Source organism: Ciconia boyciana, chromosome 16 (genome assembly GCF_034638445.1).
Source record: "Ciconia boyciana chromosome 16, ASM3463844v1, whole genome shotgun sequence".
Taxonomy (NCBI): Eukaryota; Metazoa; Chordata; class Aves; order Ciconiiformes; family Ciconiidae; genus Ciconia; species Ciconia boyciana.
The window spans coordinates 1,603,640-1,666,436 of NC_132949.1; the positions used below are offsets into that span (position 1 = coordinate 1,603,640).

Consider the following 62,797-nt stretch of genomic DNA (forward strand, 5'->3'; position numbering starts at 1 on the left):
GGGGAGTCTGTCCTGGAGGAAGGTGATGGGAAGACCTTCCCCAGCATCCCCAGAGCCGCTGGCACTTGTCGGAGCAACTCAGCCAGCAGCTGCCCGCCAGCGCTCTCCTTTCCATGGCTGAGCACGCTGACCTTTCCCAGTGCTTCGCGGCTCAGCCCCCAGCCGCCGCTCCTGCCGGCTGCCGGCTTCGGCACAGACGGGAGGCGGGGGGGAGCCGCTGCAGACAAGCAGCCCTGGCCCCTTCCCCCAGCTCCGCTCTCCTCCAGCCCTCTCCTCCCTGGCACTCATCCAGCACCTATTAATATTTATACCTCCTGGTGTGCGGTGAGAACTTGGACACAATCGGGACACTGAAATTATCAGATGGGGACAGACAGCGGGTTGCTGGCAGTGTGTCCAACATGGCGGTACCCGTGACACCAGGGAGTGGTGGTGGCAGATGAGGGTGACAGGCAGAGTCTGGTCCTTCCACTCCCTGGAGAGGATGGAGGGCACTCCCAGGACTTCCAAGATTTGGGCTGAAGCCTTCTTACCATGCTATTGGCTTCCGAGAGCAAGGGAGGGAGGCTACCCACCGCCCTGCACGGGAAGGCAGCTGTTGTATTGCCATTGCGTTGCCATTGCCATTGCTGTTGTGTTGCTGTTGTGTTGCCATTGCGTTGCCATTGCCATTGCTGTTGTGTTGCTGTTGTGTTGCCATTGCGTTGCCATTGTGTTGCTGTTCCATTGCCGTTGCACTGCTGTTCCATTGCAGTTGTGTTGCCGTTGCATTGCCATCGCGTTGCCGTTGCATTGCCGTTGTGTTGCTGTTCCATTGCTGTTCCATTGCTGTTGGGTTGCTGTTCCATTGCCATTGCGTTGCCGTTGCATTGCCGTTGTGTTGCTGTTCCATTACCGTTGCATTGCCGTTGCGTTGCCGTTCCATTGCCGTTGCGTTGCCATTCTGTTGCCGTTGCATTGCAGTAACATCTCTGGAGCGTTTCCATCGCATTACCGTATCGTTGCCATCACGTGGGCATTGCAGGGTCCTCCACCCAGCACAGCCCTGGGAGCACGCTGGTTTGCTAGGGACTCCCCCCAGCCTTTCTCCAAGGGCTGAAGGCCACAGACGTCTCTTTTCCTGGTGGCTTTTCGTTGTTGTAGCAAAGCCCAGTCGAGGAGGGAGGCCCATGGGACTGAGTGCGGGACCGGGGCTGGGCTGCTCCACATGACTCCATGCATTGAGCTCGGAAAGCCGAGGGCTGCCCGATATATTGCTGTGCTCCCAGTACAACATGTCCCCGGTGTCACGGGAAGGGCAGGCACACACCGGCTCCATCACAGCAGTGCACCTCGCAGGGCGACGTATTCCCACCCCCTTTTATAAAAAGCAATGCTCCTGTAATAAAGAATTTAATAACCCGCTGTGCCTGTGTGGATAGAAAACTCATTTGTTTAATAGGCAGCAGTTTGGCTTTGTCATGTTCATTTAGTTTTTAATGACGCACAGTTGTGCCAATATTGATTTTAGCTTATAGGGACTCAAAAAATTTACTATCTGGAATTATCTGAAATGTAGCCGTTTTATCTGGCAGGCAGGAAGACGGATCTCTCCCCGCCTCGCTCCCGGCCGGCGTGATGGCACAAGCTGTTTGCAAAGGGGCTCCACGTGATCCCATGCCGGTCCCCGTCTCACCGGCGGCACGTGGCGGCAGCCAGCATCGCCATGCTGGACCTCACCCGGCTGAGCTCTCCCAGCTGCCGGGCATGGGGAAACTGAGGCACAGGGAGGGCTTCCCTGAAGTCAACCTTTGCCTGCAAGGTTGGGCTGGGAATTGGACCCAGCGGTCGGGTCTCTCCGGCTGTATTTCATGAGGCCTTTTGGTGCAGGAAGAAATGTGTCGGTGGAGCAGCCCTGCAGCACAGACCTGCCCCCATCGCCCCGCTGCCGAACGGCCTCCGCTTCCTTCGCTAATTTTTAATGAGTCAGCAGCTCTCGTGCAGCCGTTCCCCCCGCCGCACGGGGTGACAATTGACAGCAAATCCCATCGGCGGCCCCTTATTGAGCGTAATTACTCGGCAGGAACCAGCCAGAATCCATTTCCCAAGCGTCTGCGCGCTCCCCGGCCCCCGCTCTCCCTGGGTTAACGCGGGGCGATGCTCGGGGGGCCGTGATCCCCGGCGCTGCCCCCCATCCCACTGGCCCCGGGAGCAGCCGGAGCCCCGGAGGGGAGCAGAGCAGAGCAGAGCCGGCTGGAGCGGCAAACCCAGCAGGTCTGGTGGGCTCGGTGTGGGGAGGGGGCTGCGCAGGGACCCCCCTGCCCCGGTTCCCCCACAGTCCCGATCCCAACCAGACTTCTTGCCCAGGAGCACAGAGTAATTCACTTTGAGGTTTTGCTGCTGCTAACAGGATTGATTGAGGAGCTGATAATTACATCTCCCTAACATGGCCCTGGGGCTTTGTGGGAACACAAGCAGGGGAGCGAACGGCTGATGTTTGGGGGGGGACAGGCTCTGGGAGCCCTGCAGAGCCCCGCATCCCCCTGCCTGGGTCCCCCCTTGCGCCCACTCCCCTTTGCCAGTTCAGCAGCGCTGCGGCAGCCAGCTCTGCCAGGCACCGGCGACTGCCTGTGCTCAGTGTTATTCATTATGCGAGTCTGTAAATATATTATTTACTATTTCTCCTATTATTATCCATTATTTATCACCTAATCCTGTAGTGCTGGAAATCAGTGCAGCACCTGAAGCACCCTGTGCTGGGAAACTGCCCGCCGGATGATGGAGAGCCCTCACTCTGTGCCGGGCTGGAGCACTGAGCCGGGGCTGAGCCGAGCGGGCATGGCGAGGCTGGGGTGTGTGGGGCAAGGACGTGGGGGGTCAGCCTCCTGCCACCCTCCCGATGGCCCTGGGGAGCCGCCGGCCACTTTGGGGGCATCTCTGTGGCTTCCTAATTAGATCACGTCAGGGACCAACGTGTGCTACAGGGCACGCGGGGAAGGAGCCGGCAGCCGCCTGCCCTTGTTCCAGCAGGGGCCCGATCCTGTAGGCAGGGATGGCAGCCCCCTGGGAGGATCCTGACCCACTGTTGGGGATGGGGCTTCCCCCTTCCCTCGGTAACAGTGTAGTAAGTGGGGAAGCCATGGGCTGGGGGCTGCAGTCACTCCCTGCACACACTGGAGGGGTTTAACCTGCAGGTGGATTAAATCCACTGGCTTAATGCAGAAGAGATAAATGAGCCTGACCTGGCAGAGCTGGGGTGAGGGCAGAGCCTGGGTGAGGGCAGAGCCTTGGTGAGGGCAGAGCCTTCAAGTGCTGTGTGGCTGCTCTGACATGTTGGTGAGGTTGGGGATGCCCAGTGCCAGGGCAGGGAGATGCTGGAGCTGGCTGGGAAGGAGCAGGAGCGAGCTGGCCCTTTCTGTGAGGGACAAGCCACGAGGTGTGCCTGGTGGGGACTGGCAAGGTGGGCTTTGGGCTCTGCTGCTTTTCTGAGCTTCTGCTTGCAGGCACCCTGAGCTGTGGGGTGTGAGCGGTGCCCAGGGCTGCAGCAGGTACAGGTATATCTGTATGTGCTTATGTGTGGCAATTGTAAAGGCAGAGGTGCTGGGGAGAGCATGAGCAGATGTGATATGTGCTCCTAAAAAGTGAGCTGGTGTCCTCCCACGTCCTTTGCTTTTTGGTCTGGAGTGCCCAGCAAAACCCCCCCCCTTCTCTGAGCATTGGATGCTGGGTCACGCAGGGAGCTGGGGATCAGAAATGTGTTTATTGCAAATGCTCTGGCCAAGGGGAGCGGAGCTGGGGGGGCTCCTGGCACCCTCAACCTGGCCCTGGCTGGTGTGTGGGGTTCAGCAGCGAGTGCCTCTAAAACCTCAACTCCTGGAAGCATGTGATTAAGTGAGAGTCTTGGATCCAGCCCCTAGCAAACCTGGCTGGTCCCCAGCTGCTGTTCTTGAGAAATGCTCAGGAAGGTGGCCTTTAAATGTTAAGAAATCATGTTAAAATGAGCCAAAGCCTTAGTTTAAATTTTTAATCTCCTGATTTAAAAATAAGCCTTGAGGTTTGGGCTGTTGGTGGGGGCCTGGTGCTGCTGAGCCGGTGTTTCTGTGCTGGTGGGTGTGGGGCCAGTGCTGAGCTCACTGCCACGAAGCCGGCGGTCGCACCTTTATCCTGCCAGTGCAAAGCAGAGCCAGCTTTCCCCATGGCCCGTCCTGGGGGCTCCTCTTGGCTCTTCCCAGCCAGCAGAAAAAGCCAAACTCAGCTTTACGGGGGTGGTGGAGGAACAATTGGTGTGTCTGAGAGCTATGGGGTTCCCGGTCCCACGGCTGTGGCTTTGGGTTGTTTTACATTTAGAAATGCTTCCGCTCCCCAGTACCTGCAGCCTTGAGAAGATGCTCTGGAGGGGATTTGCCAGTGCGAACCCCCAGCTGAGGAAGGGCTGTGGGTCTGGAGCAGCAGAAATGGCATTTCCCCACTGTGGGGCTTGTGGACCCTCTGGCCTGGAGCAGCCCGTGGGGATCCAGCCAGGATCCCCAGCCTCCTGCTTTTTGCATGGGGGAGAGGCCCCCCCCGCCCCAGCCGGTGCGAGCGGCTCTTGCTGCACTGCCCTGAGCTCCTCCGCAGAGCCGGCCGCGCTGCAGGGAGGCTGATAAAAGCTTTGTGCTGGAGCAAAAGCTCCTGTTCATGCTGGCTTCCCTGGTGGAGGATGGCTGCTGGGATTAATGCCTCTTCTCCACCTGCATCTCCTGCTCGCAGGTGGAGGGGAAGGTGTGCAGCCTGTCTCCCGGTGCTCAATTAGAGGTGGTTTAGAGCAGAAGAAAGAGCTTTAATGCCAGCACTGTCTCTGCACCGTGGTGGGTTTGGGAGTCCCCAGCCTGGTGGTGCCGTGTGTGCCAAACCCTTGTGTTTGGGGGGCAACGAGGGGCGGTTGGGCTCAGTGGAGATGGGGCTGAGCCCCCCTGGTCCCCATGTCCCACCTCAGGGAGGTGGGAGCACCGGGCAGGGCTGCTCCTGCACCGCTGGCAGTGCTGGGGAAGCCCCTTGGGCTTGGCGCGTGTTGCTCCTGGGGAGATGCTCATGATGCTGCCGATGTGGTCAGCAGCACCCTGGGCCCCAGTGAGGGGTCTGCGGAGGGCCAGGGCTGCCCAGGACCCCCCTCTGCCCATTGAGGTGGGGACCAGTGGGTGTGGAGGTGGAGCAGAGCTGAGCCATGGGCAGGTCTCCCTAGGAAGTTTCTGGCCCTCCTTGGCTTGTTCCCAAACCGCTGCTCTCCAAGGAGAGAGGCAGATCCTGCTCAGAAATGGGACTCCTGGAACCATTGCTGGGGAAATGCTGTCGCTCTGCTCTCTGCCAGCTCAGAGCCCCCCAGCCCTGCAGCCCCAGCACCGAGCATGGTCTCACTCTGGGCTTGGAGGAAGATCTTAATTGGGCTGAGATGCCCCAAGCAGCTGATGCTGGGAGAGAGCTCCAGGCCAGGAAGAAGAGCTGGGCTGGCAGGAAGGAGAGGGCTCTCTCCTGTTGCTATTCCTTCTCTTGGTATTTTTTTTAAGACATCAAATATTTAAGATGTTTCTGTTCCAGGCTGGTTTGGAGGCTCCTTGCACAGCGTCCAAGGACAGCGTGGAGCCCTGTTTGATGCCCTTCAAGATGAGGCAGCTTCAGTCCTGCCGAAAACGGAGCATCTGCCTGTGTGTGGCCCTGCCTGGGGGCTGGGAGGCATCGCCACGGCCCCGGGGTGTGCGATGGCTGCGTCTCGCCCCATGCCATGGTTCTGCTGGGAAGAAGGGACCTGTCCTAAGCCCAGGTTTAAAGATAGGAGTTAACAGATCGCACAGACTGCTTGTGGCCTACAGCACTACCCTGAATTAACTCTTCCAGGAGAGTAGATGCTTCTGGAGAAATTAAAAAGCCACTTTCAATCTTAATTACAAAAAAAAGTATTGGGGAGCCTGGCTGCAGCCAGTTGGTTATCCTCACTGTTAGAAACGTGCACCTTATTGCTGGTCTGGATAGGCCTGGCTTCAGCTTCTGCCTGTGGGAGCTTGTTATACCTCTATCTGCAAGGCTGCAGAGCCTCCATTATCCAATTTCTCTTCCTGATGTCGGTGCTGACAGCCTGTGGTTACATCTACCTCCTCTCCCCTTTGACAGTGGAAAAGGACTGAGCTCCTGGAGTCTCTCCCTCATGGGCAGCGCTTCTGACCTCGCCTTTCCTTGCACTTCCCAGCCCCTTCCCGGAGCAGGGAGCTTGGAGGGGGCACGGTGCTCCCCGTGGGATGCTGCTCTTGTGCTCAGGGAAGAGCGATGGTGCTGGGAGAGAGCTGGTGCCTCTTCCAAGGAAGACGAGGGATGCTGAGGATGACTGAAGGAAGCTCTTGGCTGTTGTCCTGTAGCCTTAGGATAGCATTGACTCTCAGTCCCTGAAGCGCCTGACATCCCAGCAAAGACTTTTACATTTCAAATAAAGCCTTGATCTTTTTTTGGAACTTGCCTTGGTTTCAGACAAGAGTTTTTAATTCAAGCCCAGCGACGTATTTTGGGTTTGACTTTGATGTGCTCTCTTCAAGCAGGAGGCAAAATAACAGCTTTCAAATCTACAAATAGGCCTGAGGCGGCTTTCTGCTGCCCACGGGACCGGTGTGGTGGCTGCACAAGGCAAACCCCTCATTAGCCGAGGTCTCCAGCAGCAGCCGGTGGATGTGCTGCTGCCACTGGGGGCCTGAGACCCCTATGTCGGGGGTCAGGGATTTCTAGAGAGGAGCTCAAAAGCACAAACCCTGATGTGCATGTGGAGACCTGTGCGTCTTCACCCCTTCTGGAAGAGTTTCGGAGAGGCAAGAGTCACGCGACCAAAACCCATGGGAGTCACTGGGCCAAAACTCATGGGAGATGGAGAGATGCCCTGCGTGGGGCAGGGGTGACCCAGCAGCACAGGGGGGCCACAGCCTCTCACCCAGGGCATCCCCTGGCATGTCCTCAGGGTCACCAGGTAGGTGGCAATGCAGGTGCCACCAGAGCCTGCTGCCCTCTGTGATCCCTGGGATGTGCCAACGTTGTACAGGGCAGCTCTCGGCTTTTCCACCCTCTCCTGGAAACAGCTGTGGCTGTTGCGTTCTGGAACGTGCTCCTGCTTGGATGGATTTGGGCAGAGGAGAGCTGGTACGGAGCGAGCAGGGCTGGGAGGGAGGACATGCTCTGGTGGGAACGTTGGTGCGAGATCAAAACTCAACCGGTCTGCCCTGGGTGACTGTGGGGAACCAGGTACCTCTGCGAGTGGGTAATAAACAGCTCGCACCTCGGCAAGATTAATTGTAATAACCATAAATCAGTGCAGGCACCAGGGGCAGGTGCTGAATTTATGGCCCTGGAGACAGGAATTCCTGTTCTTTATGGAACAAAGCCCTGATCCCACACGGGCTTGAGAGCGTGATGAGCATTATCGTGGCTGCTCCCTGCTGCAGCATGTGTGTCAGTGCCTGGGGAGCGGGGTCCAAGCCCGCTGCAGGGGGCTGAGCTCACCCCTGGCAGGGCAGCCGCTCTCCCTGCTTGTTCCAGCCCGCACTGGGAAACACCTCCTCGAGGGGCGAGCCAGGATTGCAGCCTCCCACAGCACATCGATCCCTGTCATCTCAGTTGAGAATGCCAGCCACGGAGCTGATTAATGCCGGGGTGGGCAAGTGCTGGGTTATTGTTCAGTCTCTCTTCAAGAGGTCGATGGGAAATTTGGCAGTAGCTCTCCAAATACGCAACGTGCACACAGGCATTGTCCCCCTGAGGACTGTGCGTATAATGTAGTGGAAATGCACACCGGTGCCCGGGCACTAATGCACGCAGTTGTTATCGATGCTTGTGGGAGAGTGCTCCCTCCGTCCCTGCCCTGATTTGACCCGGTGGTGCTGGGCCTGGCTTCGGGCTAATCTGCTCAAGCTTTCATTTCACCCTGATCCTTGTAGGTCCCTTGGCTCAAAGGTACTCTGTGTGCTCAGGAAGCTGATCCAGCGTTCAGGGTGGATATTTCCTTCTGTGCAGATGGTGTAGGTCCTTGGGTGTTAATGCTCGGCAGCAGCCGTGACTGAGCTGCTCTTCCCCCACCAAATGCGAGGCACTGTACTGGCACAAAGCACAGACGTCTCTGAAGGATGTGCGTTCAAGGCCTGATCCTGTTGGGAGATCTGGGCTTGAGGAATTGCAGGATCAGGCCTGAAGAGGTGGTATGTTATCTGGCAGGTGCCATTGGCTCACCTCCGGGGTTAGAGCTTTTATTTTTTTGAGAACCCTAGAACGTTTGCTTGGAGAATCCTGTGGCAGTGAGTTGAATTCTGCTTTTGAGCTGCCTCAGGGACACGCTGCGTCCCCTTCCCAGGGACTGGGTGCTGATGCTCTGAGTGCTGGCGGAGGGGCGGGGGGCGGCTCCAGGCGCTTGGAGAGGCGAAAGCTGCGGAGGGGGGCTGCTGCTCACACAGCCGGGGAGCACCGAGGCGGGGAGGGAGCCCGCACGAAGCGGGGGCGGCCGGGGGGGACGCGCCTGCCGCGGCCGCTCCCCCCGCGGCTCCGTGCGCGCCCGGCCGCGGCCGCTGGGTAGCGCTCGGAGCCGCGCCGTCTCCCCGCCTCCCCGGCTCGGGCTGCCCCCGGCTCCGCCGAGCCCCGCCGCCGCGGCTCACTCCGCCGCCGAGCCGCGCAGGAGGAGCAGGCAGCCGGCCGGAGCGCCGAGAGGGGACGGCGCGGCGCCGCCAGCCCGCCCGCCGCGCACCGCCGGCGGCTCCGAGCGGGTCCCCGCGCCGCGGCGCGCCGCGGCCGCACTTTCCCCCGTTCCCCGCGGGTGCCGGGGCGCAGCGGGAGGCAACGGGGGGAGAGCCCCCCCTCCACCCCCCCCCCCGCCGTCGCCCGGAGCTGCCGAGGCGGGGATGACCCCGGGCAGGAGCTGAGCGCTGGGGAGGGGCCGCCTGCCGCCCCCCGCCCCCGGACCCCAAACTTTTCAGCGGCTGCGGTGCGCTCGGCTCCGGGAGCGGCGGGGGCCCGGCCCCCATGGTGCCCGGGCGGGCGGGAGGGGCCGGGGGCGCGCAGCCCTCCGCTTCCCGTCCCCTTCCCTGACGCGGGGCGCAACGCTCGGGGAGGGGCTCGGCTGCCGGCCCCGCTCCGGATTTGGGGCTCCCGGCTCCGCACGTCCCCGGGGAAGTTGCACATGGTGGGGAGCTGCCTGCGGACCCCCGCCCCACGAGGAGCCTTTCACCCCGCCGTCTTCGCCTCCCTCCCAGCAGCGCTGCTGCGGGGGTCCCTGCGTCGGAGCCCGGAGGACGCCCCGGTGCCCGGCCAGCGGCGGGGACTGGCGCCGCAGCCGCCCGGATTATAAAGTCGGGGAAGTTGCCCCCCCCCTCGCCCCGTCTCGGCGGAGCCATGGCCCGGCTCGGGAGCTGGGGGCTGCTGTGCTTCGCGGTGCTCGCCCTGCCCGGCCCCCCGGGAGCCGGCGCCCAAGGTAAGGGGGTGCGGGGGGGACACAGCCTCCAGCTCCCACTTTGATGCTGGAGATGGACCGCGGAGGGTTGGGGGGGTCCCGGCGCTGCTCCCCTCAGCCGAGCCCCCACCCTCCCGGGCCGGGGAAGCTTTGTGCCAGCCGGGGGGGCGGGGGACCGAGGCGGCCCCGGAGCTCCGGCCGGGCGGGGGGCACAGCATCGGTGGTGTTCAAGAAGCCCCCCCGGAGCTGGGGCCCGGGGCCCGCCGGTGCCGAGCGCAGCGCGGTGTCCGGGAGGGCTCGGCGGGGGCTCGGCAGCACGGCTCTGCTCTGCCGCCTCCTTCCCCCTGCCCCAAACCTGCCCCCAGGCTGGGGATGGGGGGGGAACATTGGCCTGAGCATGCGGTAGAGGCTGCCCTGGACCGCTCTCGGGAGGCCGAGCATCCCCCGGGGGTGGCGGGGGGGTGAAGGCACCCATTTCAGCCCCCTCCCGGGGGACCCCCATTGCACCACAAGACCTGGGGCGCAAGTTTGGGGAGCACCCAGGGCTCTTGCCCTGGTGTTGGTCCCATCGACCTCCAGTCGGCTGGTCAGACCGGGCAGGGGGCTGGGGCTGGAGGGGGTCTGCAGCCCTGAGCCCCCGGGGGTGCCCGGGGCTCCCTGTGCACCCAGCTGGCCCTCGGGGTGCGGCAGTACCGCTGGGCAGGGCGAGCTCCTGTCTGCTCCTTGCCTCCGGGGCTCTGGCACGGCACACAGTCTGTTTTTAGCTGCTCCGCTACCTGAGAGGGAGATAGAAATAGTTTGTGGCCCTTTGGGGTGCAGCTGGGGTTCAGAGATGCCAGGGGGGCCCTGGGGTCCTGTCCCCTTCCCCAGCAGCGAGGCTCCCGGCTGGCAGGGCTGCAGCACGGCTGCCTCCGTCCACGCCGCTTGGACAGAGCAGATCCAGGCTGCGAAACGGGGGGGGCACAGCGCCGGGGGTCCTTGCCCACGACATTTCTTGCCCTTGTTTGCAGCAGCAAGTGAAGCCAGAAGTCCCTGTGCGCTCTCGTCCTCCCGCTCCCCCCGAGCCTCCCCCAGCACTGCTATAATTTCTCAGTAATTAAGTTCAGAACATAACATCTAAAGCGGCAGTATATTATCCGGGCAGGCCCTGTGTGGGGAGCTGTGAAGGTCTCTTTGATTGATTCACTCCCTTGCCGAGTTTCTCTTCTCCTGGCTGGCGTCTCCGGCTGGTGGGTCTCCCGTGGTCTGTTTCTTCCCTGCCTGTGGGATGGGCTCCTGGTGTGACCGAATCTCCTTCCGTTTGTCCGTGGGGCTGCGGGGTCTTGCCGTGGGGTGGAAGACATGGGGCTGTCTGTGCTTCAGCCCTCTCAAGGGGTGGGGAAGGGGCTTTGCTCCCCGCTCCTGGTGCGGGAGCCGAGCTTTGTGGCTTCGGCTCCCTGCAGCGTGTGTCACGTCCTCACGGGCAGCGTGACATTGCTCGGTGCCCGGCCCCGGTGCTGCGTGGCAGGCAGCGGCCACGGGCGAGCGCGAGCGGTGGCTGCCCGCGACAGAGTCGCGGTGCGGGGAGCGTTGCCAAAGCCTGGCACGTGCCCATCTCCCCGGCCACGGATGGCGCTGGGGACGCACCGGCGGGGTCACCTCCCCGGCTGCGGTGCCCGCTGCGTGTGGGCTGCCGACGCTCGCCGCTGCGGCCCGTTGAGGCGGACTGGGCGCTGGAGCGAGGGAGCTGGAGAAGGAGCAGGCGTGCCGGCAGGATGCCTGGCTTCGGCCTCCGGCTCAGCCCTGCTGCGATGGGGCAGGCAGGGCAGCCCGGCGTGGGCATCCCCGCAGGGCTGGCAGCGAGGGGCAGCGGGAGCGGAGGCAGGCAGTGCTTTGTGCTGGTGCTATTGATTCAGGCGGCCAAAGAAAATGGGATCAATAGAGAGGGGGAGGAGGAGGGGATGGGGCGAGACCTCCCCGGCTGGGGTGTGGGGGCTCCCCAGGCGCAGGATGAAACACTTTAATACCTGCAGTTGGTAAAACAAAGGCCCCTCGCTGCTGGGGAGAGAGGGGATGGAAGTTTAATTACAGCCCGTCTGTGCTGTGTAATTATTAATTACCCACGGCAAAAAATAACTTATTGATTAGGGCCCTCGCGCTAATTACCCGGAGCTGAATGCGGTGCTGGGTGGAAGGCTAATCAGTCAGCGCTGCCCGGGCGGGAGCTGTGTCGCAGTGCGACCTGTGCCGGGGCCGAGCGCCGGTGCCACGGCCGGGGGGGGCACGGGCAGCCCCCTGCTGCCAGCCCTGCCCCAGCCAGCCCGCGCCTGCAGCAAAGGTGCCTTCAGCTGATTAAGCAAGACAGTAAAGGCCCCCCAAGAGCTGGGGAGGCTGGGTGTCTGGGGGGGGTCCGAGCCCTCTTCTCCCCGCTTTTTGTAGATTTTCTGACCCTCAGGGATGTGGTTTCCCCCCGCCCAGGGCTGGGGGCACAGCCCAGGACCCCCTGTGCTGGCACAGCACCTCTAATGGGATTGAGGAGGCTGCGGCCAGTCCTAGGAGGGATTTGGGAGGCTTAAGGTTCCAGATGGTATTTGGGGCAGGGGCCCGAGATGGTCGGCTTCCACCAAAGAGGCTTATTAGAGGCTGGAGTGGGGGAGTGCCGGCATCTTCTGGCACCCACACGTGGTGCCTGGGCACGTCCGCATGCGTGGAGCCCTGTGGGGCTGAGCGGGAGGGAGACGAGCCCCTGCTCCTTCCTGGGGATGCGATGCCGGTGACAGGCTCATGCCAGGACTCCTGTGAAGGTGCCGCTGGTGCCCTCTGCGCCGGTGACAGCAGGGAAGGGATGACTGAGCGTGGGTATCTCCTGCCCTGGCTCCCCCTTCTCTGCGAGCGTGGCCGGCACGTTAGCTGGTGGCCTCGTGCAAAGCTCTGGCTCAGGAAGGAAAGTGGCTTTTAGGGGAGAGGAAGGGAAGATTAAAATTTGATGCTTCTTTGGAAGCCATTAGTGACCAGGCGCAGCCGTGAAATTTTCATGACCTGATAACCATAAGGGGGAGGGGGATGCGGTCCGATCCCAGGCAGCCCCTGTCACCGTGCCCCGTCGCTGTGCTTGGTGCCCTGGCTGGTCCCCAAAGGTTTGGGGTGCCAATGATCCGAGCCACAGCAGCACTGGGGTATGCCACCGTGCCTGCGGGCTGGGAGCCGGCTCCCTGGGGGAGAACGGGCAGGGCGAAGGCTGCCAGCGGAAGGAGAGCGGCTCTGGGCTCATGCCCACCTCCGCTGCCTGGCGGGGCTGGAGCTACCGGCACGGTTGGGCACACATCGGTGGGCTGGGATAGCTGGGGGCAGCTGAGGCCAGGGTGGCAAGTATCGAGTGCCGCTCGTCCCTTAGCGATGGGAATTAGGCTGCGGTAGCATTTCCCCTCAGCGGGAGCAAATGAAGGAGCTGGAGGAGAGAGGGAAGGAGGCAGGCAGGTGGACGCAGGTTGCTTGTGAACCTGGGAAAATGCTGATAATTAAAGCTGGGAGGAGGGAGGCTGGCTCGTGGGGTGCCGGCAGGGCGGTGTGATGAGGAGTGACCCTGCGTCTGCCTTCGTGGGTCTTTACGAACCGTGTCCTTGTCCCCAGCCCGTGCCTGGAGCTGATCCCTGATGTGGCTGGTTCCTGCCTGGGGATGAGCTCTAGCCACAACACACATTACTGTAGACCCTACACAAACTGGTTGGGGGGTCCGTTGATGTTTTGCAGCAGCAGCGCAAGCTGTTGCCTGGGGTGAATTAGGCTCTGCTCAGACTGGGGTGCAGAGCTCCGTGGGAGCAACGCCCTTTGGGTGCTGGGTCCCAGCTGGGGTGGGTGAGCACCAGGTCCCCTCCCCTCTGAGCCCTCGTTACCTCCCCGAGCTTGTTAGCTAAGTCGCATGTCTCTGGGTGAAAAATGGTCAGTGCCAGGCCAGTAATAAATATGCTGCTGTCAGTGGTGATGTGATCGTGCTAACGAAGGGCGATCTGAGCCCCCGTGGCCGTGCCGGGGCTGCTGCGTGGGCACAGGGTGGTGTGGAGGGGCCGGTGGCCGTGGTGCTCTGCTGGTGCCGCACAGCTTCTGCGCATGACACCGGGCCTTGGCTTTCCAAAGCACCCGTGGGGATCCAGCACCCTTGTGGGGCCGGGCCGTGTCAGGGTGGTGGGTGCTGGGGGCAGAGGGATGTCCCAGGAGCTCCCGGGGGAAGGGAGATGTCCCCCCGCTGCGCAGGGCAGCGTTGCGTGGGTGCTGGAGAGGGCCCGGGTGACTCGGAGCGGCTGGAGGTGCGGTGGCAATGCCAGGGACCTCCCCTATCCCCGGGGCTGCTGCTCTGTTTTGGGGTTCCCACCTTCCGCATCCCCAGAGCCGTCCCTGGAGGTCGGTCTGGACTCGGGGTGCTGCTGTGCTCGGTTCCTGCTGTGCTTCGCCCCGCCAGGCAGGCAGGAATGTGCTGGTAGAGGCTCCCTGCCTTGCTGGCCCCGTGCCGGGCCCGCCTGGCATCCCTCACAGCCCCGGCACGCCGGCAACGCCGCCTGCGTGGGCACTGCCCTGAGCACCCCCTCTGTGGGGCTGGGGACCGGCTGTCAGGGTGCATCCCCCCCCTCACTCCCAGCGATGCTTTGGGGGTGCGTCCCCCCTTGCTCCCAGCGATGCTTTGGGGGGACATCCCCCCCCCCTTGCTCCCAGCGATGCTTTGGGGGGACATCCCGCACCTCGCCCCAGTGATGCTTTGGGGGGACATCCCCCCCCCCCTTGCTCCCAGCAATGCTTTGGGGGGACATCCCGCACCTCGCCCCAGCGATGCTTTGGGGGTGCGTCCCCCCCTTCACTCCCAGCGATGCTTTGGGGGTGCGTCCCCCCTTGCTCCCAGCGATGCTTTGGGGGGACATCCCGCACCTCGCCCCAGCGATGCTTTGGGGGTGCGTGCCCCCTGCTCCCAGCGATGCTTTGGGGGGACATCCCGCACGTCGCTCCCAGTGATGCTTCACCTTCCTCCCTTTCTCCCCTGCCTGCCGCCCACCACCTGCCTGCGCCCGGGGAAGGCAGCGGCCCCCTCGGCGGCCCCCTCCCCTCGCCCCCAGCCCCGCGGGGTGCAGGAATGCTGCGCCTGGAAAGCCGTGCCGGGCTCGGGTTGCCTGGGAACTGGGAAACCTGATCCCTGGGAACGGGGCCGAGGGCAGGGGACATTCCCGGCCTGCAGCTGGTCCCCGGCCCCCTTTGTCTCCCGGCTCTGATGGGGCAGCTGCGCCCCCGCCCTCGGCCCCCCAGGAACGGAGACTTGGGGTGCGGGGGGCTCTCGGCCTCGTGCAGGACCGTCCCTGGGGATGCTGTGACTGGCAGCTGCCGGCTGCTCTGGGTTGTCACCTCCCCGCGTGGATCAGTGTCACCTCCTGGCCGGCAGCCACGGTGGGCTGGAGAAGGCCCTGGGCGCTGGGACCAGCTGCTGCTGCGTGCCAGCAGCCGGGCATCCCGGCTGGCAGCGGGGATGGCGCGGTGGCGATTCCAGGAATGCTGGGCCCCCCCCCGTGCCGAAACAACCCTCCCTCCACGCCCTGCCAGCAGTCGTCGTCCCCATCATCCACCTCGGAGCATGGCAGCTCTGGGCTGGCTGTCCTGAGCGTGCCGGGAGCCCCCCCTCTGCCCCTGGGCAGCGGGGGGGAAACTGAGGCACCAGGCAGAGGTGGCAGTGGGTACAGTGGGAAGGGGACCGGGATGCGGTGCCGGCTGGTGTCCCGCTGCCCTCTGTACGTAGGCACACGAGTAGCTCCGTCGGCTCTCATCCATCACTGCCTGCCCACGTGGAGGTGCCGAGGCCCCTGGTGTAGGAAAACCTTGATGAGTTTGACCATTAGCAGAAAGAAACGGCTGAGCTAATTTTAGCCGTGATAGCTAATTGCTTTTTGCACTGCTGGGTGAGACGGCAACCTGCAAGTCCTCGTCTGTAACCTTAAGCCCTGCAGCAGCGACGCCCGGGTCCTGCCGGGGTGAGGAGTGGGACGTGGATTCCTTGGTGGGAGCGCTGGTCCCTGGAGGGGCTTCCCCAGGACACTTGGGTCCATGTGCAAAGCCAGTGTGGGTTGGGGTGCCTGGCGGGGTCCTGCTGTGCCATGGCAGGACACGCATGGCATAGGGGGAGACTCTGGCTGTCCCCTGAGGCCAGCAGGTCACCCTGGCCAGCAGGAGACCCGGGCTGTGGGGCGCAGCCCCCCGGCACTCAGCAGCGTGGCTGTGTTGATGGCTCACAAGAAGCTGACGAAGGGAAATGCTATTTTTAGAGCCCCGTCGTTGATCAGGGCGCGTGTGCCCGCTCCCGGGCGTGTGAATGGCCCGAGCCAGAGGGCATTTCCCTGGGGCGAGAGCGGGGCTGGGGACCGGTTTGCTCCCCTGTCCCGTATCTGCAGGGTTGGGGTGCGTTTGCTGGGATGGTCGGAGGAGCCTGTCCCCCTCTGTCCCCATCCCGCAGGGCCGTCCCCCCAGCACATCCCAGTTCACTGGCCGTGAGCCGCAGCTGGGTGAAGAAACCGGGCTGAATCTGGGGCAGGGGCTGGGCGTTAACTGGGGTTTTATGGGGTCATTTATGTTCCTTATTCATCGCCCTCCTTCTGGGAGCCTGCGTCTCCCTGGCGGGGAGCAATGGAGCGCTGGGCCGTGGAGGTGGCTGTCCCCGGGGCTCAGCCTGAGCCCGTGGGTCTCGTCACGGTGGGATGCTCGGTGCTTCCCCTCCTCCTCTTCCTCCTGGCTTGGGTTTGGACCACGGGGTCGGACTGAGAGCTTGGGAGAAGGCGAGGGGGAGCGGGTCCTGCATGGGTCTGGCATCCCCATCTCTGGGTGGTTCACGAAGGTCCGGCTGGGAACGGTGCTGGGGCAGGAGCTGGGTGCGGATATGCTGCTGGTGCCTGGCCCAGCGCGGCTGGGATGGACGGGTGGATGGATGGATGGATGGATGGACGGAGGGGGCTGGGGTGCGGCGGACACAATAGCTCCGGTTTCAGCAACCCGCCTCCTGAATGCCTGAAAAACAGCTGATGGCCGTGAAGGGGGATGAAATGGGATTAGCTGCTGTTTCCAAGGGGAGCGCATCCTGCCGAGCCGGACAATGCGCCTGCTGTGCCCCCGCTTCATGCCTCGGCGCGCCGGCCCTGGCGGAGGGGGGCTCGGCGCTGGCTGCCGGTGACCGGGGTGGTGCCTCCTGCCCCGGCCGTCCCTGGGGGGCCTTGGGGTCTGCGGTGCTCCAGCGCTGGGTGTAGCTCCCAGGGGTGCTCACAGGGGGTTGCGAGACCCTGGGGCAGGGTGGGGGGCTTCTGCCTGCCCTGCAGCAACCCCGAGGGGCCGTGGCTCGGCTTCTCGCCCCGCGGCAGCACCGAGCGGGTCCCGGGAGACCTCGCACGGCCCACGTGGGGCGGCAGGAGCTCGGGGCTGTCCCACCCCAGCAAGCAGCAATGTTGGGTGCTCAGCCTGAAGCCCCGCAGCTGAAATGGAGAAGCGAATCTCGTGGTGCGAGGTGCTTTGCAGGGTGGGCGGCTGCTGCCCCTCTGCCCCCCCTGCCCCGGGGCTGGCGTGCAGTGGGTGCTGGAGATGGGGTGCGGAGGGGACCAGCGGCGCGTCTCGGGGCGGGAGCTGCGTGCGGCCCCAGCTGCAGCGCTGCCGGGGCGAGCGCGGCGCCACGCTCGGTGGAGTGAATTGATGTTTATTTTGATAATGAGTTCTCAATGCATTCGCAAACTAATAAAATCAACTCATTAGGGTGGTATGTTTAATTCAGAGCTCTGCCTTCGGGAGAGCCCTCCCTGCCGGCTGAGCACCGGGAACCGCTGAGCACCCGGCCTCTGCCTGCATGCACAGGGTGCAAGGGGAGGAAGGTGATGGGTGCCTTTGTCTCCCCGTTTTCTCCATTTTGCTCGCTTGCTCGGTGGAGAGAAGGGCTGGGAGGGCAGTGGCAGGGAGCAGAGCTGTGCAGTGGAGGGTGGAAACAAGGCGCGTGCTGCGAGCAGGGGCAATGAGCTGCCGGAGCACTTCACCTGGGGCGGTGGTGGAGTCTCGCTCGCTTGGCTTCTCCCCATAAGCTTCACGTCAGGCTGGGCAGCGGCGCTGGCTTTGCCACTGGAATCGCTGGCCCGGCGTCGCGGCGTTGGCTGGAAAAGCCCCTCTGGCCGGGAGAGCCACAAGTGTGTAAATAAGTGCAATGACCAGAGTTCGCTTCTCTGCCCTGGAAATTCAGGGCTGTCGTGGATGGCTGGGGGGGATTGCCAGGCTGCGAGTTATTCCCGTCCCCCATCTGCAAACAGAGGCGTCTGGGAAGGAAAAGCTTTGGAAAAGGCTCGTTCCAAGGAAAACTCGTGTTCGCTGTCATGCTACAGCTATTTATGTTTCAAGTGAGCAATGCGATGACTAATTAATACTTTGGAAAAAGGATGTCTGGGCAACACCCCAGTAAATCGGCGAGCGCCCGGTGCCCGCTGGCTCGGGGCCGTGCCGTGGGGAGGGGGACCGTGGCCACCAGTGCCTTCGTCCTGCTCGGCACGGGGGGGGGGCGGGAACCTGGCAAAGTGTTTTCCATCCCGCGGGGCTGGAGACTTAATTGCGTCAGCACCATGGGAAAGGCTGAGTGGGGTTTTTCTTGTGGTTTCTGTCTTCTGTTTTTCTTTCCCCGCCGTATTTTTTCTGTTGGGAAATGCCGCCTTGTTGAGATTCTCGTGGTGAGCCTGGAAAGCGGCTGTCTGTCTGCGAGGGCTGCGCTGAGCATCCCGCGTGGCTGGGGGATGCGGGGGGCGGCAGGAGCTCGGGGACGGCGGCGGCGGGAGGGATGCCCCTTGCAGAAGTGACAACCCAGGTGCTGTCGGGATGGGGTGGGTCTGGTGGTGGCTTTGCTTTCTCACCCCTCCTTGGCCGCGGTGGCCGTGGGAGCCACCGCAGCCCAGGGCTGTGGTCGCCCTCCAGGAATACCCGGAGGATACACTCGACGTGCCCCACGGGGCCAAATCCAGCCCAGGGCTGTGCTGGGCTGCACCGGGCTTGCGTGCCGTCCATCCCACCCAGTGCTGGGACCAGCCTGGGGTTGGGGTCCAGGGCTGTTGGGACCCCCGCCTTGCTTGGCAGCTGGGTGTGGAGCCCGTTCCTGCCAAACCCTCGCAGGAAAGTGCCGGTCCTGGCTGCGAAGCCTTTGGGGACGGGGCTGGGAAGGGCCCCTGCACCCCTCTGGGGCTGCCCGGAAGGGGATGCGTGTTCACCCCCTCTCCTGCCTGGAGAGTGCCTGGCTGGCGGCTGTGCGGGGTCTGGAGGTGATGTCCGTCCATCCTTCCTCTCCTCACCGTTTTGGAGTCTCTCCTGGGGAAATCGGCGGCGGGATCCATCCTTCTAATTGCGTTGAGTCACTCTCCGGGTGTCTGTGACTCACAGCAGTGAGCCAGATACGGCGGAGCTGCGTAATCGTGGGGTCGGGAGGATTTGTGGCATTGGAAGGAGTTTGCTGGGGAAGGAGTTTTGGCTGGAGCCTGGAACTTGTTAAACATCCCCAGCTGGGGACGGGGCTGTGTCCTGCTTGGGGACATGCTTGGCAGGGGGACAGGCTCGCTGCAGCCCGCGGTGATGTCCGGCTGTGCCACCCGCAGCCGGGCAGTCCCAGGGACGTGCCCCAGGTCTGGGGGTCTCCTGTCCCCCCAGAAGCATCTGTGCGTGGCCCTTTTGCTGGGGGTCCCTTGCAGCTCCACGCATTTGGGATTGGGTTTGGAGGCCCGTGCTGGGGTCTGTGCCTTTGGGGCCAGGTTTGGGGCCAGGCTCCCAGGGTCCGTGCGCTCGGGGCCAGGCGTGGGGGTCCGCAGGGGCCGTGCGGTGCTTCAGAGCACAAAGCTCTGCTTGTCGGCCCCCCCCGGGCTCGTGGGCTGGGAACGCACAACGGTGCCATGTGTGTGCGTCTGTTCAGGGTTTCCCGTGAGGGGAAATGTTATTTTTTCCAGCCGGCACGGCCGGGCAGGCAGAGGGGCTGGGTGTGCGAGGGCAGGCAGGGACGGGCAGGCACACAGCCCCGCTCTGTTCCCAGCTGCGGCCTCGCCGCGGGGCTGAATGAGACGCTGTTCCCTAGCCAGGGCTGACGTCTCCCCTTGGCTCGGGGAGCACGTCAAGCCTTACCTGGCCCATGCCGGCACCGGGGTGCACCCAGGCTGGGTCCCTGGTGCTGCAGGGGCTGGGCTCCGAGGGCTGCCCCGGGGCTGCAGTCCTTGGGCAGAAGCGGGGTGCCGGGAAGGGTTGATGCTGGCATGGCCCCGGCTCTGCCGCAATGGGCAGAGGGGGATCGGTCTCCAGGTTTGGGACCCTCCGATGGCCGGGGACACGTGCCGGGGGGTGTTTGGTGTTTGGGGAAGGGATTGCCAGGATGAGACCGTAAAGGGAGGTGGCTTCGTCTCCAGCATCACTGTTGGGAGAAGGGAGGTCCTGGGCAGGCACCGTGGTGCTGCCGGGCTCGATGTCCCTCTTGCAAACACCCCTTGTCCTGGGGGAGCTGGGCTCGCCCCTCCCCATGTGCCCCATCCTTGGGGGGTTCGGCAGGGCATGGCGCGGCCGCCGGCTCAGCCGATGGTCCGCTGAGCCCTCTGAGAGCCCGACTGCGGAAGAGGAGCTTGTTATGGAGCCATCCTGCTCTTAATTAACAAATTAAAATCCTAGTTAACAATCCAGCCCCAGGGCTGTTGGAGGCTGGGAGAAGCTGGAGCGTTTGTTATGGAAACAGCAGTTAATTAACAAATAAATAAATAAGTATGGGCTTGGAGACAGATGCAGGAGGAGGAAGGGGAGATGGCAGCACGGTCGGGGTGTCCTGCCGGCCTGGCGGGAGGCAGCGCGGGAGGAGGGCGTCCGTCCATCCGTCTGCCCGTCCTGGGGGATGCCGTGGTCCCGGCGGGCAGCGCCAACCCCACTCGGAGCCACTGGGTGCGAGGGGCTGGATCCTGCCTCGTGCTGGCTGTGCCACGGCAGATCCAGCCATGTACCATGCCGGGGCCACCTTGGCTGGGTTTGGGGCTCCTGGTCTCTGCCTGGGCTTTGCCGAGCGCCGCTGGCCATGGAAATCGTACCCGCTGCCTCTTCCCCCGCCTCGAGGCCGGGAAGCGCTGCGGCAGAGCTCCGGCGGAGATGGATGAAGTGTGACACCGGCAAAACTGCTGTGCAGTTCGCAGGTGACACCGGTGCCGTGCTGGAGGCCGTGCAAGGAGGCGGGGGATGTTGCTCGCTGGGCCGCTCCGTGCATCCTTGGAGGCAGGGATTGCTGCGGTCCCCATCGACGTCTCCTTTGCCCCAGGCTGGGTCTGCGCCGGGAGATTTGGGCAGCTCCCCTGGTCTGGGTGCAGCTGGGCAGGGGGGTGCTGAGGCCACGGTCCCCCCCGGCCGTGCCCTGCAGTGGTCAGGTTGCATTAACTGCAGGGCTGTCACCGAGAGCCCCGAGCCGGTGCCTGCTGCCAGCGGGGATTATCGCCGCAGGTGGGTGCTGACGGGGCCGTGCGGGGGCTCGGGGTCACCGTGCTGCTCCCTGAGGCACCGCGGGTGCTGCTGCCCGGGGCGGTGCGGTGTCACCCTGCCCCTCTCGGTGCCGGTGCTGAGGGCAGGGGTGGCCGTGGGGACCGATGAGGGGACGTGACTCTGCTGCCAGCCCATGCCGGGGCCCTGCAGGATTTTTGCATGGGGCGAGGAGGTAGCGCAGCTCATGTCCCTCCCGCAGCTTCACCTTTCCAAAGGCTTAAGGGGAAAAAAAATCAGTTTAAAAGCCGGCTCTGCAAATCCTGCCGGCGTCACACGGGCAGGAGCCGTGCTCCGCTGAGCAGCTCCTCCAGGTCTACGTCTCTCTCAGCCTCCCACCTAATCCAGTTAACACACCTCTGCAATCGGCTTACGGCATGTAAGAAACCCCAAATCTCCTCCGAGGGAGGCACAGGGGAGCGGGGCAACGGCGCCGGAGCTGTGTGCTCTGCTGGGTCCAGCCCAGCTCCTTGCTGGGATGGCAGCACTGGATCCGGCTCCCCTTCTTTGCCGGACCCCTCTTGCCGTGTGGGTGACGTGCATGCACGCTTGCCGGGGGTCCACCCCATTTCCCAAGGGCTCCCCCACCTCTGAGAAGACCTCTTCCTCTGCGAGGAAATTGCTAAAGCAATTGCAGAAACACGCGGAGAGTTGGATGGAGATGAAAAGGTGCCCGGCTCCATCCGCGTCTCTCCGGGTGGGCAGGAGCCGTGGCCCGAGCCCAACGGGCAGCGTGCCCTTGGCTGCCAGCCCCCCTGCTGCCCGTGCCCCTTCGCCATGGCAGAGCAGCAGATCCTCGTGCTGCGAGCAGTCTGACGGGCTCAGCGTGAGGCACTGGAGCAAAGACGGATGTGTTTCGGCAGCAAGGTCATTGCAGGGTGCGTGCCGGCAGCAGATGGCTGGAGGGTACCGGGTGCCCGTGCAGCCCGGGAGCCTCTTGACTGCACCATCCTGCTCTGGCTCTTCACCCGAGGACTGCAGCGGTGCTGGGTCACGGGCAGGACGGGCACGGTGCCTGGCACAGCTCTGGGGTTTGCTGCAGGAGGGATGCAGCCGCTGTGAGATGCTCCCACATCCTCGGAACGTGGGCGGTGCAGCCCTGCTCCGACCTGCCGATGGCTCGGAGCTGCGGCCTCCCTTACGTGCGACAAAGATGGGTTCATTCCTCTGATCTCGGTGTGATTGGGGCTGAGCAAGAGAGGCTCTCCAGGCTGTTCTGCCTCGGTTAAAAACCCTCTTGGCTCTGCTCTGCAATCTTTTTACAAGAAGCAGCTCCTTTTCGGCGTGGCTCCCAGCTGCAGCCCCCCATCATCTCCCTGCTGCTCGGGGCTTGGCTTGGACTGGGGTGCTGCGGGAGGGACCGAGCTGAAGCCCCCCCAAGCCTGTCTCAGACCATCAGGGAGGCAGGGCTGCCTCTGCCAAGCAGGAAAATCACAGCCGGCGCAGGATTTTCCAAGCGGCAAAGGAGAGGGCTGTAATTAGCAGCCCCAGCCTGGAGAAGCAGCAGCTGTAGGGCACCGTTCCTCCTCTGTCCCAGCTCACATTTGCTGCCTGGGAGTCCCATGGGACTGGAGAACTGCTGCGGCCCGGATGGGGCTGGAGGGGAGGACTGGGCTTGGGGTACCGCTGCAGCCCAGCTGGTCTCCCAGGAATGGATCGGAGCTGTGGCCGGGATGGCTGGTGCCGCGCGTGGGGCAGGAGCTGCCCTGGGGTGGCATCGCCCGGGACGTGCATGTGGGTTCTTGTCATCCTGGGGTTGCACCCGCCCTTGAGAAAGGGCGTGCGGTTGGAAAGCGCCGTGCGGATGGGGAGAAGGGAAAGCTGGTGGGACAGGGATGGGGGACTGTGCTGTGGGGACCAGAGGGACGATGCTCTCCAGCGTGCCGCGGCGAGTGAAGCACCGTGAGCTTGCAGGTCCAAGAGCATCGCTCTTGGCTGACCCCCTGAGAAGCTGTGCTGTGGCCCGGCTGCCTTCCCATGCCCCCAGCCCCGGCAGGAGGATTTCCCACGATTGCTCTCGCAGCCTCGTGCCGCTGGCGAGCACCGAACCCCTTGGCTTGGGCTGTGCCCTCTAAATAATGCAGGAAGGCAAGTGCCATCCACGGGGGCTGCAGATAAACGCGGTAAATAGCTGAGAAATGGAGCGTGTCTTCTGGGAGCCACCTCCGCGCGCAGCATGCCGGGCCCCTCTCCCTCCCTCTCGGCCGAGGCGGTGCTGCCGGGCCGGCACAGGTACGGGTGCGGGCGGGGAGGAGGAGACGGAGCAGAGCTGCCGAGTACACCGGAGCATTGGAAATTGCATTTCACGGCCGGGCGGACTGGGATACCAACCCCAGCACCGTGCGCGGGGTGCTCAGAGAGGAGATATGATTTGATTAAGAAGGCCGCTATTAATTTATGGCAAGTACGCTCGTGATAGCAGAGAGGTTGCTTTTAATTAATAGCCAGAAGGAGAGTTTTAAACCTCTTGGTCTCAGTGGGGGGGGGAGAAGGGGAGGAAAGGGAAAAGCAGGGAAGGAAGGCAAGAAAGTAAGTTGCGAGAATTAATGGACACGTCTGCAATTTTAAGTCTTTTTCTTAGTAAAAAGAAAAAAACCTACATTAAAAGAACACCATGGGTGGGGGTGCATGGGGTGGCCTGGCTGATCCGTGGGGCTGAGATGGGCAGGATTGTGCCCAGTGCCTTTGGTGCTGCTCCGTGTGCCAGTGGGGACCGAGGCTACCCCGTGGCCACCAGCCCAGGCTGGGGGGGGCAAGGGGCGGCTGGGGTGTCCCCCGTGGCTGACCCTGTGCTCCCAGGCCAGCCCTTTCCACCGGGGTCAGGACCGAGGGCCGATGCTGGGATGGATATTGGCTTTGGCGGGCGATGGGCTGGGGAGGATGGATCCGTCCTGCCCCGCTGCTGGCCCCATGCGAGCCCCAGGGAGGCTGCAGCTGCAGCCGGGGCTGGAGCCCCCCCGGCTGCCCCCTTCCCCACGGCACCGGGGGAGCTGGGGACGCCTGTGTCCCCGGGGCCACCCGGTCCTGGTACAAGTGGGAAGGGGAGTCCCTCAACCCCCACCCGGGTCCCTGCTCTGCAGCTCGTAGCCGTGCTGCTTCAGGGCGTGCGGAGGGACCCCCGCCTTGGGCGCGGGGCCGGTGCCGCGTGAAGGGTGCCTTCCCCCATTGCCATCCGCCGTGGCAGCACTGCCTTTCATCCCCGGTTTACGCGAGCCAAACGTGGTGCCGCGCTGTGCCGTGCCTCCCTCCCCGCCACGCACGGCTTGTCCCGTGGGGCCACGCTGCCGCCACACTTTGCCGGGAGCGTTCGCGTGAGCCAGGCAGATTAGAGAGGAGCGAAGGCGCTTTGGCACGATGCCTCGGCATGCTGCCGCAGGGCACCAAAACCCTTTGCTGGTGGGTTTTGCTGACAAACCTACATCTGCTGGGTGGTGAGATGAAAGCTGGGCTCTGCCAAGAGCCCCGTGCCGTGGCGGTGTCACGGCACAGCCACGCTCGGGGCTCTGATGTCTCCGCGGGCGAGCGTGCTGCATGGGTGCAAGATGTGTGCTGCGATCCCTGCTCCTGCCGGTGCTTCTCCATCGCTGTTCGGCTGGGTTTCACGCTTTCCCCGCCACCCCTTCCCCAAATTTGAAGCTGGCATCAAGTCACTGCGGGAGAGAGGGTGAACCGAAGGGGCCGTGTTCTGCCGGAGCACGGCATGGGCGCCGGGGCACCGCTCCAGCGCTGGCCCTGCCGTGCCAGATGAGGCTGGCGTGGCCGAGCGCTGCCGGCAGAGCAGATGGGCACTGTCCAGCGAGGCCCACACGTGCAGCGAGTTTGGGGGGGCTGTGCTCGAGGGGTAGCAGCCCAGGTTGCTTTGTGCCTGCTCAGGTGCTGGGAGGGGGGCAAGCGGGGCTCAGCGAGGATGCCCACGCCGTCTCGACCCCGCGCTCGGCTTCGTCCTTGGCACCTCCCGGACACCTGGGCCCCCCCCCCCGGATGCCTGGGTACCTGCTCGGCAGCACGTCGTGCTCCGCGGCTCCCCAGGTGCCGGGAGCATTCGGCATTTCAATTCTGTGTTTGCTTTTTATTAAGGGGATGAAGCCTCCTCTCAGGAATACTAATGGCTCTGGCAGCGGTGGAGAGCGCTGCTAATCCCCCAGCACCTGCCGGCCACCCGGGAGGGGACTGCGGTGGGGACACCGGGGGCACCAGGGGCCGTGCCGGGGTGTTGCAGCGGCTCCCGTCCCTGCGGCGAGGCCCTGCCGTCGGTGCCGGCAGGAGTGCGTGCCATTTAATCAGCCCGGTGACTTTACCAACAGCCGCTGAAAAATTGATGTCTCCCAGCCGCACGCTGGCGTCCGACAAGCAGAAAATGTGACTTAGCCAAGGGACGGCTCCTCGGGCGGTGGCATGGCCCCGGGGCTTCGCCTGTCCCCAGCCAGGTCCCTGGGCACCGGGCCACCCAGCCGGGGTGGCTGTGGTTTGTCCCCGGGGACAGTGTGCCTTGGCCGGGATAGGTCCCCGGGGTGATCTCTCCTTGCACCCAGCCAGGGCTGTGACCGCACCGGGGTGCTCGGGGACATCGCGGTCCCCCATGGGTGCTGTGTCTGGGGGCCATGGGGCACCCCAGCGATGTTAACCCTTTCCCAGCCATGCCGGCGCAGGCCCCCCTGCCTCCCCCCGGCCCCCAGATGTGGAGTGGTTGCTGTGGTGCTGGGGAGCTGCGCCGTGAATATGTTACACAAATGAATAATAAAAACAAAGGAAAATTACCCTCTTTATTGAAACTCGTTTTATGAATAAAACAATTATTCTGGTAATTGAAAAAATGTGTCGTTAAATTAAATGCAGTGGTTCCTATTAAAATTTTAGTGGATTTCTTCTTCTCTGTTTCTTTTTCCCTCTTTTTCCTTCCCTCCCTCCCTCCCTGCCTCCGCTGGCGGCTAAAGGCTGGTAATTATAGTGGAGGGTTTCGCTTTCTCTTTATTGTTTTTTAATCTCTTCGTGCTGCGGAGCGCCAGCGATAGTCTGATGCAGAAGAGATTTAGCTTCGTCTCCCTGTGCTGGGGGGGGCACTGGGGGCCGGAGCGGGAGCGTGGGGCTGCGCGGTGGCAGTGCCGGCCGGCCGTGCCAGTGCTCCCGGCGGGCTGCCATCCTGCTTCCTGGGCAGCGACGCTCTGGGAGGGATGGGAGAGCCCTGCAAAGCCCCGGGGACCGGGGAGGCAGCTCTGTCCCCCCTCCCGTGGTCGAGGTGGGACAGGGGCTTCCCAGGGCTGCCCCTTTGCACCGGCCGCGTCCTGGCCAGACCAAAGAGGGGCTGGTGGGGAGGGAGGGAGGCAATCGCGTTATTTCCTCCGAGACGGGTGTTGGTGCAGGGGGGCCGAGGCAATGGGCACGGCGCTGGGTACCGGTACCCGGCGTTGGTTGGGCTCCATTGGGTGCTTGGAGCCCACAGGGGCAGGCGGGCCCGATTCAGGGCATCCCACCGGCGCTGGCGGGCACCGGCTCCGTTGGGCTGCCCGGTGCATCCGGCTATTTCTCACCCTGATTCGTGTCAGTTAGCAGGAACGGGTGCTGGGCTGATCAGCTTCTGATTAGCGAGCTGGGGAGGGGAGAGGCTGAGTGTCACCCCCTGTCCCCGAGGGGCAGCGGGGTGGTGACCCTGTGCTGAACGAGGGCTGAACCCAGGCATGGTGGGGGGGCCGCGGTCCTCCCCTGCTGTCCCTGTGCCGGTGCTTGTGCGAGGCATCCCCAGCAAAGACGGGAGAAGGACCCGGGTGTCCCGCCAGCTGCCGGTCCTTTGCGGGTGGCTGGGGACAGGCAACAGTGGGGCAGAGCTGTGGGGACCCCGTGCCCCTATTCCCACCTTGTCTCTGCTTGCCGGGGTTTGCCGAGCGCGGGGGGGGTTGCACCCTCCTCCCCGCCACCAGCAGCTGCCCGGCAGAGCCCTGCCCAGGCATTCCGGGATTCCTCCGGGCTTAAAACTCCCCATCCCTTCCCATCAAGAGGGATTTGAAGCTGGGGAGAGGGGGGCTTAGTTCCCAGCTCGTCCATTACGCCCAGGAATTAGGATCCATTACTGCTCTTTCAGCGAGTCTGGGGCCCCCTGCCCTACATCCGCACCCCCTCCCCGGCACTAATGCACCGGGCTCAGACCCAGCTCCCGGCGGCCCTTATGTAAATAAAGTGCGGGGGCAAAGATTTTGATCCCATTAGGCAGGATTAGTGCCTTGCAAGGCCCTGGCATTAAAATGGCATCGGCGGTGGAGGGAGAGAGCCAGGGTCATCCCCATTCCTGTCCCCCTTCCCTGTTGCCAGCGCTTGGCATCCCATTTATCCCATCCATCACCCCGGCAGCTCGGCTGGAGCGGCTCAGCCCGGAGGCAGCATCCCCAGCGGGGCTCAGCCCCAGGGTCACCGGTGCAGGCAGGATGGGGACAGCACAGTTTGGCGGCACCTTTCTGCACGGAGGGGACCGTGCTGGGCTGACAGAGCTGGCACGGCACGGCACGGCACGGCACGGCACCCGGCCAGCGGCCCTGGGGAGCTCAGCACTGGCCCGCGCCGTCGGCAGATGTGCAGATGTTCCCAGGGACGCCTCTTGCTGCCGCCTATGTTTGGAAAGTGATGAATTTCTGCACCGACTAATTAGTCTCTAATTAGCAAGTGGAGTGTAAACAGTCGCAACAGATGGGGGAGAGGCAGAATTAGCAGTAATGACCCTTCGTTTGGGGGGGACGTGGCTGTCACGCACCAGGAAACTTCCCGCTGGGTCCAGGACCGGGGGAATCTCAGCCCCCATCCGTGCCGGCTCTGTGGTGGGGCGGTGAGGTGGTGGGCACCCCTGCGCACCCCGGATTTGGTGGTGCCATGGTCTGGGCACCACCACCACTGTCCTGTTGCCGGGACAGTGGGAGAGAGGAGCTCCCCCCGGCCTGCTGGGAGCAGAGCTGAGATGCCACGTGCTGCCGGTGTGCCGGGGAGCAGAGGGAAACCGAGGCAGGGAGGGCTGCAGGAGGGGCTGGGGTGCGAGGGGCTGCAGCGCTGCTCAGCGTCAGGGCCCCCCACCCTTCTCTCCTCGCTCCGAGCCGCGGCACATTATGCTGGAGGTGGGAGCCGGCGCGGGCAGCCACCGGGGAGCTGGTGGGCAGGTGAACACCGGGAACAGCCCGTCTCGTTCCTGGAGGCATCTCTGGAGGCATCGGCACTAAACCAGCCGTGTTCCCCTCCCTGGGTTCCTCCTGGCAAGGGTGGTGGCCCCTGGCCCCGGGCTGGGGTCCCCGGTGGGGTGTGGGGCTCTGAGGTGGCCGCCCTTGCCAGGTACTGGCCAGCCAGGAGAATGGGGCTTTCAGATGCGGCCGCCTCGGGGGAGCGTGGCCAGAGCTCGATGCCACCTTCGCCCCTTGCAAGGGACGCCCAGTGCATGCGGGACCCCCAGCCCCGCTGTCCCCTGCCTGCGGCTGGGGTGGTTTCGGTTTTTCCAGGGGAGCAGAGGAGCTGGTGGGGAGGGGGGACAGGGGAGCTGCTCGGTCCGAGGCAGCTGCCGTGACCTTCGCGGGCGGATAACGATTGCACGATCAATAGTGGAATTAGGAGCCGCCTCTCCTCCTCTGCGCCGTTTTTCACCCCTTAATGCAGAACAGATGGCTCGGGCGCTTCAAAGCAAGATGAGCCTTAGCTGCTTAAAATCAAATTAGGATGTATGCAAATGTGCGCGGGCCCCGGGGAAGGTGCGCCAGGAGCACCCTGCCTCCCAAACGCCTCCCAAACACTGGGTGCTGGGCTCAGTGCGGGGGTGCACTGAACACGCTGGGTCTCGGTCCCGCTGTGCTGCCGGAGCGCTCAGCCGGGCCCCAGCAGCACAGCCCTGCCGTCCCGTGGTGTCCGGCGTGGCCCGTGCATGCGTGACCACTGCCGGTGCCTGGGGATCAGCCCCTTTTGCCGTGGGTCCTCGCTGCAGTGAGGCATCGGCCGCATCTTGCCCAGCTGGACCCCCGGTCTGGTCCATGGCTCATTTACTGGTTTCGTGCAGGAGGTGTTTGGCTCGGAGCTGGTGTCTGGCTGTGCCACGGCCCCAGCCGGGGGCTGCGGTAATCCCACAAGTCTCCAGCCCGATGTGGGCGAAGCCCCGGCGTTGCAGGTCAAGCTCCTGCCGTGCCACAGTGGGGACGCGTGTGCACACACGTGCAGAGGTGGCACACGCCATGCACAGGGACGGATCCTGTGCCTGGACGTTCCCGCGAGCCTGGCTCGGTCAGCCCCAGTGGCACATGTGTCCCTCGCTCCTTGGGCATCCCAAAAGCCGCAGCTCGGCCGCCACAGGGCTGCCACAAGCTCTCCGGACTGGGCAACCACGCGGCCACGGGCCAGGCTCGCAGCCAGCTGCCCTTGGTGCCAAATCCCACGGTCGGGGCACCGAGCCGACATGGTGCCCGTGGGCACCCCTCTGCCCCCGCGGCGTCTGGGGCTTGCTGGGGAGCTGGGCTGCTGCAGGCTTCGGCCCCGGTGCCCCACGCCAGCTTGGCGAGGTGCCCCGATGCCCGGATCCAGCCCGGACCTGGGGCAGGGACACTGGGACAAGGGCTGCCCGCACCAGCCAGCGCTGCTGAAGGTCGGAGAGGAGGATTAAATTAAGGAGCCGCGAGCTCCTTCCCTGCCTAACGACTTGCTTGGCATTTAGTGCCACCGTGCCCACCCGGGGGACAGGCAGGACAAGGCAAGCCGGGTGTAAATCAGATGGGCATTTCCATGTGGGTGCAGCAAGCAGGCACCCAGGGTGTGCTGGAGCCGGGCCCCGCCAGCGAGGAGAGGAGAGGGACCCCCGGTGCAGGTCTGGCAGTGTCTGGGTGCCTCTGAGCTCCTGCAAACTCGTGGCACTGGTAGGGCACTGGAGCAGGCTGAGCCCACGGGCACTGGCACTGCTTTGGTGCCGGCTCACGGTGCGGAGAGCCGTGGCAGGAATTCAGCTCGCGCACACAAGAAAGCAAAGCCCTACCCCACAGAAAAAACCCAAAGCCGTGATTGAAAGCGCACTTGAAAGCTGCTGGGGAATATGAATGTGTCTTTGAAGTAAAAGGGCTTCCATTTGTTAAGCAGAAAATGGAGCTGTGTGTTTCGATTTATGGTTTTACTTAGCAAATAAAACAGGAGAGGAGTAAGTGTTTATGTCTCGCTCCGCTCCCAGCCCCTCCGCCCCCTTCGCCCCCCGAGTTAAAAGCTCGGTGATTCTGAAACGCTGCGAAGGCAGCCAGGAATAAAGCAAAGCAAGCAGCTCAGATAAACCCTGGACAGGCTAAGCTGTTGTCGATAGGCTTGTGAAATGGCTCAGGGGGGGAAAAACGGCCAGTGGAGGGGTCTGGGGGCCCTGGCTAGGACAGGGGGACGGGGAGGTGGCCGCCAGCATCCCCATGCCCAGTGCTGCTGAGTGATGGTCCTGCCCATGATGAAGTGGTCCCGATGCTGTGGGGCTGGCAGGCTGTGGGGTTCACGGGGCCAGTGTGGGGCAGCTCATGGTTCTCACTCCCTCTCCCTTCTCTCTCCGCAGACGATGTCTCCCCGTACTTTAAGACGGAGCCGGTGCGGAGCCAGGTCCACCTGGAGGGGAACCGCCTGGTCCTGACGTGCATGGCGGAGGGCAGCTGGCCCCTCGAGTTCAAGTGGCTGCACAACAGCCAGGAGCTGACCAAGTTCTCCCTGGAGTACCGGTGAGTCCCCGCCACCGCGTTGGCCGCCGAGCATCCGGGACCAATCCTGCCCGGCACGCCAGTCCCTGCCGGCAGCCGCTGCGGCACGGCAGGCATTGCTGGTCCCTCTACGAGGGGATGCCATCCCGGGGAGGCGGGCGGCGCGGAGGCAGCAGTTAGCGTGCCGGGAGCTGCCGCCTCTGTTTGGAGAGCAAACGGTGGATTTAAGCAGGTCAACATTGGGGAGGAGGCATTTGCACAGAGTGGGATTAACACCGGGCCGCAGATCACGGCCGGCTCGTGGCTCCCCGAGAATGGCCCGACCGGGGGCAGGAGGAAGAAAGGGCAGTGTGAGACAATCCCTGGGTTCGGGCATCCAGCCCCGTGCGCCCGTTAATCTTGCCACAGAGCAGCCGGCCCCACGTCACTGCCCGCTTGGAGCTCACCTTTAAAGCAAGCTGGGCACCTCTCGCCATCTCTTCTGTCTGTGTGTGTCATCCTCTCTGTTTTAATCAATAATTCAGCCCGAGACAAGCCGTTCCCCGTTTAAAGGCATTGAATCCAAAGGCTTCGTGTTGCTGTAGCAACGCGGGGCTGCTCCGGGGTGCCAGGAACGCAGACAATGTGGCTGGGTGACGTCCCCCCCCCCGGCACCGTGTGCCGTGCTGGGTCCCCTCCCCAGCGCGGTGCCGTGCTGGGTGCTGGAGCAGTGGCCATCCTTGGGGACCCTGGGGGCTGTGCCCCACTAAGCCGTGGTGGCTGCAGCTCTGCGATGCCCCTGATGCCCCAGGCTCGGTGCTGCGTGTTTGCGTCAGTGCTGGGTGCCCCGTGGGACGGGTCCCTTGTCCCTAGCCCCGGTGTCGAAGCTCAGAGACCTGTTGAGCCCTGCGATTCCCACAGCTCACGCCTGTCAGGAGTCACGCTGGCTGCAGCGGGAACAATGCAAAATGTCAACCCTTAAAGGGGATTGTGGGGACGGTGGTGACAGCAGGGCGGGGGGACGCGGAGCCCGTGCAGGGGCTCCTCCAGGGCAGCCGCACAGCGCTGGGGCAGAGCCACCCACCCCAGGCAGGAGAAGGGTGTCAGGACCCCGACCCTGGGCTCTGCTCTACCCTCGGAGTGGGTCGGGGTGCCTGGGGTCACCTCCAAACCCAGAACGGGGACTCCTGGCTTCCTTTCCTGGCTCTGCTCCTGTGTTTGCTCTGTGCCTCAGTTTACCCTTCTGTAGGAAAGGGGCCAGCGCTCGTATCTCTGCTCGGGGATGCCTGGCAGCTCTGGAGCCCTGCGTCCCCGTGTCCCTGCGCCAAGGTGACTCCCTTTCCCCGGAGCCCCTGGCCCCGGCTCCAGCATCCAGCCAGAAAGGATTAAAGAAGGAAGTGAGAAAATAAACAAAAACGTGGGGAAAACCCAAACAAACGCAGGCGCAGCTAATGAAGCAAACAGCCTCTATGCAAATCGCTGCCTGGCTTTAACCCGTCCTCTCCGCGGCGAGGATGCAACCTGCTGGCATCGGCTTCGTTCTGCCCGGCGTGCGCTGACTGTCCCTGGGTCTCCGCAGGGATTTCATGTGTTGAGATGAGAGTTTGGACGTCTTGCCTGGAATTGAAGGCTGCCGGTGAGGAAGGCGAAGTACCAAAATTAGTTATGATGGGCAGAAATGGAATTTTAATAGAGATGTCGGTGGCACGGAGCCAGCCTGCTCAGGCAGTGGGAAGGTAGTAATTAAAAGTTAACGAGTTTAGAAACAGAGTAATCCTTGGACAGGGGAGGGCTGGTGCTGATGGCCGGGGAGGCTCAGGGATGCTCCTGTCCGTGCGGGGGCCAGGAACGGTTGTGGGTGCATCGGCAGCGGGGGTGAGGGATGTGGGGTGCAGCCAGTCACCCCCAGCTCGGGGCTGGCACGTGCTCCCCCGGCGTGTCCCCACTCTGGGGACAGGAGGGACCTTCCCCGGGGCCTGGCTGTGCCCGTGACAGGACGCACCGTGCTTTGCAGCAGGGCCATGTGCTGCAGCGGGGCCGTGCCCAGGGAGCCGGCCGGGCTTTGTGGCATCACCTTGCGGTTCCCGGCCAGGACGGCGTGTCACCGAGCATTTCGGCGTCCTCGCCGCTCCTCCCCAAATCCTCTCCTGTGGCTGAGCATCCCGTCGGCATCGCCGGCTGCTATCGCCCTTGTGAATTTTACCCATTTTTCTGGGGGCTGTGGGCTGGGGCTCGTGTCCCCTCGGCCCCGTGCTAACCGTGAGCTGCTCTGGTTCATCCTCATCCGTTGGTCGGCCAAGCTCGCACCGCGTTTTAAGGGAAGGAGCCGCTCTCCCAGTTTGGCAGCGTGTTTCCATGGCGACCGCCCTTTCCTTCCCGCAGCGATTCAGCCGCCAGCTTGCCACCGGAGCGACTTGTTGGCGTGCGGCGAAGGGCAGGTGGGGAACGGGCTCGGCAGGTCCCCGGCTCCGAGCTGGCGAGGGCCAAGGCAGTGCTTCTGCGTGCGGGTGGAGCCGACCCCTCCGGAGCATCCCTGGGGACTGCGGGGGGATCGGGGACCAGCTTGGCTCCATGTGCACGTGGAGCCGACCTCCCTCAGGAGCATCCCTGGGTATCAAGTGTGATCAGGGATCGCAGGGGGATTGGGGACCGGCCTGGCTCTGTGTGTGCACATGGACCCGTCCCCCCCCCGGCAGCATCCCCGGGGACTGGGGGGGATCAGGGACCAGCCTGTCTTCACCCACTTGCTGCCTCCGTTGGCTGCCGCTGGTGTGGGGTGCGTGGGGACAGCTCTCCCATGGGACCCCAGCTGCCTCCCGCGCCCGGGGACCCCGCAGCAAATCCCCGTCCCCTCCGATGTCCGTTGTGGCCTTCGTTAAGGTGAGGGCAGGGCGGGCGGGCGGTGGAGGCTTGCTGGCGTGCTCCGCTCCCGTGCCCTGGCACGCTGGCACTGTGCTCTCCAGGGCCAGCTCTGTTTTTTCCGTGCATAATCTCACCAGTGCCGGGCTCTCCTGCGAGCTCTCCGGAGCCTGACTTCTTCTCGTACGAGGAATCATAACATGCAAATCAGGCAGCTTGATGTCTTTAATGAAATCCTCGGAAGGAAAGCGCTTCTCTGGTGAATTGAAGATATTTATTTCTCATACAAGAAATTTAACATGCAGATTAGTTGGGTCTGGTAATTTATCACATGAGATTGTCCTATTAAGGGTTGCATCGAGTCTTGCTGCCTTCGGAAATTACCTTACACATAGATTACCTCTGGACAGACTCCCATCCGTAGAGATGCATCTTGTATCTACTAAATCAGCCCTCTTTCCTCTCCCCGCGTCCCTCCGCAGCTGGTGTGGGAGCCCAGCAGCTACTAAAGGATCCTCCGCCTCTTCCCAAGAGCCCAGCTCCCCTTTGCTGGGAGCTCGGAACCCGGGAAAGTGTAATTACGTCTCCGACACTTGCTGGCTTCGCCGCCGCGGTGCTCACCGCAGCGAAACAACATTGGCACGACTCATCCTCCCGGCCCTGCCCTGGGTTTCTCGGGCAAACCGCAGCCCCAAGACCCCGCAAGCCCCAGGGCTGGTTTCCAGCACGTGGTGTCCCCGTCTGCTCCCGTGCGTGGGGAGGGTTGGCAGGAGCTGCCCTGCGTGGGCTCACCGAGGAGGGGCAGATTCGGGGCTGTTTCGATCCCCCCTCGCTGGGTTGGGATGTTTTGGGGTCCATGCCCCCCAGGGATGCAGGGAACATGGCATGCTGCACCTGCGGGACCCCACCAAGCCTTTATGGCCTTTGAGGGCCCCAGATGTTTGATACCTGTACATTGTTCCCAAATTATGTAAAACACAGAGCCAGGACCCTCTCAAAAACACAGACCTGGGGACAAACGGGGCAGATCACCCCTGGCTCCCTGCTGGGACCCCAACCTGTGACGCTGCTCGCTGGGAGCGCGTCCCTGCTCTGGCTGGACCAGCTCTTTGCCAGCCCAGGTGTGAAGCACAGCCCTCTCCCCTGGGGACCTGATTGCCATTCAATAATTTAATTAATGGAAGCTGATGAACATCAGAGGGATTAGCCAGGCTCAGTGGGAGCCCAGCAGTGAGCTCCTGGTGCCTGTGGCTCCAGCCTGGCCGGCTTCGTGTTTGGCATTGCTGCGTGGCAGCGTGGGTTGCTCCCGGCAAAGCCCCTGGGAGTGCCGGTGAGGCGGCACCGAACGGGTAACGGGCAGCACGGGGTGGGCTTTGCTGGTGATGCTGGTGCTGTGAAGCCTCCTGCCTTTCCCTGTGCTTTGTTTGGCTTTGAGGGGGACACGGGGAGGTTGGCTTGAGCAAGCGGCAGCGATGGCCGGGCGCAGGGCAGCGGTGCCTGGTAGCCACGCGGGCATCGGGGCTGGCAGGAGGCATGTGGGGGGAAGGCGATGGAGGGGATCTCCTTGCTGGGGCCTTACGTGGGCTCAGGCAGCCAAGGGAAGGAGACGGGCGGAAGGCTCTCAGACCCAAAGATGTCACCTGAGCTGGGCGGCGGCGGTGGCCGATCTCCCGGTGAGGGACGCGCTGGAGCCCTCCGGATGCTGCAACACGGATTGAGGCTTGTGCACTCGCTCCCCTCCCTGCTCCGCAGATTAATACATGGGCATTAATCATTAAACGGCTCATTGTTCTGGCAGGGCCAATTGAGGTGGCGATTTACAGGGCTGCCGGCGCCTGCCGAATTCCCCTGACCAAAGGAAAACACTTCTGGCAAGCGGAGAGGCGACGGCTCTGGCCACGTGTGTCAAAACAGAGCCCTTTCCAATCAGGAGCTAACTGAGATCCAGTAATACAGCTACCAGGGGCTGATGAAATACCAGGAGGGTTATTTAAAAACGTGTTGAGCGGAAGCCCAGTGCCGCGGCTGGGTGCGGGTGGAGGTGCTGGGACGCGTGGCTCAGATGCTGGGAGTCGTTAAACCTTTGCTAAGTGTGTTTTAATGCTCACTTGACATTTCATTATCGCACAGTAACTATTCAAATACATGTCCCCTCTAGAATTAATTAGTCGTTATACAGGATATTAATCAAAGGGGACTGTGCCAATGCGCTCATATCCAAAATCCAATCCAGCTGTTGCTGTTACTGGGCGGCATTGGAAGAACCACACAGATTTCTGCACTCTTCTGGCTTTCAATTTGATGGATCAAATGCTTTGGCTGATGCTTTTCCCAGCCCCTCTCCACCCCCTCAATCTAATAATAATTTGGCAGCGTCAGCCCCACGCTTCTCAGCAACCCTACAATAATAGAGCCGCCAGCATCAGCCAAGGCTGGGCCATCGCTCTGCCGGAGCGCAGGGGCCTCGCGGCACCATGAGCAACCCTACAATAACAAGGCGGCGCGCGCAGCCCGGTGTGCCGAGTGTATCGGTGCTACCGGTGCCTTGCCGGGGTTGCACCGCGAGGGGGGTTATGGCTGATCGCGGTGCTGTGCCCTTGCCTCGCCTTGCTGCGATGGAGCTGCTGGGTGGATGGGTGGGGAGGTCGTCGTTCCCGACATGCAGCCCATCCATCTGTCAGGTCGATCCGGTGCCAAAGCCTTCTGCTGGCCGGCTGCTTCTGCAAACCAGCCGGTCCCCCGGCACGGAGCTCCTGGCTCCGGAGCCCCCTCCTGACCCCGGGGCCGAGCGTGGCACAGCCACTTCCTGACCGAGCCTGGAGACCGCTGCTGTTTTTCCATCAGTGCATTTTTTTGAAGCGTGGGTCGCTCCTCGCTTCCAAAGTGCTTTCCCCACAGACAATGTCCTGTCAACCTCCTTCTTTAAAAACAAACCAAACAAGCCCCTGAAACAGCGGAGTCAGCAGCAAGGGCTGTGCCGGGAGCACGGCCAGACCTCCGTCCCGGCTCGAGCGGTGCAAAATGCGCCTCTGGGCTGGTGGATGGGCAAAGCGACCCGGTTGGGGCAGTGCCCGCGGGCACCGGACTGCAGGATCGGTCCCAAGCGGAGGAGCCACTTGCTTGCACGGAGGAGCCGGGAGCTCCTGGCCATGGAGGAGTAGCCGTGGCCATGGCTCGTGGCCGCTCCTGCTTGCTCGAACGGGGGGGGGGCTGTGTGGGGTGCGGGGCTGCACGCTTCACCCCTCCTCCTGCCCGCAGCACGTCCCGCTGCAAGGGGGTGAAATCGGTTACCGTCCCCTTACAGCCAGGCGTGATGGGGAAGGAAATCAAATCAGAGCGATCTTGGCTAAAAGCCTCCATGGAAGCCGAGCGAACAAAGTCTCTGCTCGTATTTGGTTAATGACTGCTGGCCAGGCTGCGCCTGGTAATTGATTTCCTTTCTCTGGGCTATTTTCAGCCGCTTAGGTGTGTGCAAAAGCTCAGCTCCTTAATAGCTCCTCCAGCTCCGGTGGCGCGGGGACGAGGTCCTGGTAACTGGGGCTGCAGGGGTGTCCCCGTCGGGGGGGCGAAGGCTGCCCGTGCCCATGGAGGTGTCCCAGCCCCCGGCTCCCAGCGCCGGGGGACAAGGCGCTGCAGCGGGGCTGGGCGTCAGCGGGTGTTTCGTGCGTGGGTGCGTGTGAGCCCCAAGGGTGGGGAAGGTTTGGGTCCCGCAGGGCAGCTCACGGGCTGCGCCGGGGTCTTTGCACCGGCTCCTTCCCGGGACGAGGGTTCGGAGGGGATGTGGCAGCGAGGACGTGGCAGGGGGTGCACAGGGGGGTCTGTCTGCGGGGACCGTGCGTGCCCCTCGGCAGGTGAGCATCAGCGAGCGTCCGTCCGTCTGTCCATCCCCGTGCAAGTGTGTGTTTGGGAGTCACGGTGTGTGCGTGTGATTTATTAACGAGGACACCGCAAGGAGAGCGGGCCCATTATTCCTGGTGTCCGCATCAGTTCCTGACAGCTCCGCGGAATTGAAATATCTTATTTAAAGCCTCTGGGGATCATTTTTAAATATCAGCCATGACACTCAAGGACTCATTCCCAAAGGGCATCCTCCCTTCTCCCGCGGGGATGGCCGACCCCCGGCACTTCACGTGGGTGGGTGGCAGCAGGTTTGATGCCAGCCCCGCTGTGCCCATCCCAGCTCGGTGGTGCCACCGGGCGAGGCGGGAGCCCCGTGTCCCCGGCACCATCTCCTGCGCCGGGGAAGGTGGGCACAGGGGCTCGCCGTGCTTCCCGGCAGAGGGAACGTGCTCCTCGTGTCTTATGAAAGTTTAATTTACGCTCACTTATCAAAAGAACAAACAAAGCTCTGCTGAAACAGCCCGCGGCATGTTTTAATGCAAGATTAGATTTTGGGCAAGGAGGGCTGAGCTTGCTTATTTATTCCCTTACTGCTTTATCTCGGAGCGCTTCCCATCGGGGAAGGTGATGCTGCGGTGCCTGCCCGTCCACCCCAGGGTCACCAGCCTGTGAGACCGTGGGGGGGGTCCAGCCCATTTTGGGGGGTGATGGAGCAGGAGTGCCTGCATCCCTCCGGGGGTGGGGACTGCTCGGGGGGGTCTGGTGGCAGCGGGGTCTGGCTTGGGGACGGGGGCGACGCTCGGGACGGTGGGTGAGTCCAGACGTGGTTATTTCCTTTATCTGCTTATCAGCTGATGGTGCTGGCGGCTGATAAGAGCAGCGGCTGGGCGCTGGGGATGATAAGGTGGCTCAGCACCGGCTAATCAGAGCGGTGCTGGCTCAGCCGCATGCAGGGCCGAGGTGGAGTGACACCGGCAGACCCTGGCATGCCCCTGCCACGCACTGTGGGGCTCGGCGCAGGGGTCAGGCCAGTGGGTGCCAGGTCCCCGGCAGCCGCCTCCGCTTTTGATGACTCGAAGCCCCTTGCCCAGTGCCTCCCGCTCACCGCGGTGAGTCACTGTCCACCCCCCGCACCGGGCGGGTGACGGCCACTGGCTCATGCCACGTGCGTGGCGTGGTGAAAGCACCTCCTGTGTGCGTGGCCCCAAGTCCTTCTGTGGCAGCGAGGGACACCGCCTTGTCTCCCCAGCATGCATGTGTGCGCACACATATGTGCTTGCACAGACGTGCACATGTGTGCACACACGCCTCCAGCAGCTGCTCCCTGGGGAAGGAGCTGGCACCCGGTGCAGGGGTTGCTGCCCAGCAGTAAATGGGGGGCTGATGTAGGACCTGCAGCCTCTTCTGGGGGCTGTGACGGTCACTTGGCTGTCCCTCCCTGCCACTGGGGTGGATGGCGGTCGGTCACGGCATGCGTTGAGGTGCCTCCTCTCCCGCAGGTACATGATCACATCGCTGGACCGCACGCACGCCGGCTTCTACCGCTGCATCGTCCGCAACCGGATGGGAGCCCTGCTACAGCGCCAGACCGAGGTGCAGGTGGCCTGTAAGTGACAGCCCCGCTCGGCGGGGGACTGGCTGGGGACACCCAGCCCCATGGTGCTGCGGGACGGCTCGGGCATTGGTGCAGCCCATGGCCAGCACACGAGTCCGGAGCATCCCTGGGGCGACGCTGGCAGGGACTGGGCTGTTGCTGCCTCTGCTGCTCCCGCTGCCCGGTCAGGCCGCGGTGGCTGGGGGTGCAGGGGGGCACCCCACGGACAGGGAAGAGCGCGGGGTGCGGGCAGAGAGCACCGGGGCCAGGAAACCCACAGCACCGTGTCCGGGCAGGCATCCCCGGCTTGCTGGAGGGGTGAAACGCTTTTGCAGTGTGAAAGCAGCCCCGCTCCTCCCCAGCTGCGTGGAGCACGTAAAGCAAACACCGTTTATAATCGTTACTGAAAGCAAACAGGAGCGCGCGGGGCTGGGCGGCTGCATCCGTCAGCGTGGGAGCAGGGGCAGCCGGGCTGGTGGCTCGGCACGGATCCTGCGAACAAGCAGAGCTGAACAGGATGGGTCAGACCTCGGGGCTCTGTGCTGAGGGGTGAGGCAGAGGCTCCACGGTGAGTTTAAGCAGGGCAGGAGGGTGCTGGGGCCCGGGACGCTGACTCTGTGCCATGGGGGACTTGCCCCTCTCTGTCACCGCTTCCCTCTGGGATGCCCCCGGTCCCATCCCTTAAACACCTTCCTGAGGAGCAATGACAAATCAGGGAGCTAATGAGAAATTAATAAGGCAGCTGTGCTAACAACTAATGCTAATGGCAAAGTCGTTAAAAAAAGATTCTTTACATGTTTTTAATTACAGCAATTAAGGGAAGTCAATAAAAATCCCCTGCCCCCCTTCTTCACGCATCCTGCTTCACTCTGCTTTCCTCAACCGCTGTGCACTTCCAGCCTGCGAACGGCCGGGCAGGACAGAGGCAGCGGGTGCCCCAGCCTTGCCCGCAGAGCCAAGGTTGTGCCGGGATGCTCCCGGCGCTGCGCCATGGGTTGGGGCAGGGAGAGATGTCGGGGAGCGCTGGGGCTGAGCCCTCCTCGCTGCGGCTGCACCCCATCCTCGGTGGGGGAGGCATGGGCAGGGGTCCCTGGTCTGGCGTGCAGGCAACGGGGCTGTGCGGCTCCAGGTACTGCAGGGACGGATCCTGGTGTGAGCGCAGCCCCGGGCATGCAGGAGCAGCCCGTGGGGTCTGAGCTACCCCACCACCGTCCCACGGCCTGTGCCAGCCGAGCTGCCCCAGCCGAGGAGGGGAGCAGAGAGCAGACCCCAAGGCAGCCCCTCGGGAAGCCCATCCCCATAGCCTCCAGCCTGCTCCCCGGCCGGACCCTGCTGGGTCCCCGGGCACGTTGCCGGTGCCTCCCCAGCCCCTGACGCTGTTCTCCCGCCCATTTTGCAGACATGGGGAGCTTCGAGGACAGCGAGACGCAGCAGAGCGTGTCCCACGGGGAGGCGGCCGTCATCCGCGCGCCCCGCATCGCCAGCTTCCCCCAGCCCCAGGTCACCTGGTTTCGTGACGGCCGGAAGATCTCCCCCAGCAGCCGCATGTGAGTACCCCCAGCACCCCCCCAGCACCCCCCCAGCATCCGCAGGGGCTGCGTTTCCCTCGGCTGCCGTTGTCCTTGCAATAACAGACGTCTTGAGCACATCGCGCTAAAACCCAGAGACAGGCTTGGCGACTGATGGCTCTGTTTGTCATTGGGGAAATGAATTTTTTAAAAAAATGAAAATAAGAGGCAGGAAGGTGGGCGAAAGGGACACGGCACGTGCCGGGGCGGTAGCCGACGTGACGGAGCCGGGCATGGCACACACGCGTGTGCAAGCGTCCCCATGGGGCTGCAGCAGGCCCTGGCGCCGCTGGAGCAGCGAGCCCGGCACTGGCAGAGGCAGCGTGCGGGAATTGAATTTGTAACCCACATTATGCAGGAATTGAACTGGTCTCCTTTCTATTTGCAAAGCAGGATTGAGGAGATAAAACTGCTTTATCTCATATTTAATGGTAAAAATGTATTCCCCAAACCATTTTATGTTTCCAGCAGATTAGATAGTTCCATAAAAAAAAAAAAAAGTCCTATTAATCTGCGCCATCCGATGTGCTCTGCTTGGCACGGGGGGGTCTGGGGCTCGGTCCCGGCACGGTCCCGGCTCTTGCTTGGGGCCGGTGGCTGAGCCGAGCCCCTGTCCCGGGGCCGGTGCCTGGGGCAGGCGGGAGGAAGGCTGGGGGTCGTGCCCGTCCCATGTGGGTGTCCCAGGGCCAGTGTGGGTGCTGGGTGGGGGAATGAGGGTCCCAGCTCGCTGCGTCAGTGTCCCCATTGGGTTCGCATCCCCATCTCGCACCGCCCGCTCGCCCCCGCAGTGCCATCACGCTGGAGAACACCCTCGTCATCCTCTCCACGGTGGCCCCGGACGCGGGACGTTACTACGTGCAGGCGGTGAACGACAAGAACGGGGACAACAAGACAAGCCAGCCCATCACGCTGACCGTGGCCAGTGAGTGCGGGGGGCATTACCCCCCGGCCCCGCTCCCCCTGCGCCGCCTGGCTCGCCCCCAAGTTTAATTTGCAGTAAATCTCTTTGGAGGCTCCGGCTTCTGCTGACTTAACAGTTCAGCCGCCTCAAAATTTATTTAGGCACTTTGGGCTGTGCTGCAGGCGCTAATTGTACCACGGGCAGAGCCCCCCGCTCCGTCCCCCCGCCGGGGCTGGATCTGGCCGTGCCCTGGGACTGGGCTGCGGGGTGGGATGGTGCAACGTAGCCCCAACGGGAGCAGCTTTGCTGCCGGACACCCTGCCCCGCTCCTGCCCGTGTTCTCCTCTCAGCCCACGCTACTCCGGATCAGCCCCTGGCTGGGGGAAACCCCGGTGGCCCTGTCCCTCCGGTCCCCTTGGACCCTGCAGGACCTGGCCGAGGGTCCCCCGGCCCCCGTTCAGGTGGTAACAGCCCATCCCAGGGGAGATGCCCCAAAGTGGCACCAGTCCTCCCGGTACTCTCATCCCATCTCCCCTCCTGCTGCTCTGCAGGGGGGGTTATCCCTTTCCGCGGAGGGCTCTGCCCGTCCCCCTTCCCCTCCTGCCCCATTAATCTGTTTTTCTGTACCTCGGCGTCCTGGTGCGCAATAAACAACCCGGAGCCCATGTTTATGGATTCAGCTATATCAGCAGCTTTCAAGCCGATCGCATTTTTACAGCGCCTACATGAGGGTTTTTTATTGTTGCAATCATTTTGCTTTATATACTCCCCTTCTCCCTCCTCCCTGCCAGCCGGTGCTGCCGCACAGGCTGGGGGCCGGGCTGATGCCTTGGGGTGCCACGGGAGGAGAGGGCTTAGGGAGAGCTGTGAAGGCACCCTGATGCCAAGGTGATGGGCTGGACCTGCCCGTCCTTCCCACGGGAGAGCAGAGCCCTTTGGTCCCTGCCACCTTTGTCTTCTCCATGCCAGGCAGAGCGGGCACGGGGCTTTGGGTGCCCCATCGGCCTCGCTGGGGGCTGGGCTGAGCAGGGGGCAGGGGGTGCTGATGGCTGTCCCTCTGGCCTCCTTCTCCCCAGACGTGGGTGGCCCGGCTGATCCCATCGCACCCACCATCATTGTCCCACCCAGGAACACCAGCGTGGTAGCAGGGACCTCGGAGGTGACCATGGAGTGCGTGGCCAACGCCAGGCAAGTAGCGGCGGGGCAGACGGGACGGGGATGGGTCATCTCCCCGTTGGCATCGCCCGGCCTCAGGGCTGGGTGCCCCCAGCTCACCCCCACGTCCCTTCCCACCGGGGCTCCTGGGGGATGGAGGGAGGTGGGGATTTGGCGGGGTCCAGGGGGGCTGGGGCTGGCTCTCGACGTACTCCTGGCCCCCCCAGGCCGCTGATCAAGCTGCACATCATCTGGAAGAAGGACGGGGTGCCCGTCTCCAGCGGCATCAGCGACTACAGCCGCCGGCTCACCATCCTCAACCCCGCGCTGAGCGACAGCGGCTACTACGAGTGCGAGGCCGTGCTCCGCAGCAGCAGCGTGCCCGCCGTGGCCGAGGGCGCCTACCTCTCCGTCCTGGGTGAGGCCCTGGCCGCGGGCAGCTCAAACCGCACGTGCAATGAGTTGGGGTGGTCTCAGCCCCGGGGCTGAGATGGGAAGTGACAGGCAGGAGTCACTGGGGGTGGTTTGGTGGTGGGTCTGGAAGACCCCAGCTCTAACGCAACCCCCTGCCCATCGCTGAGCTTCCCTTTGCAGAGCCACCGCAGTTCGTCAGGGAACCGGAGAGGCACATCACGGCCGAGATGGAGAAGGTGGTGGCCATCCCCTGCCAAGCCAAAGGTAAGCCACTCGCCAGCCGCCCTCCCCACGCCGCCGCGGCCCCGTGCCTGACATGGCCCCGGCTCTTGCAGGCGTGCCCCCCCCCGAGATGGCCTGGTACAAGGACGCTGCCCTCATCCACCTGGAGAAGCTGTCCCGCTTCCAGCTCCTGGCAGACGGCAGCCTGCAGATCAGCGGGCTGGTCCCTGACGACACCGGCATGTTCCAGTGCTTCGCCCGCAATGCGGCTGGCGAGGTGCAGACCACCACGTACCTGGCCGTGACCAGTAGGTGCCAGCCACCCCCGCCCCGGAGCCTGGGGTGCCCTGCCTGGGCAGTGGGTGGGAGGTGTCTGGGACCCCTCAGCTGGGCTCCACGGGGGGGCTCGGGGACCCCGGGAAACCCTGCCGTGGCGGATGGGACCCCCCATGCCTCGGGAGTGGGTCAGCTTTAGGCTGGGCACTGGGAAGGGCTTCAGGGGGGGCTGTGCATCTCTCTGCCCCGCAGGCATCGCCCCCAACATCACCAGGGGTCCCCAGGACAGCACGGTGATTGACGGCATGTCCGTAATCCTCAACTGCGAGACCTCGGGGGCTCCGCGCCCGGCCATCACGTGGCAGAAAGGTAAAGGGGCTGGGGGCACTGGGGTGCTGGCAAGCCCTCCAAGCCCTCTGTCTGCCCGGCCCTGCCCGCATGGCCCCAGGGCGTCCTCTGTGAGCTCCGTGGCCACCGGGCTCAGTGGCCACCAGGCTTGGCCGATGGCTGGGGCGCTGGGAGCTGATGGGGCTCCCCCGTGTCACCCAGGGGAGCGGATCCTGGCCAGCGGCTCGGTGCAGCTCCCGCGCTTCACCCTGCTGGAGTCGGGCAGCCTGCTCGTCAGCCCCGCGCACCTCGCCGACGCCGGCACCTACACCTGCCTGGCCACCAACTCCCGCGGCGTGGACGAAGCCTCCGCCGACCTGGTGGTCTGGGGTAAGGCACACACCAGCACACACCAGCACACACCAGCACAGCCAGGCTCTGCCTGCCGGTGTGCACGGCGCGGGACGGACCCTGCCCGGCTCCACGGCCAGCCGGACGCTGCCTCCTACCATGCATGGTGCGGAACGGGGCTCTCTGGGGATGCCAGGGATGGGCACCGGCACGGGGCTGGTCGGTTCGGATGGGTCCAAACTTGGGCTGTCCCCTGCCGATGCCACCCCCCGCAGCCCTCCAGGCAGTGCCGGTGGCTCATCCTGTCCCCCCCCGCAGCAAGGACACGCATCACGGACCCACCGCAGGACCAGAGCGTCATCAAGGGGACCAAGGCCGTCATGAGCTGCGGGGTCACCCACGACCCCAGCGTGGACGTCAGGTAGGTCCGACGGGGCTGGGAGGGTTGAGGGGTCCGGGCACCCCCAGGCTGCCTGCCTGCCGTCACCGCTGCCTGCCTGCCTGGGGAGGGAGCAGGCAGATGGTGGGTGCCTCCGTCCCCAGCCCCGCGCTGGTGGTCCTGCAGTGCCACCTGGTGCCCTGCGCACGGGGAGCCCGGCGCGCCGGCGGGACCCCTGGTCCCCTCCTCTCCTTGTGGGGGGCTGCAGGGTGCCAGGACTCCCGGGTCCCCCCCCCCCGGCACAGGTACATCTGGGAGAAGGACGGGGTGCCGCTGAGCCTGGAGAGCGGCCCGCGGGTGCGCCTGGATGAGACGGGCACCCTCCACATCTCCCAGACCTGGTCGGGCGACATCGGCACCTACACCTGCAAGGTGGTCTCGGCCGGGGGCAACGACTCGCGCAGCGCCCACCTCCGCGTCCGGTGAGACCCCCCTCGGCCCCACCGGCACCCCGTGCTCCAGGCTGTGCCCCCTCCCTAACCGCCCCCTCCCTAACCCCCCTGTCCAGGCAGCTCCCCCACGCCCCCGAGAGCCCCGTAGCCGCTCTCAGCCCCCTGGAGAAACGGGCCATCAACCTCACCTGGGCCAAGCCCTTCGACGGCAACAGCCCCCTGCTCCGCTACGTCGTGGAGGTCTCCGAGAACAGTAAGGAGCTGCTCCCACCTCCCCGGCACCGCTGGCCCCGGCTAGGCTGGCACCGGGCAAAGTCCGGTCTCTGGTACCACCCCGGGGTGGTGGGCAGGGGGGAGAGGAGGAGGGAAAGGGGATGCTGCGGGGAGCTTGGGGACCACGGGACTCATTAGCCAGCCTGCCACTGGGCAGAGGACCCTGGTGTCCTGCAGGTCGGGTCCTCCGCCCCGCTGCTCCCCTCTCCCCACGCAGATGCTCCCTGGACCGTGCTGCTGGCCAGCGTGGACCCCGAGTTGACGTCGGTGGTGGTGCGGGGCTTGGTCCCCGCTCGCTCCTACCAGTTCCGCCTCTGTGCTGTGAATGACGTGGGCAGGGGGCAGTTCAGCAAGGACACGGAGAGGTGAGCTGTGGCCGGGGGTCCTGCGGGGAGCGGTGGCCCTGGGTGCTCACCCTCACCTCATCCCCCACAGGGTGTCTCTGCCCGAGGAGCCCCCCTCCGCACCCCCCCAGAACGTCATCGCCAGCGGCCGCACCAACCAGTCCATCATGATCCAGTGGCAGCCTCCCCCCGAGAGCCACCAGAACGGCATCCTCAAGGGCTACATCATCCGGTAGGCGCCGGCGGGGGAGCGTGGGTGTCCCACCCTTGGCGTCCTGGGGTGCTGGTGGGGACACCGGCAGCTCTGACGGCCCCTGGTCCCCAGGTACTGCCTGGCTGGGCTGCCCGTGGGCTACCAGTTCAAGAACATCACCAATGCCGACGTCAACAACCTGCTCCTGGAGGACCTCATCATCTGGACCAACTACGAGATCGAGGTGGCGGCGTACAACAGCGCCGGCCTGGGGGTGTACAGCATGAAGGTGACCGAGTGGACGCTGCAGGGAGGTAGGCAGGGACGGGGGGTGGGCAGGGGTTTGGCGTCCACCCCAGCCACGACAGGCTGTGCCACGGGGGTGTTGGGGACGGGTGGCAGGAGGACGGGTTCGGGGGTCCCAGGGGGACCGGGACCTGCTGGGGAGGGATGACCAGGGGCTGCAGAGCCAGGGCAGGGCTGGCCCAGCCAGGGGCATCTTGGGGCACCACCCTGGGTGCCCGCGCTCCCAGGGGGCTGGCACGGGGCCGATGGAGGGGACCTCGTGGAGCCAGAGCCGCTGCAAGCCATCCCTTCGTCCCGGCAGTCCCCACGGTGCCCCCGGGGAACGTGCAGACCGAGGCCACCAACTCCACCACCATTCGCTTCACCTGGAACCCCCCCAGCCCCCAGTTCATCAACGGCATCAACCAGGGGTACAAGGTGAGGGGCGATTCCCGCGGTCTCCCTGAAAACGGGGCAGCCGGGAGGGGAAACTCCTCAGACAACCTTCACAAACTGCCTCGGCTCCTCCTCGCCAAAACCCCACGTTGTAATTGATTCCAGCCTGACTGTTAAAGTAATATTTACTGAGATTTAACACTTGCATGGGCTCGGAGTCTCCCATGCTCTGTAATTAATTCCAAATTGCAATTAATTCAAACTTACATTAATTAAATTGAATTAAAACATTAAACTTGTTTCTTAATCCACTCAAAAGAAGTTCTGGAATTTAATTGCCGCTGAATGAGATAACCGGAGCAAGTAGGATATTTAACATTCTTATTAAATGCCACTTAGTATTTTTGATTAGTACTTTTAGGGCCTAATTAGTATTTAATTAAGTTGCTATAGGCTATCTTGCACAATACCAATTAAATGCCCAAACATCCCTCCTAAATGCAGGCAAGCGGGCGATTACACGCCGTTATCAATGGGAGTTAATCACAAAGCGCGCGCTCCGTATCGGCTCGTACGGGTAAACACACGCTGTTAAAGGCATCAAGTGTTCCCTGCACTGTTAATTGATATTTAATCAACTCTGAATAAATAAGAGGAGGCCGGAGGTGCCTGGAGGATGGTGTTTGTGGTACTGATGTGCACGGTGGGGACATCGGTGCCTGGCGTCGGCGTCCCAGCTCCTTCTTCCCGCAGCTCATTGCCTGGGAGCCGGAGCACGAGGACGAGGCAACGGTGGTGACGGTGCGACCCAACTTCCAGGACAGCGTCCACGTGGGCTACGTGGCGGGGCTGCGGAAATTCGCCGAGTACTTCACCTCGGTGCTGTGCTTCACCACGCCGGGGGACGGCCCGCGCAGCCCCCCCCAGCTGGTGCGCACCCACGAGGACGGTACGGGGAGGCTCTGTGTTCCGCGGGACGGACCCTGCCCACGTGCGGCTCCCAGGGAGGGTGGGAGCAGCCCCGAGACGGGGGACTTGGTCCCACTGGTGCTGCCGGTGGGGATATGGAACAGGGGTGCCGCCGAGGCCCGGGAAGCCCCATCTGAGGGGAGCCCCCTCCACGCTTGCTCCTTGCGGGGGTCCCGTGGGTGCTGAGGGCTCCTGCCCTGGGGTGTGTGGCTGCGTGCTCAGCCTGGGTGTCTTTGGGCAGTGCCTGGCCCCGTGGGACATCTCAGCTTCAGCGACATCCTGGACACGTCCCTGAAAGTCAGCTGGCAGGAGCCGCTGGAGAAGAACGGCATCCTGACGGGTAAGGGAGCACCGGCAGGTACCCAGCGCCTGCATCGGTCCCTTCCCACCCTGCAGCATCTCCCCCCGCAGCATCTCCTCCCGGTCCCCTTCCCACCCCACAGCATCTCCTCCCGGTCCCCTTCCCACCCCACAGCATCTCCTCCCGGTCCCCTTCCCACCCCGCAGCATCTCCTCCCGGTCCCCTTCCCACCCCGCAGCATCTCCTCCCGGTCCCCTTCCCACCCCACAGCATCTCCCCCTGGTCCCCTTCCCACCCCACAGCATCTCCCCCTGGCCCCACTCAGCTCCTCGGGGTGGGCGATGAGGGGGGCTGACGGCACGGGGCACGTTTCAGGCTACCGGATCTCCTGGGAGGAATACAACCGCACCAACACGCGGGTGACCCATTACCTGCCCAACGTCACCCTGGAGTACCGCGTCACCGGCCTCACTGCCCTCACCACCTACACCATCGAGGTGGCTGCCATGACCTCCAAGGGCCAGGGCCAGGTCTCCTCCTCCACCATCTCCTCAGGGGTGCCGCCAGGTGAGCGCGGCGGTGCGGGGATGCCGGCGAGCCGCAGGCGGTGCTGGGGGTGAGCGGCCGGTGCCACCCACCCTGCCCTCTCCCCGCAGAGCTCCCCGGTGCCCCCACCAACCTGGGCATCTCCAACATCGGACCCCGCTCCGTCACCCTCCAGTTTCACCCGGGCTACGATGGCAAAACCTCCATCTCCCGCTGGCAGGTGGAGGCACAGGTATGGGGTGGGTCGGGAGGGGGGCAGGTTGGGTGAGAGGGTGCCGGGAGGCAGCTCACCCCCCTCCCATCCCGCAGGTGGGCCAGGGTGGCGAGGCCGAGGAGTGGGGGCTCGTCCACCAACTGGCTAACGAGCCCGACGCCCGCTCCATGGAGGTGCCCAACCTGAAGCCCTACACCTACTACAGGCGAGTGGCCGGGACGGTGCCGTGGCATCCTCCTCGGGGGACCGGAGCCCTCTCGCCCCCCGTCGTGACCCCCCCCTCCTTTCTCAGTTTCCGCATGCGGCAGGTGAACATCGTGGGCACCAGCCCCCCCAGCCTGCCCTCCCGGAGGATCCAGACCCTGCAGGCACCCCCGGATGTGGCACCCGCCAATGTCACCCTGCGGACAGCCAGTGAGACCAGCCTGTGGCTGCGCTGGATGGTGAGGGGGGGACCGTGGCTCTGGGGGGGGGTCTGTGCCCGTGGGCACAGGGCTCATGGGGGCAGGCGGGAGGGTGGGGAGCCAAGGGGGGATGGAGCTGGGGTGGCTGCGGGAGCTCGGGAGTGACGGTGCCCGTCTCTGCTGGCTGGGGCCAGCCCCTCCTGGAGCAGGAGTACAACGGGAACCCCGACTCGGTGGGCTACAAGATCCGGCACGCGCGCTCGGACGGACGAGGGCAGCCGGCAGTGCATGTCATCCACGACCGCGTGGAGCGGGAGTACACCATCGAGGACCTGGAGGAGTGGACCGAGTACCGGGTGCAGGTCCAAGCCTTCAACGCCATCGGCTTGGGGCCCTGGAGCCACTCGGTGGTGGGACGCACCCGGGAGTCAGGTACTGCTGCCCACCCCGTGGCGCTGGGCACCCACCCCAGCCGGATCTGGCCACTGACCCCAACTCTCATCCCTCCACCAGTGCCCTCCTCCGGCCCCAGCAACGTGTCGGCGCTGGCCACCACCTCCAGCAGCATGCTGGTCCGATGGAGTGACATCCCCGAGGCAGACTGCAATGGCCTCATCCTGGGCTACAAGGTGAGCACCTACCCCAGCCCTGGCGCTGTGGCTCTGCCTGCCTGCAGCCCTGCCTGCAGCCCTGCCTGTGCCCTGCTGGCTTCACCTGCAGACCTGGGAAGCATGGCTTTCCCTGGGGGGAAATCACCCTGCAGACTGCCAGGTCCCTGGTTGTGTCACTTCCAGGAGATGGTGCCCATCTGTGCCAGCCCGGCCACGCTGCTCCATCCCGGGGGGTCCCAGGGGCTGTGGCCCTGCCCGGCCTTGTCACACGGGGTCTGTTGCAGGTGATGTACAAGGAGAAGGACTCAGACACGCGTGCCCAGTTCTGGCTGGCAGAGGGCAATGCCTCCCGCAGCGCCCAGCTGAGCGGGCTGGGCAAGTACACGCTGTACGAGATCCGTGTGCTGGCCTTCACCAGGATTGGCGATGGCGTGCCCAGCCAGCCCCCCGTCCTCGAGCGGACGCTGGATGACGGTAGGTGACAGCACCTGGATGGGCAGAGAGACCCGAATGGGCTGGGGGGGCCCCTGGGTGCCTAAGGCCATCCCATCCCCATCCCCATCCCTGTTCCCATCCCCATCCCCATCCCCATCCCCATCCCACCCTTGTTCCCTGGGGCGATCCCTTTCCCCCCAACCAGGACACCCAGGGCTCTCATTCCCGGTGCATGGGGTCGAGCCCTGCTTGCACAGGGCCTGGTGCTTTGCACACACTTGTGCACCCCCCGGTGAACCCCGTCTCTCCCCCCTCCAGTGCCTGGGCCCCCCGTGGGGATCCTCTTCCCCGAAGTGAGGACCACCTCAGTGCGGCTCATCTGGCAGCCGCCTGCGGCACCCAACGGCATCATCCTGGGTAGGTGGGGAGCCATCTCGGTTGTGCCATGCCGGGATGGTCTGCAGAGGCGTGCAGAGGTCCCGTGGGAGCAGGGATCAGCACGGGGAGGCAGAGACCAGCTCCCTGAGATCCCCTGAGCATCTTGGAGCCCGTTGCCCCCAGGGCCGGGGTTTCCCCACTCACCAGGCTGTGCTGGGTCCCTGGCTGTGTGTGAGCTCCCCGGTGCAGGAAGCCAAAAACCTCTCGTTGCCGGCCCTGTGCACGGGCAGGGATGGAGGAGGGAGGCGTGCATGGTGGGACCAGGATGGTGTCCCCTTCGCCAGCCCCACCATGCTGCTCCCTTCCCCGCAGCGTACCAGGTCACCCACCGCCTCAACACCACCGCGGCCAACGCGGCCGCCGTGGAGGTGCTGGAGCCCAGCACCCGGCAGTACACGGCCACCGGCCTCCAGCCCGAAGCCACCTACCTCTTCTCCATCGCGGCACAGACCCGCAAGGGCTGGGGCGAGGCGGCCGAAGTCCTCGTGGTGACCACGGAGAAGAGAGGTAACTGGGGGGGAGGTCCAGCCCACGGCGGGGGGCTGTGCGTGCCCACGGCGTGCCCGCGGTGCTCCCAGCCCCTTGCCTCTCCCAGACCGCCCGCAGCCCCCCGGGAAGCCGCTGGCGCAGCAGGAGGAGGTGCGAGCCCGCAGCGTGCTGCTCTCCTGGCAGCCAGGCAGCGACGGGCTCTCCCCCGTCCGCTACTACACCGTGCAGACTCGCGAGCTGCCCGACGGCGAGTGGGTGCTGCACTCCGCCTCCGTCAGCCGCAACGCCACTGCCTTCGTCGTGGACAGGTGAGGCACGGGCCGGCACTGACCGGTGCTGTGGGGTGATGGGGAAGCCAGGGACATGATGGGCTCTGCTTTGGGCAGTTGCCCCGTGCCTCGGTTTCCCCATCCGATGAGAAGCGCTCGCACCAAGGTTGGGAAGCACTGGCCAAGGTGCCCTGCGGGAGAGAGGGTGGCTCATGAGGTCACCCGCTGGCTTCACCGTCCCCATCCCGCTCCCGCGCAGGCTGAAGCCCTTCACCTCCTACAAGTTCCGTGTGAAGGCGACGAACGACATCGGGGACAGCGAGTACAGCGAGGAGTCGGAGTCGCTCACCACCCTGCAGGCGGGTCAGCACCGGCTGCGCCTCCTGGGACAGGGAGAGGGGGTGCCCCCTGCCCGGGCATCCCCCCGTGCCCAGGGCATCTCCAGAGCCTCACTGCCCGCTCTCCCCCGCAGCCCCCGAGGAAGCCCCCACCATCCTCTCCGTCACCCCGCACACCACCACGTCGGTGATCATCCGCTGGCAGGTACTGTCCCCTCCGCCTCGCGGGGTGTTGTGGGACCGGCCATCCACCCCTTTGGGAGGTGGCACCGAGGCGTACTGGGGACAGCCATCTCGGGGTGCCGGGGAGCCCCGGGTCAGAGTGGCCCCTCATTGTCCTCCCCATGCAGCCCCCTGCCGAGGACAAGATCAACGGGATCCTGCTGGGTTTCCGCCTCCGCTACCGTGAGCTGGTGTACGACAGCCTGCGCAGCTTCACCCTGCACGGCATCGGCAACGCCGGTGCCACGTGGGCCGAGCTCACCCGTGAGTGCTCGTGGCCCTGCTGAGCCTGGGGACGCGTGGCTGGGGGGGTGGCCCAGTGGTGGCAGTTGGAGGCCAGGGCAGGGCAGCATCCTGCGCTCCATGGCCTCTCCCGGGTACCAGCCTGGAGCTGTCGGGGTCAGGTTGTGCCCCTCGTGCCACCAGGTCCGTGGTCCCTAACACGCTTCTCTGCGATGTCGCTGGTTCAGTCCCGCTGTGCTCAGCCCCCGTGTCCCTGTAGCGCAGGTGTCCGCGTGTCTGCACCCAACGTGGGTGTCTGCGTGACATCCCGCTGTGTGTGTCCGGGTGTGCTGCCGTCCTCAGACCCCAAAGGGAACGGGGTCACATCCACTCTGGGGGCAGCAGGGACACGAGTGACAAGGGCAGACCCCAAGACCAGACCTTGCCCCATCCACCACTCTCAGCCGTGGTCAGGCCCCCGTAGAGACCCCGACACCCAGACCCGACTTGTGCCACGCAGAGGAAAGGCTCCTCGGTGCTGTGACAGCCCCGTTGGCACCTGGGGGTGACAGGGCCCCTGCAGGGGACCCCCAGCCCTCCCTGGGGTGGGCGGCCATGCTGGGGTGGGCACTCACAGGCAGGAGCCCACCCGTGCCGCGTGCGGGACTAACCGGCTGCCTGCTTTCCCTGCCCCATGCCACCCAGCCGTCTACACCGTGCACAACCTCAGCGAGGTCTCCCTCACCCAGTACGAGCTGGACAGTAAGTCACCGCTCCCCCTGCCCCTCCCCGCCTCCCCATGCGTGTCCTCCCCACTGCCCCCCCCTGCGTGTCCCTCCCCTCCACCTGCCTGTGCCGTGGGGTGAACTGCACGCCCTCTGCCCAGGGGACGCCTCTGCCTGTCCGCTCCTGTTGCTCCTTGGGGAGCCCCCCAGCGCGGGGGGCTCTGTCGGGTCCCCCAGGGGTAGCGGGACCCCCACACCCCTTCTCCCCTTTCCCCCTGCAGACCTGAGCAAGCACCGGCGCTACGAGATCCGCATGAGCGTGTACAACGCCGTGGGCGAGGGTCCCCCCAGCCCCCCCCAGGAGGTCTTCGTGGGCGAAGCGGGTGAGTCCGCCGGCACGGCCCTGCCTCGCCAGGGGCTGCCCAGGGCTGGGAGCCGCGGGGAGGGGGCTCGACTGCCCTGGTACTTTGTGCTCCTACGTGCCACTGTGTAGCAGCCCCACGGCCCCCATCCCGTCTGCACGCCTCCGATGTGCCGAGACAAGGCCGCGCGTCCCCCTGCATCGAGGGGGGCTTTCCCCCGCCCTGGTCCCGGCTGGGCTGTGACGCTGTCCCCTCCTTCGGCACAGTGCCCACCGGCACGCCACAGAACGTGGCAGTGCAGGCGGCCACGGCCACCCAGCTGGATGTCACCTGGGAACCGCCACCCGCTGAGAGCCAGAACGGGGACATCCAGGGCTACAAGGTACCGCACCTCGTCACCTGGGAGCTGGCACCGAGCCGGGATGCAGGGACACTGGGTGCCCTGGGAAGGTGCTGGGTTCCTGAGGGGGCACAGGGTACCCTGGGGAGATGCTGGGTGTCACTGGGGGGTGCTGAGCTCCCCTGGGAGATGCTGGGTGCCCTGGGAGACATGCTATGCGTGCCGTCGGGGACGGGATTCTGGGGAGATGCTGGGTGTCCCGGGAGGATGCTGGGTGTCCCGGGGAGATGCCGGTGTCCCATCCCGGTGCCATCCCGGTGCCGAGCGGCCGCGGGGCGGCAGGTGGCGCCGTCGGTCCTTGGATGCCACCGGGCTGCGACTGGGCTGCCCAGCCCCGTGCTCTCGGCACCTCCTTGGCCGCATCCCCGGCGGCTCCTCCTGCTCATCCCTGTCCTGTAGGGCTTCGGCACGGCTCCCAGGGGGTCTCGGCGCCTTTCGTCTGCGGCCCAGCCGTGCTGGTCCCTGCGCCAGCCGCAGGCGGGGGTCGTGCCTGGTGCCCAGCCTGGAGGAGAGGCCGGTCCTTTCCCTCTGGCACGCTCAGAGTCCCCAGCCACGCTGGGACAGGGGCTTAGGAGCCCGGGCAGGGCTGCGCGGGGTGTTTGGGCACAGCGAAGGGCCTGGGGCGGGGGGGTGAGATGGGCCGGATCCATGCATCGCCCAGGTCTCCGTGCCCCCTTCCTCCTCCTGCAGATCCACTTCTGGGAGGTCCAGCGCCAGAACGAGAGCGCGCGGGTGAAGACGCTCTTCCTGCCCGAGAACGGGGTGAAGCTGAAGAACCTGACGGGGTACACCTCGTACTGGGTCAGCGTCGCTGCCTTCAACGCCGCGGGAGATGGACCCCGCAGCCCCCCCGTCAAGGGGCGGACGCAGCAGGCAGGTGGGGCCCATGGCACGGCCGCCCCCAGCTCTTCGATCAGCACGGTTGCATCCAGACCCCCCTGCCCCTGGGCTCTGTGGGGAGGTGTCTCCGTGGGTCTAGGTCCAGTGAAGGCCATCTGATGCCCCTTCATCCCAGCTCTGTGCTTCTGCATCTGCAGTCCTGAGCAGAGACCAGCCCTGGGCTCACCCTGGAGGATTTGTGGGTGGGGGGCACATGGAGATGAAGGTCTTGGCTGAGATTTGAGAAGGATGAAGGTCTCAGGAGGAGAGGCAAGGAGGAGACTCATTCCCCCAGCCGTGCGCGGTGGCCCGGCAGGGTCTTTGCTGCAGTGGGCATGGGGGCACGGGGGGGTGGCACCAGGGCGGTGTGCGATGGTGATGATGGGTGCCCCAGCCCCGTTAGGGTGGAGGCAGGGAGAGGGGCTGGCTTGGTGCTGGGGGTGTCCCCTGGGAGCACTGAGCTGGCCTCGGCCACCTTGCTCCCTCGCAGCCCCCAGCGCTCCTGGCTCCATCCGGTTCAGCGAGCTGACCACCACGTCGGTGAACGTGTCGTGGGAGCCACCACCCCTGCCCAACGGTGTCCTCGAGGGCTACAGGCTGGTCTACGAACCCTGCATGCCCGTGGACGGTAAGGGCACAGCGGGGGCACTGGGGAGAGGCTGGGGGCACTGGGGGGAGCTGGGAGGGCTCCGGGGAAGACCCGGCTCAGCCTCTGTCCCCGCAGGCGTCAGTAAGATCGTGACGGTGGATGTGAAGGGGAATAGCCCACTATGGATGAAGGTGAAGGACCTGGCCGAGGGCGTGACATACCGGTTCCGGATCCGGGCCAAAACCTTTGCCTACGGGCCGGACGTTGAGGCGAACATCACCACGGGGCCTGGGGAAGGTAGGGGGGGACGTGCAGGATGCCATGCCAGGGCGAGGGAGGAGATGTGGTGGGGACAGTTGCTCCGGCGCCACCGGGACTGGCATGGCCATGTGCCAGTTTGTACCCCCGTGCCTCCAGCTCTGCTCTGGGTCCCCAGGTGCCCCCGGTCCCCCCGGTGAGCCCTTCATCTCCCGCTATGGCTCGGCTATCACCATCCACTGGTCGAGTGGGGACCCCGGCCAAGGGCCCATCACCAGATACGTCATCGAAGCCCGTCCTTCAGGTACTGCAGCCCCTCTCTGCTTTCCATCCCCACCTTATAACTGGTGGTGTCTCAGGTTCAGGAGAAAGGGAAACTGAGGCAGGAAGTGCTGACCTCTCCCAGGCCACCCGACAGGCTGGGTTGGGGATTAGGTCCTGGGTGTCTGGGGTGTCAGCCACGTGCCGGTCCACGAGGACTGCGCTGCCAAGAGGGTGCTGACTGGGGCTGATGGAAAGGGGCTAGCGATCTGTGGAGCAGCACCCATCAGTGCTACTGCTTTTGTGGGCATGGAGGTCCTGACGCTCCCCCAGCCAGGCAAGGGGGCTCAAGGGGTACCAAGGCTATCCCAAAACGGGAGAGCCCTGCTCCTGTGCAGGCAGGGGCAGGCATGGCAGGCAGCCGGGTCTCCCCCTCCCCACGGCAGGGAGCCAGCAGGCACGGCCACGCTCTCTCCTGCAGCCCCAAGTTAATGATTTCTCCCTGCCGCAGAGACCGCAGCTCAGACAACCCAATCGATCGCTACCGGGGGTCGGTACCGCTCCCTGCGTGGTGGGGCAGCACCCAGGAGGGAAACCCCTCACTCCCGTGAGCCCATGGGGCTGCTGGGGGTGCTCTGGGGCTGTGGTGGCAGCAGGTCCCCAGGGAGCTGCCTTGCCCTTGGCCGGGGCAGGCAATCGATCAGCCGCGTGCATCACTACGGCTTTTTAATGATGATGCAGCGAGCAAGCTCGGTGCCTGCTGGGGCCAGGCAGATGGCGGAGGGCACATGTTTCTGGATGGAGGAAGATCAGCCTCTCGCCCTGGGGAATCTCGCAGAGCCGGTCCTCCCCTCCCAGGCCCCTTCTCTCTTCTAGACGAGGGGCTCTGGGACATCCTCATCAAAGACATCCCCAAGGAGGTGACCTCCTACACCTTCAGCATGGACATCCTCAAGCAGGGAGTCAGCTACGACTTCCGCGTCATCGCCGTGAACGACTACGGCTACGGGACCCCCAGCACGCCTTCCCCCTCCGTGTCAGGTAGCCAGCAGGGGCAGCATGCAGGTGTCCCTGGGGGGATGCTGTCACCCCTCTGCCGGAGGGAGAGTCCCAGCATTGCTCTGTTCCCATGGTCAATGCTGAAACCCATCTCCCTGACCCTACCTGCCTCCTACAGAGCCCCAAGTCCTGCTGCCAGTAGCGTCTGCCAGCAGTCCCCTTGCACAGCCTCCTGCTATCCCCCTTTTACCCGCTCCCTCACGTGGATCCAGGTCTCACAAAGTTCCCCAAGGCGACCTCATGCCCTGCAGCAGGGTCTCCCCATCCATACTGGTTTGGCCCCCATGCCCATTCCCCTCTGATCCTCCCTGCTGTGCCCCAGCCCAGAAAGCCAACCCATTCTACGAGGAGTGGTGGTTCCTGGTGGTCATCGCCCTGGTAGGGCTCATCTTCATCCTCCTGCTCGTCTTCGTGCTCATCATCCGCGGGCAGAGCAAGAAGTATGCCAAGAAATCAGACTCAGGTGAGTGCCAGGGGTGTGGTGGGTGGTGAGGGGACCCTCCGGGGTGCCACCCGGGGGGTGCAGAGCCCTGACCCCGTAGGAGCCTCTCCGGGACCTTCCTGCCTGCCTTTGGGGTCTGAGCGGGGCGGTGGGACCTGCCTCCCTCCCTGCCTTGGGGCATGGCTCCTCCAGAGACCCAGTGACATCCAATAAAGGTGCCGTGGGCTTCCCGGAGAGCGCTGGGAGCTAAAGATTAAATAAGTGACTTGTCCTGCTGTCAGCTGCAGAGGCAGGGCAGCCCGGGGGCTCGGCAGAGGTCATTGGGATTAGTCAAACACAGCTCTGTTTTCTTAGCTGTATCAAGGACTCAAATTGTGGGGAAAATCCAGACCTCCTCGTTAAGCAAACAGAGCTGCTGAGCCAGGAGCTGGAGGCAATGGGGCAGGTCAGGGTGCGAGCCAAGGCGGGCAGGCTCGGCACGGCCGGCGGTGCTGGGCACGGGGCTGATGCACGGCCGCTGCCCTGGGACTGGCACCTCGCGGCCGTCCCCAGGCTTTGGTCTCTCCAGCACCGGAGCCGGCACAACCCTCCCCAGACCCTTCCCCAGCCCCCCTGTGCAGGGTCTGGGCCCCCCACGCTGTGCTGCCTGGGGAGGCTCTGGGGCAGGCTGAGCATCCCGTCCCGCAGGGAACGGCTCCAAGGCGACCGCCCTGAGCCACGGCGAGATGGTGAGCCTGGACGAGGGCAGCTTTCCCGCTCTGGAGCTCAACAACCGGCGCCTCTCCGTCAAGAACTCCTTCTGCCGGAAGAACGGCATCTACACCCGGTAGGGACCCCCCGCCGCAGCCCCGTCCCCGGGCAGGGGTGGGGGGTTGGATGTCATGCCCGTCCCTCCATCGTGCGCTCGCTGTGGGATGGGCGCGGGTTTGGGGAGAGCTGGCGCCCCGGGGGGGGTGACCCTGTTCTGCCCGATGTCCCCCCTGCCATGAGCTGCAGCCGCTGCCTCCCCGCACCAGCCCTGACGTGCCAGGATGCTGAACAGCCTGGAAAGCCGGGAATCCCCGAGAGCCCATGGACCACGGGCAGGGTCCTTGGAAGGGGCTCGGCACGGCTTAGGGGTGGTCCCTGAGCCTGCCCTGGGGGTTGGCTGGGCTCATCCCTGCGTGGCACGGCCCCGAGGGGGGACTTGTGCTGAGCACCCGCCTCTCCCCGAGGTCCCCACCGCGGCCCAGCCCCGGCAGTCTCCACTACTCGGACGAGGACGTGACCAAGTACAACGACCTGATCCCTGCTGAGAGCAGCAGCCTGACGGAGAAGCCCTCCGAGGTCTCCGACTCTCAGGTGACCACCCATGGCTGCCCACAGGGACGGGGACCCGGGGCTGCTCACAGGGACGGGGACCCGGGGCAGGGGGATGCAGGGGCAGGACAGACGGTGCTGGGAGCCCCCTCCCTGGGCATCAGCCCCGCTCTCCACCCACGAAGATGGAGATCCTGGTGTGCATTTGGGAAAAGCAACGCTGGTCCCTCTCCCCCGCCCCATCCCGCTTTTTAGGCAGCGGCATCCCCCGTGGCTTCGTGGCACGGAGCCAGCACGAAGCTGTCGCAGCTCCCGGCCCGTGTGCTGGGGATGTAGCACTGCGGGGGGCCCCCAGGGCTGCTGGGGACAGGGGATGGGAGGGCAGAAGGGTTGGGGACTGTCCCGCTGCCCGGTCGCTGGTGGCAACGGCCGCAGCTCTGCCAACCCCACAAAATGGCACCTTTGTCTCCTCCCGGAGAAACGGGCAGCTGCGGCCGGGCAGGAGCGCGGCCGCGGGCAGCTCCCAGGGCAGGCAGCCTCCGGGGAGGCCACAGGAGCATTGCCCCCAGGATGGATGCTGGGCGGCATCCGAAAAGATGAGGCTGAAGCCCAGGGGAAGGTCCCGGGGGTCCCCATGGCCATCCCCGAGGAGGAGATGGACCAGCCCCGGGGTCCCCCCCATCACCGCCTGCACCGGCTGTTTCTTTCGCCTTCGCGCGGCGGATGCCGTCTCCGCTCCCTCTTGCCTGAGCGGGGCTCGAGTGGCTTTTGAGGAGCTGTGAAGAGCGGCGGGAGCTGGCGCTGGCGCGGAGCAGCTTCCCCACCGCCCTCAATGGGCCCTTTGTGCACGGCCAGGGGAAGCTGAATCCAATTACCGCCAGCGGGGAAGCAGGGCTGCCAGCACCCGCCTCCCAAAAACACCCTCCCTGCCAGCCCGGGGGCATCACGGCCTTGGGGACCCCCGCCCGTGGGGCCCCAGAACCCTGCAACCCTTTTGTATGAGGTTTTATTTTGCTTTAGCAAGAGGCAGAAACACCCCAGCGGTGCTGCAGCCGTCCCAGCCCCTAAAATCTTTTGGGATGTGCGTGTCAGCATCCCCAAAAGAGCACTGGGAAAACACACCCTATTTTTGGGGCTGGGGGGTGATGCCCCCCAGCCCATGCTCACCCTCCCCCCCCCATCCTGTTCTTTAGGGCAGCGACAGCGAGTACGAGGTGGACCCTGGCCACCAGAAAGCCCACTCCTTCGTCAACCACTACATCAGCGACCCTACCTACTACAACTCGTGGCGGCGGCAGCAGAAGGGCATCTCGCGGGCGCAGGCCTACAGCTACACCGAGAGCGACTCGGGAGAGCCTGACCACGCACCCCTCTCCAACAGCACCTCCACGCAGCAGGGCAGCCTCTTCCGCCCCAAAGCCAGCAGGACTCCCACCCCCCAGATCCCTGGCAACCCCCCCAGCCAGCCCGGTACCCTCTACCGCCCGCCCAGCAGCCTGGCCCCCGGCTCCAGAGCCCCTATCGCTGGATTTTCTTCTTTCGTTTGATATTTAAACAGAAGCAAAAACAAACAGGAGAAAAAAATTATAAAAAAAAGAAAAAAAAAAAGAAAAGCCCCAAGAAATTAAGAAAAAAAGAAAAAAGCAGCGAAGGAGAGAAGAGGAGGAGGAAGAGGAGAGGCTGAAGGGCCCCGGGGCCCTGGGGATGGCAGCGGTGCCACGGCGGGCAGCGGCCCCAGGCTCGGCGCCGCAACGGGTGTTTCGCTTTCTTGGCAGCGCCGGAGCAGAACGCCGAGTGCCTTCCCTGGGGCTGGGGAGCAAAACCCAGCTCCTCTTTTTGGCCAAAGCTTTCTGCGTTCCAGACTCCTCGGCCAAGGCGGGGCGGGAGGGCTCGCAGTGCCAGCAGGATTGCACCGGACTTCGCCCTTGGCACCCGCTGCAGCTGCCCCCGGGCTGCTGCCAGCCTCGCCGGGGTCCCATGGGTGCTGCTGGGCTGGGTGCAGGGGCTCTCGCCGTGCCAAACCCCGGCCCCTCCACCAGCCTCTGCTTGTGGACACAGGGACGAGCGGTGACAGAGAGACCGCCGACTGCGGGGGAAGAGGGGCTCTGCTGATCTAAACCCTCTGGACGTGAAACCCCAAACCTGGATTCCTCCCAGCTCTTGGGCGAAGGGGGCAGCCACTGTGCCAGGAACCCCGGGGGCAATTAATTCCTCCCCCCATTTGCCCCCCCAGGAGAACCCAGGACTTACCCCAGGAGAGCCCCGCTGGGGCGCAAGCGGTGCTGATGTCCCCCCTGATTTTGCACCCCGGGGCCGCTCAGGGGCTCCGGCAAGGGCTCAGACGGGGCGATGCAGCGACCATAGCCACCCCTCTGCATTTCTGGTGGTTTGGGTTTTTTTTTTTAATGGGGTTTTGTGCAGAGGTCTGGGAGCACGAGGGGCGTGCGGGGGTGGCAATGCCGGGGGGGCTCCAAGGCTGTTTTGGTGGTCTCTGCATAGCAAAACCTCCGCGGTGCCTACCGGTGAGCCAGGCACCAGCCCGGCGGGGCCGTGGCACCCGGGCTGAGCCGAGGGAGATGCCAATAAACAGCCTGAGGATCAGCCCGTCTCGCCTCTCTGTCACCCTGCTGCGGCAGAAAGGGGCTGGCGGGATGTGTCCGTCTGTCCTGCTGCCCCGGCCGGCCTTGTGTCGGCCCTACAGCACCAGGGAAGGAGCCGGGCAGAGGGTGCTGGAGGCTGCGGTGCTGGGATAGGGCCCAGAACAGTGCGGGGAGCCGTGGTGGCCGTACGCCTGCGTGTTTCCATCCCGGAGCCGTGGGGTCTGTGGTGGGAGGGAAAGGGGACCCAGTGCTGGGATGGGGGAGGAGGGAGTTGACTCCACTGCACCGGGCGCTTTTGGCGTCGCCGGCACCTGGGATTTCTCCTGGGGTGGTTTGCAGCTGCTCTTGCTGCCTGCTCTGCCCTTCAGGCCTGGCAGGAAAATCCGGGTGATGCGCTTGGGTTCCATCGCCCGTCACCCCTCCGGCTGCAAACAGCGTGGGTCTGGAGCCGAGGGCTGGGGAAGGCTCAGCCTGCCGACGGCGCCAGCAAAGCACCGGCACCCACTTCCTTGGCCGAGGACTGTTCTCTTGCCGGGGGCTACCAGAACTGGGGTCTGCACAGCCCCTTGCTGCAGGACCCCGCTGCCGGCAGGGCAGGGGCTCGGAGCCCCTTGCAGGCACGTGCCCGGACCCTCACCCCAGCATGAGCAAGGGTCTGAGGCTGCCAGAGGAAGCATTTTGCAGGTGCTGCATTTGGGGACTGCTTGGATCTGGGGGTGCATGACCCAGTGCCACGGCCCCCCTTTGCCCATCCCCTGGGCTGGGGAGAAACCGGGGCTGCTGCGGTGGCATTGCTCCCGAGCCACGGCCACCATCAGAAGCGCCTTCCCCGCCTCGGCACATCGCCGCGGCCCCAGCGCCGGCGGGGAGCAGAGGGCATTTCTGGCAGGTGACTCATCCGACCTACTTGGGAGCTGGTGCCGAAGGGAGCTTGGCACCCAGGGGTGCCCGTCCCCTCCCTGAGCAGCGAAGGGAGCCCCGACACCCCACTCGGGTGGAGGAATTTGCACGGGGGCGGGGGGGAGAAAGTGTGTTTGGCCGGACAAATTTTGCCCCTTGTTTGCAGCCCGGCTCCAGCCCCAGGCGTCCCAGCTCGTGCAAGAGACCTTCCTCCCACCGGGGCTGGGACGCCGAGCCACCAGAGAGACAGGGCAGAGCAGGTCTGGGGAGTCGAGCAACACGGGTGAGCTCCTCGTGCAAGGGACGCTCCCCGTGCGAAGGACGCTCCCCGTGCGAGGGATGCTCCCCTCCCGCGCAGGGCATGTGCCAGCCCCTGTGAGCAGCGACGACCCAACGAGCACCAACACGGTCCTTGGACACGTCCCCCATTGCAGGGACAGCGGGATGCAGGTCCCAGGATGTGCCTGCGTGGGGTCTGCACGTGCCCCCTGGCACGGTGGTGTGCCCAGCCCCGGCACGGTGGTGTGCCGCAGCCCTGGCACGGTGGTGTGCCCGGCCCCGGCAGCTGGGGCAGAGCAGAACCCAGGCCCTGCTCGCCCGTCCTGGCCTGGCTCAGCCCTGGCCACGAGGAGGAGAAGCCGGAGGGTGCAGCAACATCTGTGGCAGGTTTGGAGTTGGTGCCGTGCCGGGAGGTGAAGCCGCCGGTGTGGCTGTGGCCGGAGTGCCCGGGGCCCTGTGTCAGCAGTGGCGGTGAAGCCAAGGCGAGCCCTTTCTGCTCGTGGTTTCCCGTGGCTGAAGGATGCAGCACCCGAGGAAGCGGCAGATCCCACATCCCACGGCGGCGGTGGGTTTGCCCTCTGCTCCCTGGGGAACCTCCCTGGGACGGTCTGGGAGCTGCGCAGGGCACAAAGCCTGGTATGGGCACAGCAGAGGTGGGCTGAGTGCCAGCGGCACTAGCAGGAGCTCTCGCTCACCTGTGTTGCCTCAGTTTCCCCACGGCACAGATGCAACCGGACCGGCCGGGCTCGTGGGGGAAGACGCCGTGCTCCCTGCCAAGCACAGCCGCCTCTCTCCCGCCTCGGCTTTCACCATGCTGCTGCCACAACCGGCTCTTTCCAAAAGTCCCTCCCGCCACCCCAGCCCCTCCAGGCAGGTCTGGG

The 62,797-nt window shown here is 64.5% G+C and overlaps 1 protein-coding gene across 2 annotated transcripts; it reads left to right on the top strand.

Moving 5' to 3' along the window:
• The first annotated feature begins 8,642 nt into the window (after positions 1-8,642).
• SDK2 (sidekick cell adhesion molecule 2) lies at positions 8,643-60,738 on the top strand. Of its 2 annotated transcripts, none has more exons than XM_072881248.1 (45): positions 8,643-9,445; positions 30,459-30,618; positions 38,775-38,881; positions 40,269-40,416; positions 41,226-41,359; positions 42,415-42,526; positions 42,721-42,911; positions 43,088-43,171; positions 43,243-43,437; positions 43,658-43,774; positions 43,955-44,122; positions 44,402-44,504; positions 44,768-44,944; positions 45,031-45,167; positions 45,405-45,552; positions 45,623-45,763; positions 45,857-46,038; positions 46,332-46,447; positions 47,159-47,354; positions 47,616-47,714; positions 48,051-48,242; positions 48,332-48,453; positions 48,531-48,640; positions 48,728-48,878; positions 49,034-49,271; positions 49,353-49,468; positions 49,735-49,924; positions 50,204-50,302; positions 50,636-50,830; positions 50,919-51,120; positions 51,341-51,444; positions 51,554-51,624; positions 51,770-51,905; positions 52,569-52,625; positions 52,870-52,971; positions 53,217-53,332; positions 54,041-54,227; positions 54,720-54,857; positions 54,939-55,115; positions 55,255-55,380; positions 56,214-56,378; positions 56,719-56,859; positions 57,526-57,664; positions 58,053-58,179; positions 59,331-60,738. In XM_072881248.1, exons 1-45 carry the CDS (start codon positions 9,367-9,369, stop codon positions 59,682-59,684), a joined length of 6,549 nt encoding a protein of 2,182 aa, XP_072737349.1. In that variant the 5' UTR covers positions 8,643-9,366; the 3' UTR covers positions 59,685-60,738. The 2 variants fall into 2 exon arrangements, with proteins under 2 accessions (XP_072737349.1, XP_072737350.1); XM_072881249.1 differs by having other exon boundaries at positions 54,954-55,115.
• The last annotated feature ends 2,059 nt before the right edge of the window (positions 60,739-62,797 follow it).

Coding starts and splice junctions, on each gene's coding strand:
- SDK2 (XM_072881248.1), top strand. CDS start 9,367: ATGGCCCGGCTCGGGAGCTGGGGGCTGCTGTGCTTCGCGGTGCTCGCC. Junction 42,527..42,720: donor GAGTGCGTGGCCAACGCCAG/GCAAGTAGCGGC, acceptor TGGCCCCCCCAG/GCCGCTGATCAAGCTGCACA. Junction 46,039..46,331: donor CGAGTGGACGCTGCAGGGAG/GTAGGCAGGGAC, acceptor TCGTCCCGGCAG/TCCCCACGGTGCCCCCGGGG.